Genomic DNA, 72,089 nt, shown 5'->3' on the forward strand with positions numbered 1-72,089 from the left:
TTTTTTTTTAAAAAAATCAATATGTATATTATAAAATTAGAGCCCATTTTTACATTTACTTAACTGTAGGTATCCGCATCATTGAGTTATGCTATTTTTTAAACTTCTGTACATTTTTATTAAAAAGTATTGGAAGACCCCAAACTTTGGGACTGTTATTTAATTCACTCGTTAAATTTCAATTTTTCATATTAAATTAATTTAAATTCATTGTATTATGTCAGTTTATTTTTTTAATCATATTTTAATTTATATTTAAAATATTTTTTTATTATTTCTCTAAAGTTTTCAAATTTAATTCACTCATTAAATTTTACTTCTTCAATATATTATATCAATTCTTTTTTTTTTTCATGTTTCACTTTATATTTAAAATATTTTTTGTGATTTCTCTAAGGTTTTAAAATTTAATTCACTCATTAAATCTGACTTCTTCATATTAAGTTATTTTAATTTCATTATATTATGTGAAATCATTTTTTTAATTATGTTTCATTATTTATTAAAACTCATACCCATTTTGGTCATTTTATAACCAAACTTAATTTTACTCAATTATAATTCAAACAATTTTTTATCAATATCACTTTTACAAACTAACTTTTCTTAACTCCAATCCAAACACAATTCAGCTTATCTAATTTAACTTTTATCCAACATTACTTTTTTAAAAGTCAAATTGATAATAAGTTACTTTTCCAATCGCTAATCCAAACGGACCCATAAACTATAACCATGATATGGATTTTGTCTGTTGCTGTGTTTACAAACCTCTAATAGGCTTGTCTCCAAGTTTGGTCGAAGAGCAACAGCCCTAAAAAGGACCACAATCCTTGGATTTATATTCAAAAGCCATGGATTTATATTTAAAAATATTAGACACTTTTTGGTTGCTTTTTGTTTGAGTTCTTTTATTAAAATTCTTCCGGGTCGGCGGAAAGGGGAAACAGTATAAAATAAGTAATAAATAAATTATTTTCAGTCCTTTTCTTTTAATGACGATGGGCTCTCATGTGATTGTTAACAAATAAATGTAATCTCTTTATATACGTTAACCTAGAAATCTTTTAAGAAAAAGTAATTACGTCAGAAAAATGTTTTTCTGTCTTTATAACTATAGTAATGTATCATAAAATTCCTATGAAATACAGTATAAGTTTATTCTCGGATATAATTTAAAATATAAAAAATAAAACAACCGAAAAGAAAGAGAGAAAGCACAAGATCATTTGTCCCGATTCAAATTAAAATGTCCCATGTCCTAGCGCCGGGCACAAAGCAAGGGGTTTTTATTGTAGCCAGTAATTATTATAACATACAAATCAACCCAAACATAGACTTTGATTACTAAACACAATCTATAAGCTATGTTTATCTATGCCACTTTATATTTTTGTTTTCTGTAAGCTTCCTAAAACAAAGAATGCAAGGCTCTCTAAGCATCATTACTTGGATCATGACTTCATTTGATGCCGAACTGTAGGAGGAATAGATCCTGTAAGGAACAGAGTAGCATGTTAAGCATTCCCAAGTAATTCTATAGGTAAGATTACTTTATTTTTGTTATCTTAGTTTTCCCATAAATTAGTTGAAAGCCTAAATGTTATGGCTTAAAAACACTTATACAATGTCCAAGTGCGATTTTTATTTGAGCATCAGTAATAAGTTAAAAATGTTTGTCTATATTAACATATCAACTCTAGTAGTTTCCTATCACATGGTTATTATAAGAACAGCAAGAGGAAAAATATAAATCATTACCTTGTGGCTAGTCTCTGATGGTGAGGTATTTAAGCACATAAACTGCAACCATGACATAGACTTCATCCGTTACTGTGTTCACAAACATGTAGTAGGCTTGTCTCCAAGCTCGGTTGAAGAGAAACAGCTCCATAAAGGCCCAGAATCCAACAGGGAATCCCAATCCCATGCTCAAGTAAAATTCTTGAGAGAACAATGAGGCATCTTTTTCTTCATCCTAATTAGCTTCTTGAGGTGGCAACATATTATCTTCTGGGCACTTTTTGTTCAGTGGCAATACACAAAGATCAAGGTTTCCTTCATAATATGACGCATTAAAGCTTTGCAACTCTGTTCCTGTTAAGATTTTTCTGGAGAGACTATTGTTTGACAAGTCTAGTACACCAAGACGATCAATATGAACAAGGCTTGGAGGAATTGGGCCTGATAATTTATTGTTTGACAAATCGAGAAATTCTGGAGATTCCAGATTGCCAATCTTCATCCATGTACAAAAAATCGAACCAGTCACTAAACCGGTCAGGACAATGGGTTAAGGGTTAATGGGTCAGATCGGGGTTGAGCCGGATTTGAACCGGTTTTAATTAAAAATAAAATAATATTTACAAATTACCATATTAAATAGTAAAAATATTACTCATTACAAAAAAACGAATACATTCATAGAAGAACATGTCATATTAATATTTTATTTTTATGTAAAGGATTAGAGGAGGAGAGATCATAGATCACGTGCTGCACTTTCAAAATAATAATAATTAAAAACCTAAAATGATGCAAGACATGTCATAGGCTCATAGCTACAGATTAGCCATCATTGCTTCAGCCTTCCTCTTTTCTTGTTCCATGAGTTTATCATCCCAATTCCGTGATTCACATTAGAAAACCACAACTTTTTTTCCTGAGTTTCATGCCCAGAGCCCATTTTATTCTCCTGAGTGTATTGATATGCATTTGCACGATCTGCCTGCTTCATCTTCTCTGATCTAGCCTTTTCTATAGCTACCCTTACCTCTGTCAATATCTTCTCTAGAGCAGTGGATCTGGTTTTTTCATCTAGCTTCTTCACGTTAAGTACCGAGGCATTTTTCTTGTTTGAACCAACATGGAACTTCTTCATCAACTTTTGCTTGGAGTACTTGATTCATGGCTTTCTAGCTGCGTAGATCCTCATCAGAGTACTTCTTTCTCCTTCTCAAACTTCCTTCTCTTCCTCCTCTCCTTTTCTTTTCTGGTGACTCACTAACTCCCTTTCTTCTTTTTTGAGCTTTGTGTTTTTTTCTCCCCCCACAAAGTGAACCGAGTAACCCACCAAACCCAACGGTTACCCGGGTTTTGACCGGGTCACACTAGTTTAACCAGTTCACCACTGGTTTAGATTCTTCTCGGTTTAATAGGTGAACCAAACCAGACAAATAGCCAATTCACTGGTTTCCGGTTTGAACCGGCCGGTCCAGTCTGGTTTTTTGAACATTGACCAGCCGATTTTTTGAACATTGATCTTTATAGGTATCTCTCCACTTAGCTGGTTTCTTGATAAATATAGGGAAGCCAATCCCAACAAAGAAAAGAGTTGGTTTGGTATTTTTCCTATTAAAGCATTGCTAGAGAGATCAATGCCTTTAAGAAAAAATTATGGCCTCTTAAACACCTAATCCTCACCTTTCCATGCTAAGCTTATATAGAATTCAAAAGATTCACTAAGACCGAGACAGGTTGTCCAATTGATTGTATATGTGTGGCCACTATTAGTTAGGTTGACGTCCTTTTGCGCCATAACAACAAAATCTTGAAGACAATATGGAATTTCATTTGATAACATGGTCCAAAAGCCAAATCTGCGTTGAGTGACAAAGATGCACAAGTAAACTACCATTTAAATGGTTCATCCGCAAGCTTAGAACTTCTTAACTGCCTAAGGCTTTTCCCAATCCATGAAGGAATTGGACCAAACAACTTATTCTCTAACACATCCAACAACAATAACTTAGAGCAATTCACCAAAGAGAAAGGAAGTTCTCCAGTCAAACTATTATTGCTCAAAATCAAAGCCTCTATATTCACAAGGAGTCCTAAAGATGATGGGATTTCTCCTAATAAATTATTGTTGCTCAAATCAACAAACTCCAACGCATTTAGTTGGCTCTAACAATTAGGTATGTGCCCTTTTAATTGATTGTGTGATATGTCTAAAATGACAATGCCTCCATCCTCAATTTGCCCACAGACAAGCGGAATCAAATTTGAGAATCTATTTTTGGAAAGATGAAGTTTTGATGCTTTCCAAAGAAATGATGGAATTGCACCTTTAAAGTTATTTGAATTCAAAATAATTATTGGCTGATAATTGAACGTCAATGGTAAATTTGAGATTTCACCAGAAAAATTGTTGAATGAGATGTTAATGTAATACATGTTTTTTAACAGTGGCCAAAACCATTCTAGCACAATACCTGAAAGCCTGCCATTAGAGATATCCAAATACAGTAATTGATGTTGATTACGAAGCCAAGTTGGAAAATTAGGACCTATCATGCAAGAAGCCATATCCATAACTTGTAACTAAAAAGAAGGAATCCAACTGGTGCTGATTTCCAAGCTCAATGGATTGTGAGACAGTGATAAGACCAACAAGTTAGAAACATTTTTGAAATGTGATTTGGTGATTATGCCTCCCAAATTATTCCCATGTAAATACAAACTGTCCAATTGAGACATCAATCCAATGCTTTCAGGTATTTTTCCTTCTAGTTGGTTAGCAGAGAGATCCAAAACTTGCAAAAAGGAAAAACTTGAAAGATTAGGTAACATGCCTTTTAATCGATTTCCTCCTAAATCTAAAATTTTTAATGAATGTCTATGGCACCATGATATATTAGAAATGAACCTTGGAAGGTCCCTACTAAAGTTATTGTAGCTTAGTGTTAAGCTGTTCAATGTGCATATATTCCCTAGTAATGTTGGGACTTCACCTTGGAGATGGTTATAGGAGAGATTAAGAACTTCAAGAGACTTCATTATGTTTCCAAAACCATCTGGAATGAAATTGCCAAGGAAGTTATCACTGAGGTGCACTTCATGAAGATTAAAGGTGAAGTTAGAAATCCAATAGAATATGGTTGATGATATCAACTGATTTTGAGATAGATCAAGATGGATAGGAGAAGGTTGGGATTGAAAGATGTCAGGATAAGATTATTTGATGTAAGGCTACAATTGCTTAAATAAGTGCTTGAAGATTTGAGCCAAAGTTCAACATCATTACTGATGTCAAGTTATTATAAGAGAGATCAAGAACAATGAGGGAAGAAAAATGAAAATGAGAAGATAGAAAGTAGAGATTATGAGATGAAAGACTACAATTTCTCAAATAAAGCTGTAAAGATTGGAGCTGAAGTTAAAGGGCCATTGAAACAACGATGAGTTCAAGTTATTATAAGAGAGATCAAGGGTGACAAGAGAATAAGAATAGTTGTGAGGAGAAGAAGACAAAAGGTTATAGGCATTAGAAATGCCACATCATCTCAGTCTTAATTCTGTTTGTTTCGGCACAAGTTTACCAATCATGTGCAGCCACATCTGAGAATCGCCAACATCACTCACATTACTCAAGTCAAGATTTGTTAATAAAGAGAGCTTTGATATCCACTCTGCATCACCATTGTTTTTGTCGTCTACTGTGAGATTCATATTGTAACCAAGCTGCAGTGTGTGCAACATGGATAGATTCCCAAGTTGATAAGGAATCACTCTAACAAGATAATTTCCTCCAAGATTAAGGTACTACAACTTGGAAGGATTTCCAAGTTGCCAAGGGATAGCCTTATCCAAGTAATTGTTATTTAGATCAACATACCGTAAGTTTGAAAGCTTTCCCAGTTGATTGGGAATACGCCCAACTAAAAGAGAATAAGAGAGGTTGAGATATCTTAAGTTGGTGAATGACTCTATGGACTGAGGGATGTCACTTTGATAGAAATTATTGTCACTGAGATCCAAATGTTTCAGATCATGCAACTCACTCAACAACATAATATTAATGGTACCAGACATATAAAGTGGACCTGAATCGTGGAGATCAAGGATTTGAATGTGACCTGTTTGGTTGCTACAATGAACTCCTTTCCAGTTGCAACAATCTTCATCATCTCTGTCCCTCCCTATGGATAGCATACCAGAGTCAGTGTAGATGCCTTGTTTGAACAATAGAAGAGCTTTCCTCTCCTTTTCAATGCACTTCTTCAATGCTTCACCATCAGTGGCCAAACCGAGCCTTGTATGCAACAACAACAGCAATGTCAATAATGCATAACAAAATTTGAACAAACAGCCCATCACAGTGACGAAATAGCTTCAATACAAGTTCAAAAGTGAAACAACTAGAGTGGATTAACACACGGTTCTTGGATAACTATGGTTTCTTTTTGCTTGTTGTTCTTAGCTCATGAGATTTTGAGAGGTATAAATAGTGGATGGTAGAATTTTTATAGAGTTCATTGTTATGGTTGTTATATTACTCTATAAAATTACGAGTCAATTAAAGTCTTCCTCTTTTTGCCCCACTCAATGTAGAAATCTTCCTCAAATAAATTTAAAAAGGCAAATTATATTCCATCAATGATTTTCCAAGAAGCTTCACGGCTATCGTAAATTATATTAGACTAAACTAAGTGACGACAAAGCTGTAGTAATCTTACCTTTACGTAGGATATAAATATATATATTGTACATTAAAGTTTCACTTTAAATAAATCATAATTTATGAAAATTATGCTTATTTGTACATTTGGTGTGAAAACAAAAAGACATTAAAATATTGAGAATAATTTAGAATAAAATTTAAACTATTCAGCTTTTAAATGAACAATTAAAATATATATGCTCATATGTTATATCCAAATCCCCTGGTAACTGGGGATATTGTGAACTGAGCTGCATTCGATATGCAGACCATAGGTAAATAATCATGATTCTTTATTCACTGTACAGCTTAATAGACAGTTGGGAAAGATTTAGCCACGTCTAGAATTAACGACATGTACATTAGATGAGAAGAAACATTTTGAGATAAATATTTTTTTGGCCGGCTTGAGATAAATATTTTTTTTGGCCGGCTTGAGATAAATAACATGATTTCAAATCATTCAATCACTTAAATAACTACATACGCATCCTTAAAAATACAATCTATAAGTTAAGTCACATAATTTGATATTTTATAAAATATTAGAAAAAATAACATAACTAGATATAGGCTTTTATATACATAGAGTTTCGAAAATAATATAACTAACTAATAACTCGTATGCTTTTCCGATGAAGACAAGTCATCAGAAGATATCATTTCAATGAAAATAAATGACAATGTTTTCTTGGAGTTCATAATATTGAGAATTTTGCTGGTGTTGGATACAGTGCTCTTGTAAGATATTATTATTTTGCTTCAACAAAAATATTGTCTTTTCTAACCAAACATTTTATCACACAGACATACACAAATATTTTTTGGAGTAGAATTATTAAAATATCTTTTCATTATTTTAATGTATTTTTAGGCCATTCTCTCCTCACATCTTCACGGATTATGTTGATATAAATGGCTTACACAGATGATAAAGAGAAAAAGATATTTGGACTATTAATTATGCACCAAATTTGTTGTTTAACTATTGTGTCTTAGTTATTTTGAACGAAACAACATTCTAAATTTTTTTTATTTTCAACTTGTAAATTAAAATTTCATTTTAAATAAATTACACTTATGAATGATGATGGTTTCTTGTTGATCACACCCGTCCCCTTTGGCAAAAATAAAAATCATCCCTAGACTTTTCTCAACTCTGACTTTCACTCTATTCAGAAAACTTGGTGGGAAAAATGGCAAAGAGTATAATCTGGTCCCTCAAAAATGAGTAGCCAAATCTCCATGGTGAACATTCATTAACGAACGACCATTTTCATTCTAATTTAATTTACACATGTCAAACGAAAGTATCCGTCCTAGGCTTCAGGATTAACTATCATCTACGCTCTAATTTCAAATTGATGCAGTTTCTTGGAAAGCACCATTCAACTACTATAAGAAAATATTTATGGAGAATAAAAAATTTCGGAGACCTTAATGCCAGAAACAAAACAACATGTATTCAAGAAAAAAGAAAAAAATCATTGGAAAATAATAGTTCTTGTCATCAAGAAACTAAATACCTTTGTCCAATTATTGGTTTCATAAGGGAGACGCTTAAAGAGTTTAATGAAGGAAATTCGAGCAAAGAAAAGGTATCACAGAAAAGGATTCATAACAACTCACTAACTATTTCCTAGCAATTTCTTGAGATGTTTACATTAAACCAACTTATTTTAAAGTATCAAAACCACTCTCATCAATATAAAATATAAATTTTATAACAAGTTTATATTCATAGTATCTCTATGTCTTACTATGAATTAATTGCATGTGCATGGACCAGAAATATTGATACGTGCATATTTTGAGTTGTAACCGAGTGAGTGTTGATGCTTAAGCTTGTTTAATTTACAGTGATATGTCGAAGTTTTAAATATTTGTCTATAACAATTAAAATAAATTACTGGGGGTGAAAACAGACTGCGTTGGTGGGGGAAGAACAAGGTAGCTGTCATTACTTGGGAAATTTTCCACAGGAGCTTTGATCTTTTTAGTTTCAGAGGGGAGGCTTTGACTTTTGCGGTGAAGAAAAATTGAATGGGAAAAAATTATTAAGCTTTATGGTTAATTGGTTATTACATTATAGAGTTATGAGTCAAGTAAAGTCTTTCTCGTTAGAGTCCCACAATGTCTAGATCTCCCTCCACAAGGCAAAATACATTCCTATCCATGGGTCGAGCTTCACAATTATTAATAGATAGTTTATATTACTTCCAGTTTTTAATATAAGAATCCGTTGACTAATTTAAATAGATTAAGAAAACTAGTTAAATTAATTATTTATATTAAATAGGTATTTTTTTCTAAAATATCCTTATCAATTAAGTTTATTGGCTAGAATTACCATTATTACAATGACTACATAAAAAAAAATTATTGGGAAGGAAAACAAATTGGGTTGGTGGGAAAAAACAATGTAGCTGTCATTACTTAGCAAATTTTCTACAGGAGTTTTGATCTTTTTAGTTTTAGAGGGGTGACTTTCACTTTTGGTGTCGAGAAAATGAATGAAAAAAAATTATCGGGTAAAATACAATGACTTTCCTTACATTTTACTCTAATTATATCAATTTCTTTTTTATTTTGAAAACATACACTTAAATCCAAATGTTGAGAATATTTTCAAAAGATTTTTTTAATTAAAATTTATATTTTTTATTTACTAATTTACGCTTCATAACACAAAACCCCTAAATTTTGGCTAAAAGGTTTTGAGGAATTTACAATTTTTTGCTTACTTTTATTTCTTATTTTTACAAATAGTTATTTGTTTAGTGTTTTTATCATATTTGGATAGACAATTAATTAATTAATTAATTTAATGTAGACATAAAAACCTTGAATGAAAATTTGATTAATTCTTTAAATAAATATATAATAGATTAAATATTTATAAATGTTTGTAACAAAATTTTTATTTCAAAATTTGAAATTATAAATTTAAATGATTTCTGTAGTATCTCAAACTTAGATAATTTATATTATATGATGAAAAAATATTTATTTAATATATTTTTTAGCTATTTAAAAAAATCTAAGTAAATAAGTTTCATTATGCAGTAAAAAATTAAAATTATAAAATTTAATAATATAATGAAAATTAATAAATTTTATTACATATTAAAATTTTGAAAATATATGTATTAAAATTATTTTATTGACAAATATAAATGTTTAAATAACTTTTCTGTTACTAAAAGGGATTTTATATTATCAACTAAAGTCTTTGTCATTTTGGCCTCACAATGTCCTGATCTCCCTCAAAAAAAGGCAAAATATATTCTCCCATCCATGGGTCAAGCATAGATGTGGGGATATATTTAGTTAGATATATATATATTACCTCTGATCCTAATTATAAAACCTTATTTACTTTCTACAAACAAGGTCTTATAATTAGGATTGGAGGTAGTATAATCAAGTTTTATATTTTTTCCTCTCTTTAATAAAAAGATTAGATGGGAAAAAAATAATCTTATTATAACATCTGCTCATATGTATCATTTCTGGTTATTGTTTTCTTGCTTTGGAGATATGGGCATTAAAAAATAAAATGAAAAGGCTATGGTAATAGTTAATTTAGTAGGTTAGAGATAATAATAAAATATCCAAATAGATGAATATAGGAGGCGGACAAAATGAGTAAATAAAAGAGTTCAAAAACCAGGTGCACAAAATAAAATGAAAAGGCTATGAATAGAAATAAATCATAACGGGGTAAATGAAAGTAACTAGCATGCGTTCACCTGATTTTTTTTAACACGCATACTTTTTAACAGGCAAGGCCTACAAAGGAAGTGAATAAGTTGCAACAGTGGATTACATACTTTGGTAAGTGTAATCTATGAGCGTTTAAGGGCACACTGGATGTGTGAATAGTCGGAGACTAGACTACCCGGCTAGAGGAAATCTTTAGAATGATGGATTGCTCTGCTGAGATCAAAGTGCATATGGCAATCTATGAGTTAAAAAGGAGAAATAGATAGGAGATGGAAGAACTCAAAAATAGTTAGCTGGGTTGCTGCGACCCCAGTTACTTGGGAACCTTTAAGGGTTAATTCTTCTAGAAGTATTCCCTTGAGATCAATATAGGGTAAGAAGGAAACTAAACTCCTTATTATAAGTAAGTGAAGGATGAACGGTGGTTCATTGAGAAGATGATTGGGGCCTTAAGACTAGAACTAAGGAGAAGGTAGCCCCGAGATGAATTGGAAATTCAATAAAATGGTGAAAGCCTGCCGAATCACCGAGAGTAGTTAAGAGTTGTTATGATCATATTAGGACAATGTTGAGGGTTGATAAATCTCAAGCAAAGACGATGACCGAGGGAGCTTTCAGTTTTAGTGAGAGCCCGAAAAGGGCATGCACCGAGGAGAAGCGAACATTGTTAGACAGGCCTAGATTTATGAAAATTATGGGAGAAGTTACTAGGGGTGTGCATGAAGCCCAAATGCCTGCTAAGCCCGAAGAAAAATTGCCCAGCCCAGCCCGAAATAAAGGAGCTCGAAAAAGAATGGGCATCTTTGGGCTGGGCATCGGGCAGGACATGCTGCCCTGCCCATTTGGCCCTGCCCAGATTATATTTATATATATTATAATTTATAAAATAATATTAATATATTACATTTCTTTACCCAAAAAAAAGCTATTCCCTCCTCTTTGTAATTTAATTTATTATTGTTACATGTCTATTAGTTTTCCATGTTAGGGATCTAATTTTTCTAAAAAAACAATAGTATCTTGCTTTTAACTTGTTCTTCATGAGCTTTATTGAGTACATCCTATTGTGCGTTGCTGTTGTAATGTTAGCTATTTATAAGCCTGTCTTCCCTTATATGCCATTAACAACTTTCTCTGTTAGAGAATAGAGTTCATACATTACATATTTGTATAAAATCAACAATTTTGAATATTTATACAAGATAGAAAACAAGATTGGGGTAGGAGCAGAGAAAGAAAATTAGGGTTTAATTATCTGAATTATATGTTTTATTTTTTTATTTAATTTATATTTAGTTATTTTGTATTAATTTTTTATGAACAAATCATATGATGGAAAGAAGTCTTTTAGTTGTATGGACTACTAACTGCATTGTATCACATAATAAGTGTTTGCATATTAAAAGTGGTTATGTTAAATTATTATAAGATTTGAAGATTTTTTATTTATCTTTTTACAATTATTTCACCATATTTTTATATTGTCTATATTATTCCTTTTAACCCATTGCTTCAGTTTTAATATCTTTTTATAATCCTTTAGGTAACATTTAATTTTTGCCACTTGAATGGATAATCAAGCTTCTATTACATCGCCATCTCCAACCCTCAATGGAATATCTCAATGTGCTTCAACCCCTCTTCAATTTTTTCAAATGTTTTATTCTTTTCTCAACTTTATGGAGATTGACGCAAACCGTTTGAATTTCAAGGCTTTAATTACAATCTTGAGAGTTGTTTTGTTCTAAATAGATTATGAATATTATTTATTTAGATATTTGCTAAGACTTGTTTTAAATGATTTCTGGATAATTTCAATGTGCGAAAATGTAAAATTATGAAATGTAATTTTCAGTTATGGACGAAAGTTTTTTTACATGTGATATTGGCAGGTCATCATTATTTGGGCAACGAGCCCGCCCAGCCCAGCCCAAAATGGTTAGGGCTTCTATGGACAGGGCCGGGCAGCGGGCTACAAAATGCAGCCCATTCATATTTCAAGCCGGGCATCGGGCAGGGGTCCTGCCCTACCCAGCCTTGCCCATGTGCACCCCTAGAAGTTACGGAGACTGGTGATACACAACAGATCAAAAGTTATACCTTCATTTTAGAAAACCGGGACAATTTATGAAGGAGTGTTGCCCAAGGGGTAGATGGAAGCTAGTGAGTCGCCCAAGGTGACTTGAGACTTGATCCGTATGAATAACTACACAGGGTGTAATATTTGATTCGGGCGTTAGCTATTGATTTATATTGAATGGGTATGATTGGCAAATGGACTTTACTGGGAAATATTATTGTGTAATTTTCACTAACATTAGAACTGTGAGCTCTAGTGTGTTTAAAGTATATTGTCCAGTGTATTTATTACCGGGCTATTTCTGATCCATTGTACATACCATCATATGATATTGGTTTGAAAACTGGCCTGAATTGATTTTAATTTCATGGTGTTCTCCTTGACTCGCAAATTTGAAACTTAAACTTTCCCCTCCTAAGAAATTTGTCTCTTGTCTAGAGGTAAGATTGAATTTCACTAGTGAGGCCCAGATAAATAAATCATTGAGAAAGGATTGTTAAAGGTATATGATAAGTCTCGGTGTAGGCAGAGGTAATAGTGGAGATAGAGAAAATACTATTGATGAGGGGATATCTAGGAAGGTTCCCAAGAGAGATTAATAGACTTCCACTGGAACCAAAAATAAGAAGTGTGGTGGAAGTAGTGCTAAAGACAAGTCAAATTTAAAGGCTCCTTATTATATGACCCTAATGAAACGGCTGAGTATGTGGTAGGCCCAATAGAAGTAGGAGTCTATACCTTGGTAAGGAGACTGAATGGAAATTTAATCCTCAAGTAAACGTTGTAACCTCAAAAGAGGCAAGATAACAGGACAAAATGTTTGAGGTTTGTTAAATCTCCAAATAGTGATTGAAATCCCTAAAGGATGGTAAGCCAAGAGGGATAGATGTTTAACCAAATTGAATTGAAATTTTATAATAAGTTAGGTGCCTGACCTAACCACAACACAGTAAGGTGATTAAATATCTACTATGTAATATGATCAGAGTATAATGATCTATACCTAACCATAGAAATAATTGGTTAGAAGGTAAAGAAGATTAGAAGAGTAGAGTTGGACAAGATCCCTCTTGAGGATAAAGTTAAATGGGAATAGATGAGTATATAATGGTTAATAGGTGCATTAGGAACTAGTATATAATAAAGAACGAATAAGGCTCTAATGATCCCTAAAGCCTGAGGGTGCTCGGATATCAATTATGTTAGGGATTATATGATGTTTCTTAGTGTCCCTAAACAATTATGAGTATGCAACCATGGCACCCAGAATAGTGTGAAAACCAAGAGGCAAAGTTCCCAATGAGGAATGCCACTATCTATGGAACTATATAATGAAGAGAATCCCTTCTAGTAAGGATATGGGATTGAGGAGTGTACCCTGATAGAGATTGAATGCAAGAAAAGTCTTGGCCATGAAGTAGCTCTCTGAAAGTAAATATGATCCTCCATCACTGAAATCATATTGCTCTCACAAGAGTAAGCCATTCTCAGCAGGAATTATAATGAATATCTGAATGGAGTGGATAGTAATATATCCTCCATCAATAGTTTTGGCAATGATGATAGTGGGACACAGTTGAGGTAGGGAGCGGAGTGAATCTTACCTTGAGGAGAGTGGAACTAGTTAAGAGTAATGGGAAAGGGATTACGAGGAGAATACTTATAATTCCTTAAACTTAACAGGGCACTGTAGTATGGTAATGAGTAAAGAGAACGTAATAGTGGAAGCCCTGTCCCGATATTATTGAGAGCTGAGAATGTAATAATCAATGATGCACTGGGAACTGGTTTATAGAGAGAGATAAGTAGGTTTCTAATGGTGCTTAGAAGTACAATAACATTTGAGACTAGTGAGACCTTTAGGTCCCTAAGGCATCAATGAGAAGTGCAACCATAACACTCAGGCTAATAAAAAATGTAAGAAATGAGATTCGTATGAACAAATGCCACTACTGTGATGATCAAATAAGTCAAATCGATAGGCTCCCATAATAGAATTTGACATGTAAGGATATGCTGGATGGAGATGAAGCAACCAGTAGGTTCTTGCCATAGGATATCTCTCAAATTGGGAGGTGATTCTCCAATGCAAAGTTGATACCGCTCTAATGAGAGTGAGGTGTTCTCTGAAAGGAAGGAAGGGAAATAGTTATGATGGAGTTAACCTTCCCCAATGAGAGCGAAGTGGGCCCAGAGTGATGATGAAAGGAAGAAATACCTGAGAAGATGATAGAAATGATTTTACAAGACCTCTCTATGTAAGATAAGAAAGAAAATCATAAGACATAGCAGAATGGCATGGATATGATGACAAGCCCAGAAGGCTGTGGACATAAGCTAATAGCCTGGAAAATTATCGACTTGCAATGAAAGGAAAAATGGCCTGAGGTAGCTAAAAGTTAAGAGAAGAAGAAAGGAAAGACTGGAAAGATGAATGACCCCAGAGTTGACAGAAAGATTTGAGTAGGGCCTAAGAAGGAAATACTGGCATCTGTGATCAGTCTTGGGGAAGGATCGGTTGAGTCACCAACTAAGGACAGGCGACTTATTCTCTAACTAAGTCCACTGGTAGCTCTCAAGATCACAGTAGACCAAGCCTAAAGGAAGGTTATTGAGCTATGAGGGTAGTACCTCTTTAGAGTGGGAGAATCAGATGACCATGGATGAGTCTAAGATGAGAAGACCTCCTCAGGTTGGTTGCTTAACACAGAGACAGTACCCTTGACTTTTTCACAAACGCTATTATTATTGAATAGGTCAAGCTCAATTCTGTTCTAATCAACAAAGGGAAGTGGGAAAACAATGACTAAGGGAACCACAGACTATGAGTCCTAAAGTTTACGCATTTAGGCAAGTTATATGTGAAATGAGAACGTAAAATAAAGATAATAGGCCCTTAAGGTAAAGAAGAGAAAGATAGAGTATACCCAAAAAAACCTAGTAAAGGCAATATTGAAAGAACTTGAAATGCCAGGGTATAGTAAAATACCATGAAAACAGGTATACTGTCATAGCATTATTATGAGAGAATGGACCTAAAGTACAGGAAGAATGCGGGTAGTGATGATAAAATATGTAGAAATAAAGGCCATACTCGTATAAATGCCAAAAAGTAAGAAAGAGAGAACTATGTGAGTATGAATCCCTGGATTGGAACCTGGCAATGAGGTATAATGAGAAGTTGAAGAGGCCAAGTGGAGTACAAGTAGGGAGATCCTCTCCAGTTAACCTCTTATCAAAGATAAGAATAGAGGTTTGACCTAGAAATTTCGAGGACGAAATTTATTTAAGGGGAGAGGAAATGTCACATCTTGCTGAATTTAGCATTGACAGGAGAGATAAAAATTTGGTTGAGGGCCAGTGTAGAAACTAGACAGAGAGATGAAATTGCTTTTAATATGAAACCCCGATAAGGTCCAGGCTAGTATTTTCGTAATTATCGGTCTAGGAAGAGCAAAATGGAAAATCTGAGAAAATTTCTAGAAAATTTCCTAAAAATAAAAAATTGGTGAATAAGAGATTTCGAAACATTGATGGAGGCCCTAAAGGTGAAAATTATGGAAAAAGAAATTTTATGGAATTTTCTTAATTAATATGGAGGTTTTTCTGGAAAACAACGAAAAATTGAGGAAAAATAATTATTTTAAATAGCTAGAGGCCTCAATAATTCCTAAAAAATATGAAAAAATAATTTAAATATTTTTTTGAATTTAGAAAATTATTTTTAGGTCTTGGAAGCCCCAGAATTAATTTTAGAAAATTTATTTCCCTGCAATTATACCGATAGAGGCCTAATTGGGAAATATTCATAATAAATATTTAGAGGTGAAAAAATTCTGAAAATTTCTAAATCATGTTATTATATTAAAAGGTGAATTACCAAGGAGAGAAATGAATTTTATGATATCTCGAAAAATTATGAAATGTTACTAGTGAATAGTAACCCATAAAGTTTCAAAATGGTTTGGGATTTTAATTTGGTTTGTGAGTCATTTTTTTGGGTCATCCTAAACCATGTGTGGGACCCACATTGGGACTGAATTAAGCCTAATTTCGTGAATAATCTGGACCCTTCATTAAATATTAATAAAATTCAATTTTTGCATAAATATTAGTACGAAAATCCTGGAGACAGGACACTTGGCACGATCTGAGAATTTGAGGATTTGATCACAGCCACATGGCCACTTTTGCTGGCTAAATTTTGGCCATTGATCAAGGGTATAGGCCAGAATATCTCTCTATAAATACCCCCTCAAAATAGCCAAAAATAGGTAGAAAATTGATAAAATAAGGGGAGGTGCTGCCCATTTCATTGTTGGAGCTAGAGACTGAATTTGATAAGTGCTTTTGGACAATAAATCATCAAGATTTAATTAAAGATTCACCAAGATATGTTTGAGTTTTGGTTTGGTTAAGATTAAAGCTTGTTTTGGTTAGGAAATTGAATTATTTTGGAGATGTTTTGCTATCATAAATTCAGTTAACATGCTTATGCTTTAGGGAAGAATAGGAACCTTAAATATGATGTGAAATAAGCATGTTTAAGTGGTGTAATGATTGATTTTTGGAAGGAAATCAACCTAGGCTTCAAGACACATCAATTCGACCCCTATGCTATCTTGGGGTAGGAGTTTGTTTTAATATGTTTTGATGATTCTAATGAGTTTAAAATGTGTTTTTGTGTAGGAATATACTAAAAGGAAGTTTTTGAAATCATTGGAATCAAAAATAGAATTTTTGAAAGATATGGACCCCTATTCGGCCAAGCTTAAATGAAAGGGAAGGAGTGTGATTTTTATAAATTTGATTAGATATTTGAATTTTACATGAAAAATTGTATAGGCATGGATCAAGAGATTGATAGAAACAAAGAGGGAATAATTATAATGTCAAGCATTGGTATTTATGTTTGAATTATTGATGAATTGGAATGTGTTTACACTTGAATTGATAGGTTTTGTAGAGGAAATTCAAGGAGAGCATAATTCCCTTAAGGAGGCCAAATTGCATCAAGGATTAAGAGGTAGCATTAAATTATAATTTGATTGTTTATCTTGCTTGTTTAATGTGATTATATTGATTGCTTGAATTGAGAAATTATGTGGTGATAATGGTTGACTTATGATATTTAGTTGTGCTTTGGCCAAATGTATAGAAACATGTCAATGTGAAAGTGTTGATGTTCCTCTTTTGGTATGATGCAAAATATGATTTTATGTGATATGAGGATATTCTGATGTTTGATAACTTGTCACATTATACTCGCTTGATTTACATGATGATTGTAATTCATTGCTATTAAGTTTTCAATGAAACCTCACCCCCTCAATGTATAAATAGTTATAGGAATTCCAGGTGATGTCACTAAGGGCAAGGAGAAATGAAAGGGATTCACTTGGAGGATAAGGGAGTTTATGTTATTGAAACAGTATTTTGTAATTATATGTTATTATGTATGGTTGTAAACCATATTGAATTATTATGTCAATGTTTAAGGATAAGTACATGTGAGTAATTGACCAAAAATTATGTGTGAGTACATGCCATATGGTTGAGAAAAGCTGGATGAAAGAAAAGAAAAAGAAAAGGCAAGAATGGTATGAGAAAAGGAATAAAAGTTGACTTTTGGTGGCAAAGTTTGACCAATGTGATTTTGAGCAATTGGATGCATATGGATCTAAAATTTGACATAATTATATATCTCATTTTTATCTTTAAAACAAGTGGTAATTTACTAAATTTGGAGTTTTGTACAGAAAGATATGTCATTTCAAAGTTGGGCATAAATCCTGAAAAATTAGAAAATAACCAAATGAACAATATCAATTTGAACGAAATCTGGGATTGATACATGAGCTTATTAAAGAGCATGTCAAGAGCTTTTTATAGAACTTGAAACCACTTCGTTTTGATTTTTTTACAATTAGTTATGAATTTTTAAAATTGGCTAAAATGCTGCGAATCATGAATAGTAACTTGGAACCTAAGTTGAAATTTTGAAATTTTCTCATACTTAAGACTTATATAATGGTTCCAATTGTTATATAATAGGGTAATGAAGGAGGTGTGACAGATATCCCTCTTTTCCTACAACAAACATAAGCAAAACTTATACTCCTATGATTCTTTAGGACCTAATTGTGAAGTCAACCTTGGTCTTAAATATAACACGTATTTCTTATATTTATTAATTTTTTCAAATTATCCTTATTCGCTTAACTATAATCAAGTAGGAAAGAAAGAGAGAATATTAAGAAAAATGATCAAGGTATTTTAGGAAAAAAAAAGTCATATTTATTATAATTAACTTACTCACCTAACTTTCTTAATCTAATCAAATTAATTAAATATATCTTACATAAACAACCAGATGGGTATTATACCAGAATTGGTTCTCTAATCATCCCATTTTTCTTTTTCTGTTAATTCTTATGTTGCTAAATCTATTTTATTGCTCCTTGCTTTGAGACTTTAGTATGTGACAGCCTTTAACTCAAGATGATGAATCAACAAAAGAAACCACTATTAGAGATTGAGGACCTAAAGGCTGGGAGATTTGTTTTCTTTTTATTAATTTTTCATGTGAACATACACACACATATAAGTTAAATTTTAGTCCCATTTGCATTACATGAAACTTTAATAAACTTGTCACATTATTTAGAGCATATATGAACAAGTATATTTATAAATTTCAATATTTTATATGTTGGTATGAAAACTCTAATCTACTCCATGCTATTCATGAATTATGAATAATGTGACTTTTTTTTTTAGACTGAGAATAATGTGACTTGTTTATGATGAGATTTCAAGCAACATGTATCGTACATTAGTGCAAAAGTAACAAATTCATTTTCATGGCTGTTAATTATATGTAGAACAGAAGCAGTAATACTAATTTCATATTTTAGCGTATGCTATTTTTTAACAGACGGTAGCTGTAATAATAATTATTAAACAATTAATGCTTTTATTTTATGAAAAAGTTGTATCCAGGAAGGGTTAGTATGTATGCGTTGAAACACATAAAGAAGTACTAGAGCGATGCTATATACATTTGTATGAAGTTTGAAATGATTTGTATTGCTCATGGCTTGTAAATTTGATGTCTAAAAGTTTAGCAAAATTAAATGTGTACCGCCTGATTTTTATAAACCCTGATGTACTTCAGATATTTCACGAATCAATACCGTAGCGAGAGTTAGGTATAAACAATTGGCTTAGGCTACCTTGAGGTACAAAAGTTATCGCCTTCCACCCTTAATAAACCATAGGCTAACCTATAGGCTAATACCCACTCCAATAGTATTTTATATATCCATCCACGTGAATGAAACTATACAAGTTCACCAATACGTTATATATTTATATATATGTGCATATATATATAGGGCCATATGTATAGAGCATAGGATCATAAAATGATCCCCTTTCTTAAAGAACAAACCTAAAAAGTGTCACATGTCTCGAAATTCTAATATAATCCAACTAAAAGAGGACCTTAATAGTTACCATTGACTATGCATTGAGTGAGCATACACCACGTAGTAAAAGAATTCGTCATATTTGCAGCAACAACATCTTCAACCCAATAACAACCCAATTGAGTGCATCAATAACACATATAATCAAGGAATATGCTAGAATGTTTCAAACCGTAATGGTTGGTTTCGACACAATATTCCTCCTCTAGGGTGTCTTATTTGCGAAAAAGTATATCCCTAGAGGTGTGTATAGACCAGACTGGGCCGGGTTTGTTATCAGCCTAGAGTCTGGCCCAGTAAAGACCTCGGGCTGAAAAAGACAGCTCGAGGTCTGGTCCGGTTCAGTACCAATTTGAGGTCAGGTTGGATTGGACTTGGTCCTCAGGACTGCCTGAACTGGGACCTAAATTTAATTTTTTAAAAAAAAATTTTTTTCTTCAATAGGAGGCAAGATTGTAACTTACTATATAAAATTTTGCACATATTTTAATCCAAAATTCATCAAATTTGATCATCCCCTTCCAATTTCCCAATAATGTCATGTTTTATTAATTAATTCTCATTAATATAGATCTTATATTGTAAAAGATATATACGCATGCTCATTACTTAGGAAATTAATAGATAAATCTTGATTATTTGAACAGACAAAAAACTTATATAGAAAAATTAAATCAAATTAAAATTACATAAATAATAATTTTAAAAAAACTAGGTTAGACTGGAATGGACCAGTTGGACTGAGGGGCCAATCCCTACTCCAATCTAGCCTGATGAGACCAGTCTGGTCCAGTCGTGTTTCGGGCAAATTTTTTCTGGACCGGATTGGACCGGGTTTACTCAGGTTGGACTGGACCATACAAGTAGGGGTGTACATGAAGCCTAAATGCCCGCCGAGCCTGCCCGAGTCCAAAGAAAAATTGCCCAGCCCAGCTTGAAAAAAAAGAGCCTGAAAAAGAATGGGCATCTTTGGGCTAGGCATTTCATAGGCTGGGCTAGGCATTGGGCCGGACATGCTGTCCTGCCCATTTAGCCCTGACCGGATTATATATATATATATATATTATAATTTATGAAATAATATTAATATATTACATTTCTTTACCCAAAAAGAAAGTTATCTCCCTCCTCTTTGCAATTTAATTTATTATTGTCACATGTCTGTTAGTTTTCCATTTTAGGGGATCTAATTCTTCTAAAGAAACAATAGCATCTTGCTTTTAATTTGTTCTTTATGAGCTTTATTGGGTATATCCTATTGTGTGTTGCTATTGTAAAGTTAGCTATTTATAAATCAGTCTTCATACAAGACAGAAAACAAGACTAGGGTAGGAGTAGGAAAAAAATTGGGGTTGAATTATTTGAATTACATGTTTTATTTTTATTTAATTTATATTTAGTTATTTTGTATTATTTTTTATGAACAAGTAATATGATGAAAAGAAGTCTTTTAGTTGTATGGACCGCTAATTGCATTATATTGCATAATAAGTGTTTGAATATTAAAAGTGGTTATATTAAATTATTATAAGATTTTAAGATTTTTTATTTTTCTTTTTACAATTATTTTCACCCTATTTTTATATGGTCTATATTATTCTTATTAGCCCATTGCTTCAGTTTTAATATCCTTTTGCAATCCTCTAGGTAACATTTAATTTTTGCCACTTAAATAGATAATCAAGCTTCTATTACATCACCATCTCTGACCCTCAATAGAGTATCTCAATGTGCTTCAACCCCTCTTTAATTTTTCCAGATGTTTTATTCTTTTCTCAACTTTCTGAAAATCGATGCAAACCGTGCGTTTGAATTTCAAGGCTTTAATTTCAATCTTGAGAGTTGTTTTGTTCTAAAAATATTATGAATATTATTTATTTGGATATTTGCTAAGACTTGTTTTAAATTATTTCTAGATAATTTCAATATGCGAAAATGTAAAACTATGAAATGTAATTTTCAGGTATGAACAAAAGTTTTTTTTTACATATAATATCGGCAGGTCATCACCATTTGGGCAGTGAAGCCCGCCCTGCCCAGCCCGCTCATGCCCAGCCCAAAATGATTAGGGCTTCTATGGGCAGGGCCTGGCAGCAGGCTGCATTCATACTTCGGGCTGGGCATCGGGCAGGGGTCCTACCCAACCTAGCCCTGCCCATATTCACCCCTACATACCAGACCATCAGGTTTTTGCACAGCCCTATATATCCCTACTAAACTTTCTTTTTCCTCCTATACTCATATTTAAATTTAAACTTCTATTAAACTAATTAATTTCTGGAAAAGAAAATTAGGGTGTTACAGAAGAATTCATGTATTTTGCTTTAAAAGTTCATGAAAATGCGCTTAAAATTAATATATCATAATGTGGACGTATAAATTAAATGAATATGCCTTAAGTTAAGAGAAATTAATAGTACAAATTGCAAATTACCCGGCAATTTGGCTAATTTGATTATGTTAGGAATTTGGAGACTTCATTTTATTTTTCATTTTGTCCGCATAATTCTTATATATGATAAATTAAAATTTTCACAAATTTGACAAACAATTTTCTAAAATAAACTTGATGAAAAATTTAATCATAGATAACTGTTATATTAAATGCGCAAATGGAAAGAGAGGGAAAAAATAGAAATCAAGTATGAATAATTAAAGCATAATCATCATATAGCTAGCTTTAAATATATACAGATGGCATCATTATTCAATAACAATTATGTATCAATTTAGCAGCTGGGAAAAGTCTGTCCTTCACTTTCAATATCTTGGAGGAGATTATATTCTGTTGTTGTAGAATATTATTGTACCTCATAAAAAAAAAGAATATTTATCCTATTATTATTTTTACGTACATCTTCCAAATTGAGAAAATGAAAATTTATAAGCTCGTGTGTGTGTGTGTGTGTGTGTGTAAAAACAGAAAAAGTAATAATTTCCTAATTTAATATGCTAACGCCCATGTTCGTACCTGCTCAATAAAGCACAAATAAAAATCTCAAGATCATAGAAAATAGATAATATTAATTCTTAATCAAAATATTTTTCAGAAAACATGATTTGGGCCAACGAAATGTAGGCAAAATACCCAAATTATCACAGTATCGCCTGTATAAAATATGAACCGATCACTATTACTCTGCGTGTTCTTACAAGAAGAATTCATTTAATTTTGGAGAGTGTTCAATCTCATTTATGAGTCCAGTATGTTCTTTAAAATAATTCAAAATATGAATTATAATTAAAAGGTAGCATTTCCTGTCAGAAATGTTATTTGTTTTTATCCAGAGAATTTAGAAATACTACTAGATCTATGCCCTCCCCCCCCCCCGGGGCAACTACGGGATGTATGCTGCTCACTATAAAGTAACTTTTTGTAGTAGTGATATTTAAATGGTTGATAATTTTTTTAAAAGATTGAAGGTATTAAAAAAAATGATGGTATTATTAAAATAAGCCATGTCATCGTTCTTTGGCCTAGAAACGTATAGACACTTGAATGATCACCTGAGAACCAGTTTCAGCGTGATATTTATCAAATCCCAACTGTTCAAGTTTAATATGAGCGGCCAAGAGATGTAAATTTTTAAATTTGTATTTTTGAAAAATGTTTTCATTCATAATCCAAAATAAATGTAATCTCTTAATTGTAAGTTTTTCACAAAAAGAATTTATTGAAAAATCATTAGTTAAAAATTTTAAATCTATATCATTAAATCTATATTTGAGTGGTGTATATTTCACCACTATGGTCAGCATTATGGTGCTCATTACTACAATGAATACTGAAACTGATTCAGATCACCTACAAGGATACAAACACTTCGTGAAGCTTATCAAATAAAAGTATAAAAGAAAGGGAGAATTACCATAAGGTTCATAAACCAATTATCATTTCTTATACTGAAACTTGTCATTGCATCCTCCTCAATTATTAACGGATTTTAGGGTAATTAAATTATTTCCTTGCAATTCCCCCAAAAAGAAATAACATATATGGATTGTGCAAAATCGTTTGAATAGATAAACAAAAAGCTTTGAGTATGAACTTACGATTTTTCTTCTCATTGATCAGCAACATCAATTAATTACCATGAAACTCTTTCTCCTCCATCGATTTATTTTTAAACAAAAAAAGTATGTGTCGTTTTTTTTAAAATACTCATCATTTTAATTATTAGGGTTAAGGAGCAAATTTAACAATAAAGTTTTCCTAAAAGAGCACCAGGCACCATAATGTTTAGTGGGGGGCATGAATGTGCACGAAGTTGGCAATTAGGAGCAAAATGACCACTTCCGTTAGAGCATGTAAACGTCTGTTAGTTAAGTTTTGGTGGGTCCCAGAAATGCTCCACGTGACCGTTTGAAGAAGCAGAGGTTTATCCTCCATTAAAGAAGCGACCAACTTCCTCTACTTCCATTAAAGACGCAAGTCACCTCTTCTACTCCATCAAAGACGCGATCTGCTCTCACTTCGTCTTATGGTCTTCTATCTGGTCTTCTGTCCCACAAATCTCCTCTTCTCACTTCCAGTCGAAACCCATCTGGAGTTGCTTTGCTACAGTAAAACGAAGCAGTCCTTGTTGCAAATGGCGCGTCGTCGTCGTCAACAACGGGAAGATCCAGAAGGAGGGTGTGTTTGCTAAGACAACCCAATCGTGAGGATGATTATGATGGGCCAAGGAAGTATTGCCACCATAGGATGGTGGCACCTCGATGGACGGCATGGACAGAAGGCAACCCGGGGAGGAGGTTTTATGGCTGTCGTTACTATGACCGGGTAAGCAGTAAATCAATAGAAGTTGATTTTGAGTTTGGATTTGAGTAGTAATGGTTGAGGTCTCCATTGACAGGATGGTGGGTGTGGGTACTTCTCTTGGCATGATGGTGATTTTGGTGAGAGGGCTAATACCGTGATTAAAGAGCTGCTAGATAATATTGATAAACTGTATGATGAGAATAGCATGTTGCGACGAGGAAATGACGGGCAGAGGTTGTTGGATGAGTTGGCTTCAGTACAAATACAAATGAGAGAGTTGCAGAGTAGGCATCAGATAAAGGCCAGTCAACTTAGAAAGGTGGAGAGGAAGTTCAAAATGGCAATGGCATGCCTATTAATTACATGGGTGTGGTTATTGTTGGTTCTGTAATGTAAGAGAGTAATGAAGAGTGAATGAAGTAGTAGGTTGAATAGTTTGGTTTATATAATGTCATGTAATTGATATTATTAGGTGAGAATATTTTGATTTATGTAATTTAATGAAGTCGAAGTTATTAATCAATTTTCTTGAATTTAATAGTTGCAATATTTTGGAAAAGCTGAATGAGTAAAATGTGAATGACATGTCACAAAAGCTAAATGGCAATGCAATTAAACGGCCATCATATATATCATGGTAGATACATGATGCATAAAAAGGGAGATTTGGCAAGGAAGAGGGGAAACGTGGGAAAGGCAAACCTCATAAATGTGGAAGAAAGCATCCATCAACTATTCAGTATTTCATCAGTAAATGGTTTGAATCTCATGCCTATTAATTACAAATGCTCCCAAAAGATGGCCAATTTAGGATTCACAAAATAGACAGCCACATATAATGGTCTGTGCCAACGTAAGACAAAATGCTACATAATGGCCATTGACAAAAGACAATATTCCACACCAAATAACTTAACAACCTATATACTATGTTTGCTTGAGGTAGCCTTGGTGTTTTTCTTTGTTTGCTTGGAGTTGGGTTGTTGTAATTGCTGCCTTGCCCCTCCATTGCAACCCAGGTGGTTTGAATCGAAGTGTTGGTGGTTGTGCAATTGCAGTGCCTTGCTCATTCAATTTAATCTTCCTCTCATTATCTTGTGCTCTATTTGTTGTTGCCCTTGTCACTCTCATTTGCTTCTCATTTGGAATTGGGAACTTAGCTTGCGAGTCTGCATTATAAGCCATAGGCGGTGGACTTCCTTCATCAATGACCACTTGAGAAGGCATACCAGGCTGCAACAAAACCAACAACAAAAAATAGTTATTTTGGGGACGAAGTTGTTAAATAAGAAAGGTGATAGTGAACCAACATTGTATATAGTCCTGCTTGTGTGCTCATCGATTATTATTCCCATGCCATATGGAGTTCTAGGCTTGTAGACACATGTCCTTCTTGGTGGCCGTTTTGTTGGTCCAAAAGGCTTGCGAGTTTGATGGGAAGGTGGAGATTGGTGTTCCTGGAGCTGTGATGGTTGAGTTTGTTGTGTTTGTGAAGATTGTGTCACCTGAGGATGCTGTGATTGTTGAGTCAAGTCTGGTTGCTAAGATGATTGCCCCAAATGTGCATCATGTGTCCTCTTTGTTCTTTTTGGCCAACAATGACATGAAGGAGGTGCCTGCACCATATAAAATAAAAGGCATTAGCATGAGCTATAAATTTAAATAAGATAACTATCATATTAAACAGAAACTACCTCTTTGCAAGTGGATTTGTTGTGTCCCTGTTGTCTGCAAAGACTACATCGATTAGTGGAACCTTTCTTGCTTAATTTCTCAGGTTGAGGAGGTGATAATTCATTTATGGTGACTTGTGCATTTTGAGCAGAGCTCATTTTCTTCCTTCTTTGTGGTTCTTCAGTCCTCACTCTTTTTTTGGTCGGCCTCCCAGGTAAGGTCACAACAGGTGGAGGTTGCATAGGAAGATATCTATCGGTGTCCCAGAATTGCCTTCCCCTCACAGGTTGCAATTTAGTCATGTAGCTAGCTAAGAACATGTCCTTATGATAATAGTGTGAGATTTGTGTCATGGGATCGATCTTGGCATGGGATACAGCACATATGGCATGTTGACATGGGATTCCAGTTAAATCCCATGCTCTACAAGTGCACATCCTCCTATTCAAATAAATAGTATGCCTATCCTGACCCTCACTGACCTCATAACCTTCATCACCATTAAAACTAACTCTATAAGTTGCAGCTATGAACCTATTGGCCTCAAATAACTCTAGGCACTTTGGGCTATAGTCTCCCTTCCAAGTACTAACAATACGTGTACTATCAGCCCATTTCTCCATCAGCTTCAACCTAATTCCATCAAACATCCTAATTACTGGAAGGAACCTATACTCATGTATCCAAGCATTTAGGCTCTCACTAACATTGTTATCTACCATCCAAGTTTGGCACCTAGCAGTGAAAAATGCTCTTACCCAAGCTGTAGGATTGTATGCAACTGCTGCTTGGGCTGCTTGCTTTTTGAGCCTTCCAAGTTCCTTCATGTTATCATTGAATTGTTCTTCGAATATGCTCCAAGCACATGAGAAGAACATCTTCTTCAACTCATTGCCTCTCCATTGTTTACTCCAGTTGGCATATATGTGTCGAGCACATAGCCTATGCTCGGCTTCAGGGAGCACTTCACTCGCTGCTGACAGTAAGCCCTATCAAATGGCATTCACAAGCATGTCAGATGCATATATGTCATAATAAAATAGTTACTAACATGTAAATACAACATTTCATGTATACCTTCTGCATGTCAGACATGATTGTGATATGACCACCATTTTCAAGTTCTAGTGAAGCTCGCAGCCATCCAATAAACCAGGTCCAACTGTGTCCATTCTCCTTTTCAGTTAAACCAAAAGCTAAGGGATAAAGGGAATCATTTGTATCTATCCCCACAGCTGTTAGCAAAATGCCTGTGGCTTTCCCTTTCAAAAATGTCCCATCTAAGCCTATGAAGGGTCTACAGCCTTGTTTCCACCCAACCTGGATAGACATACCTCTATATATTACAAATGTGGTCAATAGAAAAAAAAAAAAAAAAGAACACTACTTAACAATTAAATTAAACAAGTGAAGCTAATAAGAAATTTATAGTGCATACCTTGGATGCATTGAAACACACATACATCCTTCTAAACACTCTCCTGCCTTGCTCCAAAGCTTCATTGCTAACCTCAACTTCAACATCTGAGCCCGAATTTGATATGCTCAATTCGTGACAGTATGCTTCCGACTTTGCAAATTCATCCTTAAAACTGCCATCCATCTCTTGCATTATCATCCTCTTAGCCCTCTTACATTTATATATGCTAACGTGCACCTTCAACTCACGTTCAACTTCTCTCTTCATGTCATTAATACTGAATTGCGGGCTCTCCTGCACCTTCTCCTTAAAGTACTCTGCTAGCCACCTTACACTAGCTCTAGGGTTTTTATAAACCCTAGCGCATGTATGCTCAGTGCATAATGTCTTTATCTTGAACCCCACATTTGGCCCATCCCTAGAGGCATATAGACAGAATGGGCAGCCCAATTCACATTGAGCTTTGAACAACCTTTTCTCACTTCTCACTACCCTCACATTAACTCCCTTTTCAATGGCATACTTATCAACAGCCCTCCTCAATTCTTCTTTGTCCACAAACGTCATCCCTAGCATGAAAAAAGGCCTGCCCTTAAGCCCATCAAGCCCAACATCCATATACCTCTCTTGTGGAGGCCCATTATCATTTTTAAAGCCGAATTCTTCTACATCACTATCACAGCTAGCATCATCTTCAACCTCTGCATTTACTTCGAAATCATCCTCAACACTCTCCTCAGTATCTGAGCTCTCACTTTGCGCCATGTAACTCTCATCCTCACTATCATCAACTTCACTATCATTCTCTTCATCATTGTCAGGTCCACTGACTTCCTCAATCTCACAATCACATTCACTTTCCCCTTCTCTCTCATTCTCTTCCTTGCTACGAAATCTGTCCACCTCCTCCCGGAGTACTGCTTTCCCTTTGTCCCTATCATCATCAATGTTCTTTGAACTAAAAATTCCATCTACTCTTGCTTCACCAATTACATCAAATCCATTTCCTAGCTCTACAATATCATCAAGTCCATCAATATCGTCTACTTCATCAATATTTTCTACATCTATATTCTCACCTTTCCGTCGATCATTCAGAAACACTGGCCTTGGAATACTTTCAGCTATACTACTGTGTCCCTCACGCAACCTAGCCTTTGTTTTTTCCCAGCTATTTCTTGCCAGCAGACAAATTTCATTTACCTTATTCAATAGCTTTGCATGTCTTTGTTTGAAGGTCTCCTCTGTATTTTGCTCTGTATTTTGCTTTGTATTTACCTCCATAGTTTCGTCTCTGTTACCTTTCCTGTTTGTCGCCATTTCCCTCTGAAATAAACAACTCAAGAAATTACTCATGGGGACCACGCCATTTCACTATTACAATAATAAAACAACTATCTTTACCCGAAATTGATACTTACTGTTCAAGAATCTCGGTCGTTCTTTGCGTCGCTCGGAAAGATTCTCTCGTCACGTGAACTATCGCAGATTCCTCTCCCTCTCTGGACTTCAGTTTCGCTTTACACCCCCAACTCTGCAATGCTTACTTTCTTTGATCGTTAATTGCTAATCGCTAATCACTCTGTTTCTCCCACAATCACAAACCCTATGACTCTCTTTCTCTATCGCTCTTCGCATTCGTCTCCCTGCTTCGCCGATGTCTTCAGTTTTTCCCAAATGCTTTTTTTTTTTGTTTTTCTCGTTTTCCATTTTCCATTTTGCATTTGCCATCTCATATGCCACGTCACCATTTCAGTGAAACCATTTTCTTGTATTTGGTCAACGTTACATGCTCTAACGGAAGTGGTCATTTTGCTCCCAATTGCCAACTTCGTGCACATTCATGCCCCCTACTAAACATTATGGTGCCTGGTGCTCTTTTAGGAAAACTTTATTGTTAAATTTGCTCCTTAACCCTAATTATTAACATATGAAACTATTCTTATTAAATGTATAATAATTTAGGAAAAAAGTTAATAAACATAAAAAAGAGATTGAGATATTACATTTTGAACCAAAACAAATTTCTTAACTAATTTATATAATTAGAATCAAAGGAAGAAGATGATGAGGCTCCAAAAAACACATTCATTGACAAAAAAAAAAAAAAGAAGAGGGGTCATTATTTTTTTTTCGTGACAAAAGTTATAACCATGTTCACTATTCATTTAAATTAACATAAATATCAAAGACTTCACATGTTCATAGGAATTCTTTTTGTTTTTGGGGATAAAATATTCATAGGAATTATTATCAAAAAGAGGGGTCATTATTAAATGGGCATATTGTATACATAGGAATAAATACGTACCATGGTTGGAATCTTGGAGATTCCGTAGGGAGTGAATCTTTTCTTTTTTTGACATCAGGGAGTGAATCATTAATTTATTGACCATTGAATCTTAATTAGAAAGGGGGAATGAATTTTTCATTTATGATGGTCATTAATTCAAATTCATTTTGGTCTACTATTATGCCTTTTTTTTTTTTGCCAAATGAGATAATGGTTTTTAAAAGCAAGGATGAAAGACAAGTAATTATTATAGGAATTTCATTAATGCTTTTCCGTTTTATTTTAGGAATTATAGAGATATCTCTTGTAATTTTGAAAAACCTGCATGTTAGTTAAAGATTCTACAATTCCCTCTATCGATGATTAAATTGTTGTAGTACATCAAAACAACTCAAAATTAAATTACTAATTTATGCAACATTCATTTAACATATAAATCCTAATAACTAATTTGTATTAATCATGTACACTATTCATTTGAATTAAAATAAATATCAAAGACTTCACATATTCATTAGCTCATGCCAACAAATATAGGTTTTAATAATTATCAATAATGCGTTACGAAAATGCGAACGGCTTCTCTCCGTCAAAGGGACAATCCATTATAAAAGGTGGATGTGGGGATTAAATTTAATAATTGGAATTTGGTAACTTTTATATAAACATAAATGAGTATATATTATTAAAATTTTATTTAAAAGAGCAACAAATATAAAGTAACTTCCTAACATAATTAATTTCATGCATATTGAGTTGCATAGCATATAATTATTCAACATTCAACTAATTTATGCATTTACCCACTTTCTCTTTTTAGTCCTGCTTGAACAAAATGAAAATTTGAAAGCATATATATAACAAAAAAAAACCAATGATTTTATATTTAACATTATTGTGTTTTAAATATTAGATATATCTATGTGTTAGAAAAAATTGAGAAAAAATAAAAATGAAATAGAATTCGATTGAGAAAACTTTTCTCTAAAGTGACAATTATTTCAGATCTGAAAATATGAAGTGTGAGGCTCGTTATTCAAGTAGGTACACACTCCACACACACAATTTATGTTAAAAAAATGGACACAATTTTTTATGCATGGCTTGGAATTTAATGAGAGAATCATATCGTTCAAATTATTTACCGTTATTTTCACTATAATGCTACATAGAAAAACAAACCAGAAATGGTTGACTAGGAAAAAAAATTTTGGCTAATAAGAGCTTTTGATAACTATAATTATATTCAAACATGGAATTCAATTCTGTCAGGAGTTTATGAACAAAGTCAACTTTATCTTTTAATGAAAACAACGTTAACTATATATCCATTTATATCCTCCGCGCGTATCTCTACTCATATTTTAGTTAAATTTTCTTTTTTACAATATTAATAATTTTTTTGTGGCCAAAGATTAATAATACTTTTAACTCAGAAAAGAATAAAACCAATAGTGTTGAAATAAGCGATGGCAAAAAAAAAAACAAAGAAAGAGTTGAAATAACCGACTCTTTATTGCTCCTCCGGTCCTAAATATAAGACTCTTATACACACTAGTATAAGAGTCTTATATTTAGGATCGGAGAAGTACTATTTTAAAATAAGCCTCCATCGATATCCTTCTTATACTTTCACCTGAAGTATGGAAAAGGATTTTATTAAACTATGATTTTTTAAACTCCCCATTGCACTACTACAAAATAGGGCTTCCTAAACATCTTTTTACGTTAGTTATGAGAAGAAACAACCCAGCTAAACAAAAAAGTGGTAGCATTTTTATGAATAAGTCGTAAGTTTTTAGATACTTTCTTTGTGAAGGTTGACAAATAATCAACATAACATCCCTTCATGACGGCTAAAAAGGAAGTGAAAAAAAAAAAAGTGCCTCACGTGGACAATAATGTTTCACTTTACGTTGGTTGCCTTTTATAACCGACATACTACATCCGGTTCTAATTATAAAATCTCATTTATAGACTATAAACGAGACCTTATAATTATGACTAGAGATAGTAAAAAGTAGCTTTTTATGAGGTTAAAATTTTTACAAAAAGTTCTCCCAAGGTTAAAGTGTTTCCTACGCAGTGGTTTGTCTTCCTTAATTAATCTGCAACTTCTGCTACCTGCTCCTCCTCTTCTTCTAAAATTGAAATACGTCAAATTGTGTTCCTTGTTAGCGGAACTTTTCAAAAGCTTAATTCCCTCTTTATAGTTATATTATAAAAAATTATGAAGAATTCCTTAAGAGCTCCACCTGCATAATATGTATCTTACGTCAACTTTTGTTCGGTTTCGTCTTTATGCTAACAAATCTCACACAAATAATCCTGTGACAAACAGAGCTCATAATTTTTGTACAAATTTACTGTGTTGAGAAGAGATTTCTTCAGCTTCCTCTTAACGACTCCTTTATCCTCAACATCACTTGGCAATAATTTATCTTCGTTTTATATTATTGTTATCTCTAGACCTTTTTTTTTTTTACTTTTAATTCTGCCAACGTAGGAATGTTAAGTATTTGTAACTTATAAGTGCTTTTATTATGAATATCATTTTGTCTTTGGTTCAAAAAAAACAGAGTTCATTTAAAAAAACTGAATAGAGAAGATTATAAGAATTAATGTTTAATAACCTTGCAAATATTTACAAAGAAGCTATGGATGTCAATGAGCGGTTTTTTTTCCTTGGCTCAATGTTATTTCAAAAGAAATAGAACAGAAGCAATGTTGCTTTTTCTGTTAAAAAACACTTTTAATGGAATGGCAACATTACTCCTTTTTTAAACACTTTTGGTACAACTTAAGCACAAAAAACAAAAAACAAAAACAAAAAACTTTCAGATACCTACAATTCATTCGCAAATACTTTCAGTACAAAAATAATCTTTAACCCTTTAATTAAACTAAGAGGTTAATATAGGCATATATGCTCACAACAATCTCATCTTCAATCTCACTATGAAGCCTAGATAAATGAAAAGTACAGAAGGAGAAAAAATGTAACAGAATAGTACTGTCAACAATGTTATGCTCCGAGAAAGATGTTAATTTTCGATAGAAAATAGATCAAAAAAAGCCCTAAATATAAACTCATGATTTTTCTTGTGATTAACAACCAAGTAACAAGTTAATAACTCCTCCAATTTCTCCCAGTCCTTCACTTCATGAAACTCCACCATTTCTTCCATTGAGTTCTTAAAGTCCTCGTAAGGATCGTTTGATTCCAACGCCATAAACACACTACTTTCACAGAAAGCAACCTCACTTTCACCATCATCATCTTCATCAACCTTCTCTTTTCCTTTCATTTTTCTTATCTCTATCTCAGATTGTAATTTCGAACCTTCATCATCAGTCACTGAGGCAGCTCCTTCATCTGTCGCGGGCTCAGCCACCACTAACAGTGGGCTCTTGTTGCCGCCGTTAGGCTCGAAAAATAGCCTCGCCGATGACCGGACGACGCCGCGAACTAACTTCTCTAACGAGTACTCGCCGTTGTTGTTGCAATAGTCAAGAAGGTCCGATGACTCAACTGATAATGAGGTTGTTTGAATTTGGCCATCATCACCTAATAAATGATTAGGTTTTCGAAAAGAGAGGGTGTTTGGCTGTCTGCAATAGGGCAAGAACTGACATGGATGAAGGAGTTTTGGAGCTCGCCTGGTTCTGAAAAAAGATGAAAGCTTCATGGATTTCCTCATCATTCTAGACCTCTCTGAAACCCTAATAGTAACTTGCGCTAGCTAGCTAGGGGGGTGAGTTCTTTTTAAAATGGTGGATGCATTAATTTTGGTCTCTGCAATTAATGATTGTTCAGAGAACATTAATCAGAGAACCTTATTAATTTTGAAATTGAAATTTAGTTTAGTCATTTAACTCTTTTAAGAATATTACTTTGAAAAATAAAAAAAAATGTCTTTCATTAACTACAGTTTATATATCACAATATGCTAATTATTTACCAAAGATTCAATTAACCTAATAATGAACCCTGCTGCCTGTTGCTCAGAACACGATTCCATATATTCATCTCCCCCTTCAGCTACAAATAAACTGTAGGGTCCAGCCACCGGCAATGTCACCAGAAAGAAAAAATCTGTATTTTGAAAATTTTTTTTGGGCAACCAGAAAGGACCTGGTTTTAGTGCCCCAAGATGCATGTCCCGTTGGCAGCACTGTATATGGACAGTTTATATTTTATTTTTTTTTTATATTTTAAAGTCACTTTTTTTTTTAGCTAAAGTTATCTATTGCCGGTAGCAGTGACACGCACTGTAGACTTCCCGAAAGGGCTTTAGTTGTTGGTCACGAGACTCTCTTCATATATACCATCAAGAATTGAACATTTGACTAGATGCTTAAGGAACCCAGGTAAATGCCAACTTTGCCGGCCTCATGATTCAAATTATTATATTTTTACAATTTGATAGTTAGGGCATTGCCGTTTATTTTTCAATAAATTTCATTTAAGATGTAAGTAGTGCAAATATGTGATTAAAAAAGAAATTCATATGTAGATTCTCCAAATCTCATATAGATAATTATATTTTTGAAAAGTTATAGTATCACCCATGCATATTAAAACAACAAGCCGTTGATCCTTATCATATATATACATGATCACATTCCTACAGTGGCAAATTATCCAGTACATAGAATTAGATAATGCAAATTATGCAATTAACACAAGGGGAAGGGAATTTTCAATTCATTTAAAATTTAAACAAAACTAGAAATCAAAGAGTGAAAAGGATAAAGTAGGAGTAGTCTTGTTGAATTTGCAAAGTCTTACAGCCCAAGGAAAGAAAAGCAAAACAAATTAGTGACCTAGAAACGGTGAATATGAGAGGGAAACAACATCATTTATTGATTTGCTTCCAAGAAACGTGAGTTGCTTGTTAAACTGAACATAATTAAAGGCCGATGTAAGTTTTTAGAGTCTTCGTCCCCATTCTCTCCCTATGCTGAGAGCGATTTTAATTTCCAGTATGTTGAAGGAAGTTATGGACGAAAGATTACAAGTGAGATGGTGAATCTGAGTTTCTTGGCTTCTTGTCGATCTAAATCTAGGAAGTCCTTTAGTTTCAATATTTTCGATCTACGTCTATTTGGGCTTGCATTGGATCCCAGCTAGTTGATTTGCACAGATATGATAGTGTCCAATTGGTGGGGTGAATTTGATGGATGCGATTGATGTTGTAGGTGATCAACATGCTGTTGTTGCCAACATTATTGGTGCTCTTCACTTTGCAACGATGGTTGTGTGATTCTTTTAAAATTGCTCGAAGGATAGTGATTTTGTTATCACTAAAAGGGATGAATTGATGTTTGCTAGTAGCAAACTTCACTTAGAAAGGAATGAATTGGGTGATATATAAAAAAAAAAATTAAACAAGTTAAAGACTTAAGCATAGAAATGAACAAAGTAAAGTATTGAGTAAAGGAAGAATATCACTAACATAGGCTAAGAGAAACTAGAGAAAGTACACAAGCAATCCTATCATGGTTTAGCCTCTCCTCTAATCCCCTAGAACCTCCTAAAATTTCCAATCTATTGTTCCACAAATTTGAACCAGGCAATTATGAGCCTCAGTACATCAACTCCACGGATCGTGGAGGTCAAGAATTCTCACTTATAGCTTGTAAGGTAACATCCAATTCCATCAAGATCTTACTATCTTGAGTAACTCTCTAAAATAATAAATGGATGCAATTAATGAGCTCTCTCACAAAGAATTGAATTGACCACTGAAGTACAATAAAGAATAGGTGTGTATGAATACTTAATGAGCAATTAGTGTATCAGCACTTAGTAATGAGTAGGTGTGTATCAAGACCCCACAGGCATCGCTATTTGGGAACCAATCATGGACTCTTATGATGCTTTGTGGCTTTGGCCGGTTCACATCAGATGGTTGGTGAGCTTATCAGTGAATTGATGTGCATATGATTTGCTTGTGGTATCATTTACGCTTTATCATTCAAACTTGCATGCAACTGATGATGACTTGTCGTGCTACTTGTTTTGGACTGAATTTATTAGGTTAATTGATTTGTGTTTCAATTGATTCATTAAGATTTTGACTGGAAGTTAAGGCTTAAAAGGTGTAAGTGTGATTACATATTAATGTTAATCAGGGGCATAATTCCTAATAATCATGTTAGATAGGTGATATTCCTATCTAACATGGTTTTATATGTAACAGTATAAATGTGAAAGTAACTGTTGCAATAAACTATTACCTCCGGTCCTTAATATAAGACCCTGTTTAACTTTTATTTTGGTCCTAAATATAAGACCCCTATCCACTTTGTCTCTCATATTTATGTATTTTTTTTCAAGATAGTCCTTCTAATAATTATAGTTGTAGCTAATATAGTTGATTAGTAAGGATATTTTAGGAGAGACAATACCTATTTATTACAAATAACTAATTTAACTTCTTTTCTTAATCTTCTCAAATTAGTCAACTGGGTCTTATAATTAGGACCGGAGGTAGTATATATTCTGTGTGATGGTTGATAGCAGTGAAATTTATAGATTGCCAATAGTAGTTTGCACCCTCTCTATCATCGATAGTGTCTCATGCTCCCAGGTAAATTCTTTTCTAACGTTGATAGCATGTCTACGAATATCTTATTATTTGCTGAATATGCTGAGTATTTGTTAGTAATTAGGAAGGTTATGAGAAAATCAATCCTCATGATAATCTCGATCCACACAAAAGTTGAAGGAACTAAGCAAAATGTGAAGACAACACCTCAGAAGATATAGAAGACCTTATTCTGTATTTGTTTAACTATGAAAACTTTTCTATCGACACTTTATTTTACCTTTAATCTGGGGCTAATTCCTCAATTTCCACCCATTGACCCATGTGTTACCATGAGATTCCTCACTATAGCAGTGCTTCATGATATACTGGACTCAATGGAACAAATAATGAGATTTTAAAATCATTCACATCAACTACTACCTCCGGTCCTAAATATCAGATCTAGTTTATATGGTGCAATTTGCATTTCAAATTAGATCTTATATTTAAGACTAAAAGTAGTACCATTTATGGCGGCCCCTATGGTGTCTTCTCCCCCATATAATATTCATATGGCGTCTGATTTATATCCATAATGGTTCCAAATGGAACTATTCTGTGCTTTGGCAGATCTACATCCACAGAGGTATGCCAGGAGATTTTGAAGACTTTATTTTCTTCCCTTGATTTTAAGGAGAGACTGGTATGGTGAGTATTCAATTCCAAAGCCTATAAATTAGCGGCAACTCTGGAGATGCCCACTGGCCTCTATCTGTATAGGAGATAATTGCAAGTTTATCAGAGTGTTTTATGAGGGAGGTTTCATGTGGGCGAAGTTCTTTTTTTTTGGGAGGTGGTATGTTCTTGGCGAAGCCATTATCCAGAAAAGGAAGCTCCTTTACTGTAATATGCAGTTCCAAAACTTCCAAGCCAAAACTGTTTCAGCATCGTCCAAAAGGTGCAGAAGGTACCTTCGGAATAACTTATAAATAATTACAATTAGAAAGTTACTTATAATAATTCTAAATGGACTGATATCTTATAGCTATTGGACCCTTTTGATAATTTATGGGCAATTGTAGCTGTAGGGACGCGTTACTTTTATCTTGCCCGTCTTCAACTAGTACGTCCTTAGCTTTAATTAGAAGATATTCCATAATACTATAATGTTGAACTTTTTGATTGGCTACTGTACAAAGAAGAACTAGAGATATATATCTTGAGGGGAATATATTACACACACACATATATAAAATGCTCAGTGGGGAAGAAATGGAGCAAATTAAGTGTAGGGACCATAACAAAGTTCTCAGAAGGGCTTCCAACAAAGAGTTGGTCTAAATAATGTAAGGTCCTGTTAGATTTTTCTGGTTTTCAAGTTTGAGTCCTAGAGAAGACACCTTTATGGGGAGGGAAGCCACGAACCCGAACAAAATTGGCCGAATGATAATATCAAAAAAATAAAGGTTCTCAGACGGGCCTTATATGTTTATAGTCATGATAATTCGATTAGGATATACTTATTGGAAAAATATAATGACATTTAGGGACCATTATAGAAAATTAACTACAATTAAGACAACTGATATTCTAAATATATCACAAATATTAAAAAATTAATTAAAATTTATGAGGCTTACCAATTTAATCTTTTGGTTTTTAAAATATGCTCATTATTTTAGATCTACAATTGATATCCTAGATAAAAAAATTAAATGCAAATTTTAATATTTATTCATAAATCATAGATAAAAAAAGGGAAAATCACTATGACATCTCAAGAAAAGAATATAATTAGAAAAAATTTCAATGATAAATAAGTAATATGGACCTTATTGTCATTTTATGCCTGTAACTTTTCATTCACTTGTTATAACTTTTTGTGTAATTGTATTACCTTCTCAGAAACGCAATGATTTCTCCTTGAAAAAGAAAAATTGAAGACCGATATATTTCTTGAACGGAAAATCCTTAAAAACTACCATTTGAATTTGGAAATTTAAAAAAGGTAACATCAATTTCCAAAATCCTAAGTCCATATTCACAATGAAACTAGGATTTTAAAATGTTGGTGTTTTTACAATTTTTCCTTACTTAAAAAAGTAGTGAAAAAAGCCTAAGGCTTCCTTGATAGAGAACCCCACTGGCTGGCTGACTATCAGAGCTCTGGCACCAGTGACCCGGTCACTGAAACTCCAATGAGTACTCTTATTTAACTGTTGAATGCATTTGTTAAGCATTTGACAACTATTTTTGTTTTTAGAATTCTAATAATTATTTTTGTTTAGCTGTTTACTACTTTAATTTATTTTGTAGCTTACTAATTTTAATTTTAAAATTTTGATAACTACTTTTGTTTAGCTATTAACTGCTTTAGTTTCAATATTAATTACTTTTGTTTCAAAAATTTTAAAAATGTATTAAAAGCTGCAGGAAATCCAATGAATATTATTTGGTTATTTAGTACTCTAGTTTTGATATTTATTATTTTTGTTTAACAAATTTGGAAAATGTATTATGAGTTCATGCTACTACTTTCAAAGAATAAGAGTAGCCAATAGTAAAATTAGAGTAGCCAATAACTAAATAAGAACAGTCACTATAGTTCTGAAAATAAAAGTAGTTAATGTTGAAATTAAAATAGTTAATAGCTAAACAAAAATTGTTATTACAGCTATGAGCATAAAAATAGTCAATAGCTAAATAATAGTAATCTTTGGAACTTTGTTGGCTAGCAGCTGAAATTTCAATGACTAGTTGCCAGTATCGGAGCGTCGGTGGGCAACCTTTGGGTAGGGTGTTTAGGTTGCATTCTACTTTTTTTAGGAGCAAATTTGTAAAAGCGACAACATTTTAAAATCCCTATTTAGTCATAGTATGGATTTGGGATCTTGGAAATGGGTCATGCTTTAATGGAATTTAGAAATTCAAATTGTATTTTTTTAGGGATTTTCCCTTTCTTGAATTTTATTTAATGCTAAAATGTCACAAGAGAATTTTTTTTTTAATAAAAATGTATGTCACAAGAGATTTAATATTAATCTTTGGTGGCCTTTATCTAATCAACCCTTGGCTGTAAATCTTAAGATTGGAAGGGTTTCTAATCTTTTAACCCACGATCCTAACAATTGGCTTTCACCTCCTATAACGGGTCCCTACTTAAAGCCATCTACTGTTTAGGGGTCACAGATTCCATTCTTAAAACACTTGCTTCCCTTCGTAATAGCAAAGATGAATTTCATTGGGAACGTGGCATTTCTAGCAAGTTTGTTGTTACAGTGTTAAACAGGGCTGTGCCCTATCTATTTAGAATGCTACGAGTAGGCGGTATCTTTCATTAAAATTTTCGGATTTTATATGTAAAATTTAAGGGAGAATTACTGTAGAACCCTACAGAAAACATTTTACTGCTAAAAGGTCTTATGAAATAGCAAAACAAATCTGAAATCCCTAGAGACCTAATTGTGAATAATCTGAAACAATCAATTATGAACTTGCCCTTAATGACTAAAAAGGAAAAAAAAAATCACTCATCTGTTTGAATCCCACCTCCTCCTTCGCCCTCATTTCTTACTTCGTCGGCATCCAGCAACATGACCTTTTCATTGTTCTCACCAAGAGGCGTGATTATCTTGGTCCACTCATGACAATCAAGGTCTTCCTCAACAAGCTGTTTTTAAGGCCATTTGAGATTTTTTTATTTTTTTATTTTTTCTTGCAATTATTTAATTCATCAGATAGCAATTGATGCTCTGTTTTTTATGAAAATGAATGAAAATGACAGGTTTCTACTGTCATAACCCCTGTAATGCGATGGTTAAATGTCTTGTTAATGGGTACATTGAAGATTGTTAATGTAACTGTATAACTTGTCATTAACAAGTGATTGTGACAGGTTGATATGAAGGATGACAACTTCAAGTGGGAAGTATTTATTCTGTTACCTCCATATAAGGAGACAATTTATTAATGGTGTAGAAGATGAAATGCAATATGTTGGTGGTGGTGTGAGAACAAGAATGATAAAGGAAGGCACATCATATGAAGAATTTAGAACAATGGTAGCATCAATTATGGAAAAAGAAAGTAATGGAATAATTATGAAATTTACAGTAACCTTTAATTAATGTACATTTATGGACCTTGTAGATAAAGTTTAAATTTGGTGTAGTTACATTGTCCATATATATAAAGTGCTAAATGACATCTGGTTATAATCTGATATAATATCATATCTCTATTTTGCTATATTTATCAATAGGTTGCCATCGACTTGTTATCAAACGTCATGGATGTTGTTATTGGCAATCTGAATTACTGAGTTTTAGTAGTGTTCAATGATTTCTTAACACATGATAGTGATTTAATATGATTGATTTAATTTAATTTTTGTAGAAGCTGTGGTATCCTATAGAGTAAGTTGTCAAGAGCACTGTCGAGATTGTCAATCACATCTCCTTGGGTTGTCAACAGCTGCTGTTGAGGTTGTAAATAAATCTATGCAATAAAAATATACTTTAATCTTATTGGGTTCACTTAAAACTGTTAATAACTTCAAAATGCTTCCTATTATATTGTTAAGGTCGTTATATGTGTCGATAATATAATTTTTTTTAAAGCTGTGGTATCTCACAGAGTGAGTTGTCAAGGGCACTACCGAGGTTTTAATCACATCTCCTCGAGTTGTCAACAGCTGCCGTTGAGGTTGTAAATGAATTTCTACAATAAAAATTTGCTGTAATCCTATTGAGTTCACTTAAAACTGTTAATGACTTTAAAATGCTTCCCATTATATTGTTAAGGTTGTTATATGTACTGATAATATAATTTTTTTAGAAGCTGTGGTATCCCATAGAGTAACTTGTCAGGGGCACTATCCAAAAAAAAAAAAAGAACAAGTTTGATAGTAGTAAATAACAAGTAATCAGTAGACATTAAAAACCTTGACAGTAGTGAATAACAAGTAATTAGCAGGCATTAACAACCTTGACAATAGTGAATGACAAGTAATCAGCAGGCATTAACAACCTTGACAATAGTGAATGACAAATAATAAGCAAGTATTAATTGACAATTTATCAGAAACAATTCTTTTAAGCCTCTTCATCTCATCTTCAATTTTCTTTGAGTTCTTGTAAACTTCCATAAATTGTCCCAAAGCACACCGTGTGTGGAAGGGAACAATATAATTCTTCCCTTTTGGTGGGACTCTAATTTCTTTAACTCTTTAACCGTATTGTTCTTTCTCTTTTGCTGTTACCTTCCCCCAAGCCTTTATCATTCTTATTCTCACACCACCTCCAACATATTACATTTTACCTTCTACATCATTCATAAATTGTCCTCCTACATGGAGGTAATAGAACAAATGCTTCTCACTTGAAGTTGTCATCTTTCATATCAACTTGTCACAATCACTTGTTAATGACAAGCCACATAGTTACATTAACAACCTTCGATGTACCCATTAACAAGACATTTAATCATTGCATTACAGGGGCTATAACAGTAACAACCTATCATTTTCATTCATTTTCATCAGAAATAGAGCATCAACTTCTATCTGATGAATTAAATAATTGCAAGAAAAAACAATGAAATAAAAAACCTAAAATGGCCTTGAGAACAGCTTCTTAAGGAAGACCTTGATTGTCATGAGAAGACCAAGACGACCGCAACTCTTTGTGAGAACAGTGGAGAGGTCATGTTGGGAGATGAGGGCCAAAGGAGGAGGGTGGGATTCAAACAGATGGGTGATTTTTTTTTCTTTTGTCATTAAGGGCAAATTTGTAATTGATTGTTTCAGATTATCACACTTAGGTCTCTAGGAACTTCAGATTTGTTTTGCTATTTTGTGGGATCTTTTAGTAGTAAAATGTTTTCTGTGGGACTCTACAATAATTTTCTCAAAATTTAATTACTGCATAAACAACTCTTGTCATTCTGTGACCACTGGAGAGAATTTTCCTAGTCAGCACAGGGCTGGATAATTTACACGAGGAAGGTTAATTTTATAAGGCATACCTGTTGCAAAGCCACAATTTTTCTTGGTGACAATGAAATATAGTTATTCAAATGAGTGAAACAATATCATCAGATGCAGGAAAAATATGCTAACCATTCTGACTTCAGTGGCATGTTGAAAAAGGAAGTTAGTATACTATTTAAATCTTTCTCTATTAATCCCTTTTACAAAAATTATGTTTTATTAACTCTTACGATTCACTCATTTTAATTTTATATTATTGATATTTTATAAAAAAAGATAAACTTTCACAATGAAAATTTTAAATTGCATTGTTTACAAGTCAAATTCATAAATTAATGAATTTTTTATCATCTAAATTCATATATTAAATTTCTAAATTTTAAGTTTTCTTAGGACCTGTTAATATTAAACAAATTTCTACGAGTAAAATTTTGTTACCTGAAAAACCACAGCAAATTTTCCCGTAAGATATGTGTAAGTAAAATTACAAAATACTATTTCTAGTTCTAAATATAAGGATTAATTGACTAATTTAAATAGATTAAAAAAATAAATTAAATTAATTATTTATAATAAATATATATTATTTTTTCTAAATTTTTAGAAATAATGGCTCCTTGCTGAAACTATGTTATTAACCTTTGCCCTTTGGTTGGAGCAGTATCTCCTGTGGCGCGGATAAATGAACAGGGCAGGCTGAGAATCAGAAAAGCTTTCTGCGCGCGTTCTTCTGCTTGCAGCAGGGATAATGGAAGCCTTCTCGTTCTCTACCTCACAGTACCCAATTCCAACCACGAGCACTCCTCTTCCCTTGTCTTCCTCTATATTCTCTGCGAAACCATTTCCCTCTACCACCATCCCCGCTTCCTCCTCCTCTTCAGTGTTTGTTTGCCTCAAACCACCGCCTGATTCTACTGACTCTACTAATTCCTCCTCTCTCCCTGGTAACCCGCTCCGTCGACCCAGTAAATCCCTTCAAAGCTCAACTCCCTCCTCGCAGCGGAGTCCTGTAACTCCATCAAAGTCGAATCCTCTCAAGAAGAATCCCCTCAATTCTTCTGCAAATGTCGCTACTAACAATCCGAATCATCCCCACTCGCATTCTCTAACGAACAAGCTGTGGCTCACGAGCAAGCTCTCTCCACCACCACCACCACCTCCTCCTCCATCATCCCAGCAAAACCGAGACGAAGAAGAAACAAGAAGCATCGATAACCGTGAAATTGGGAGCTCTGAAGCTGATGACTCTGATAATGATACTTCACATCCGGCAACTCAATTCCGGCAAGAGGGGAAAATCTTTGTGGGTAATTTGCCCAATTGGGTTAAGAAAAAAGAGGTTACTGAGTTCTTTCGGCAGTTTGGGCCGATACAGAATGTGATTCTTATTAAAGGTCATAATAATACAGAGAAGAATGCGGGTTTCGGGTTTGTGATTTATGGAGGTCCTGCTGCGGACAAATCAGCCATGAAGGCTATTGAGTTTGATGGTGTGGAATTCCACGGTAGAATTCTGACTGTGAAGTTGGATAATGGAAAGAGACTGAAGGAGAAAGCGGAAGAGAGGGCACGGTGGGTAGAAGGGGACGAGGGAGTTGAGTATCGTTCGAAGTGGCATGAGGAGAGGGAGAGCTCTAGAAAAGAATTCAGAAAGATACTGGAGACGGAACCAGAGAACTGGCAGGCTGTTGTTCGGTCCTTCGAGAGAATTAAGAAGGTTGAGCATCTTTCCATTGCCTTTCGATCGCTATGTCTATTACCACTTGAGTTCGATAGTAGCGCAATATTTTCTTTATTTTAGTATCATCTGAGCTTGCAAAAATTGAAAAGAAAGCCTATTCGGCTCAAGGTTCTAATTTGGTTCGGCCTGGCCTTTGTTGGGATAAAGGCAGTAAGATAATGTCCATGTTAAGCTCTTTCCTGAAACTTACGTGGTGTGCAATCTATCATAATCAGTTTTACTATCACGTTTAATTCATAGATATTCCCTTGGTTATTTTTTTTATTTTTTATTTTTTATTTTACTTTTGTCTCACATGAGTGGGTTCAAAATAAAAAGCCTGTTGCTATGCCTTAAACAGCTGGATCTACGTTTTGTTTTTAATATTTAATACACTTAAATCAATGCGAGCATTTTAGCATTGCCTTATTGTTGGTGTATTACAATTTTAATTGTTGGGTTCATATCCTATTTAGATGGGAAGTATAAATTCTTTACCAGCATGATAATGATTACGCCTTGTAAATTACATCAAATCTTAAATGAAAGTATTTCTACTTGTGAGTTTTTCTTTTAATATCTTTTTTTTTTCTATTTGCTTTTTTCTTTTTTCTTTTAAAAGATTTGGAGGCTGCCTATATCTTCATATGATTTACTTTAACCGTTGCTTTAGTTCTATTTGACTTAAGATATAGCTATTATGCTCATCCGGCAACCTGGTATGCTCTGTTAGACAATTTCAACAACCAATCCTTTAAAACTGACAAGGTTACATTTGTTCTTTTCCTACTTAAAGTCCCTGTAGGCTGTAGCTATTTCAGTTATGTTTGTCTACTATTGCACAGAGATAAAGTGGCATATATGGGGCTCTGACAGCTGACAATTATTTTTGGCATGTTAAATTAGCTCTAATTCAACTGCCTAGCTCTTATGATAATTCTACTTTCATGTTAATGCGCATGGAGAATATCTTCTACTATGTTGCTTATAATACCATAAATATCTATATGGATATTTCTCTTAATTACCTTAGACTTGTTATTTTGGAGATGGACGTCATTTTATGGGACCGGAAAGTCATCGGTCATTTTTTGGAAACATGAAAGTTTACAATTTGAAATATGTGGGCCTTGATCAATTCAGCAGAACACAACTTTGTTGTTTAATTTAGTGAGACAAGGGGGATAGCAAGGATGAAACTCCATTTTAGTTGATTATATACCAAAATTTGGTTGTTGATAGAGCATAATGACATTGTGCGGTTTATATACCCGATATGGCTTGTTTACTCCTGTCTTGTAGAATAAGGCTTGTTGTTGTTGTACAAGGCTTGCCTACCATGTTAGGATCACTTCTTACCAAGCTTAAGTTTTTCAAAGAAGACCTATGAATGTTTTATTGTGTTCAAATTGACCCAATATGTTTTCATTCATTTACTGAATAATGTATTTACACACTGTCATAATAATAGCAGGGAAACCATCTCTGACCAATGTAATGAACAATTACAAACAGACTCTAACTATACTGACCTCCTAACTACGCTTACCAATTTAAGTTTTCAGGCTTTGATGCCACCTCTGGTATTATGACTCTATTAGTAATTTCATATGGTTTTCTAGAGTCAATATTGTAACTGAAAAAGAGAAGTCTATTTTTAAAATTGGATCAATCTGAATGATTAGATTATCAATTATGCATGAGTAAACAAAATTTTATGATTAATTAGTTTGTATTCTACTTATTTTACATAATATATTAGTAATAGTCGTACCATTAGGAGGGGTTCTAGTTAAAAAGTTAATAAGCTACTTTTTTGTAATCGTCTTTTCCTTCATATTCTTGTGTATAATTCTGTTTTGTAATTTGAAGATTTCTTACCCTCTTTATATTCTTCCCATTCAAATAAACTTTCTTTTATAAGAACTGTTTTCTATGTATTTGTAGACTATATATTGCCTGAGCTTGAACAAAACTACATTTATGAAAAGTTTTAGAGACTGAACTTTAACATTTTGCTGTGGGTGCTTTTTGTTATGGTTTTATTTTTTTTTTATTTATGTTGTCAGCCTTCTAGAAAAGAATATGGGTTAATGGTTAAGTATTATGCAAGACGAGGGGACATGCATCGGGCTCGTCAAACATTTGAGAGCATGCGCGCAAGAGGAATTGAGCCATCCTCTCATGTCTACACTAGGTAATATCTATAAGCAAAAAAATTCTGTACTAGAGCTTCCGTATCTAATATTTTGATGGGCATGTGTTTTCTCTTTAGCGATGAATGTCCACTCATAGAAATTTTTTACTGACAAAAAGTTTCACTTTTTTGACTCTGAAAACTTTTACTACTTCAAATTATTATCCTTGAAAAGAAACTCTATATAGGATTTTTAAACAGTTCAAACTGGATATTTTTCCATCTCCTTTCACATTTATATTGATGCACAGTGGTTTTTCTTCTGATGTTAATGTATGTTAAATCCTTGCAGTCTTATTCATGCTTATGCAGTTGGTAGAGATATGGAAGAAGCTTTACATTGTGTTAGGAAGATGAAGGAAGAGGGCATTGAAATGAGTTTGGTGACATATAGCATTATTGTGGGGGGATTTGCCAGAGTGGGCGATGCTGAGTAAGGATATCTGACCCATGTCCTGCAGTGCTATATCTTTTTATTGAAATAGTTGCCCTTTAGTTTCTGGCTGTAAGATTTACTTTTAAGTATGATTAATGAAAAAATAGAAGAGAGAGGATGTAAACTCTTTAAACGATATGGCTTAGAGACATAGACTATGGGGGAGACCAAGACCATAACTGGAAAGCCAGTCTGGTGGAACATACAGTTTTCTAATTTACCCATTGTGGGGATCCATCAGCAGTTATTTTTCATGTTTTGAGTAACTGGAAATTTTACAAATATGGCATGGAATTACAGGACTGAAAAACTGATGAAAAGCGAGTTAGCAGATCAGAAAACCTTATAAAACAAAAAGGATCATTTTGTTGCGAGTGATTATGTCAGGTAACAAACCCTCATAACATGTGCCATTTCAAGATGCCCGGACTATGGCTAGCATGAAGAAAATAAACCCATGCGCATGTAGAAAACCTTACAGCAAACAAGCTTCTTTTCTCCAATAATGAAAGGAAACTACAACAATCAAATGAGGTGACTATTTTCATTTAACAATATCACGTCTTGGGCCCAAAGAATTTGGTCTAAAAGCAATGTGATTTTGATTTAAAAGGCTATTCTAGGCCTTGAATTTTGTTTGGACTTTCAGTTCACAAAAAGTTGGTGAAACTTCCATTTATCATGATTAAAACTGATATTTTTACTTCTCAGAAAATATTTGTATTATAATCACAATCCTTGTTCTGTGTGATTGCTCATTCATCTGAACTGTTCTCCTTTGTTCAGCTTCACTGATATGGAGCAGAAATGAAACTGTCCTATGCAGAAGATAATAGAAAAGAATAATTGATGAGAGTATATAATTAAAACCTTAAACTTTATAATTGCGATGCTGATACTTCAAACATTGAGGTTAAACAATTTGAAACCAAGTTTGTCACCAGTACAGAGAGAGAAATATCTTGGATGTTATGTGCTCGCTACTATCAGAACAGGGTGTTGGATTATTGTTCCTATTTTTTAGTTTTTTCTCTTTTTTGGTGGGGGGGTGGGGGAGGCATATGCTTTTTAAATATGAATTTGGGGTTCACTTGCTACAGTTTTGAGCGAGTTATTATTTTAACATATACATTAAAACTTACATTTCTTTGTTTAGGCTCTTTGTCATAGAAACTGCAAGAACTTAGTTGTTGCATCAATTTTTTGGGAGCTTATTTATTATTCTCATTCCCTTTCTTTCCCCCCCCCCCCTCCCTACGAATTTTCTCACCATTCTTTAAACTGTCAAGTTGGCAACAAGGATTGCTTTTGGTTTCATTTCTGACATTTAAATTGTTGCATTAACTAATCATGCATATCATACTTTGATAGTCCTCTGTCTCGGTTTGTGGTGGAATGTTCATTGTCTAATTTGTTATATCAATGTCTTTTTGATGGTCTTTTCTTTTTTTGTTGTTGTGCGTGTGTGTGTTTTTTGTTTTTTTTTTGGGCCAATTCTTTTGTGGTCTTTCCATATATACGTGAAGGTTGAGTGATATGCAAAGATTGAAGGGAGAACAGAAGAGGGTAGGTAGAAGAGAGATTGGGGAAACAGAAGAAAGGGAGAATAGGAGAGTGAATAACGCGCTGTACATTTCACATTCAACAACATAACATTTGTGAGGCCCTGTGTCTTATATAGCCTAGGGCTGACTTTAACTGAAACTAACTACTCTGATTCATATCCCCTTTTTATGTTATTTACAGAACATTGACGTGTTAAATCTTTATCATATGAATAACCCTATTTAATCTTGTTTTGGAAGTGCTGCAGATCACTGGTTTAAGGAGGCCAGAGAGAGGCATCCATCCTTGAATGCAATCATTTATGGGAACATAATTTATGCACACTGGTGAGTGGTTTATCATGGAATCATTGACCTGCGAATACATATTTATTGTGTGTTTGTGCATGTGAACGTTCAAATTCCACTATGTATATATATAAATTCTAGCCTCCGCACTCTTATGTTGAGGTAGAAGCTAGCATCTTCACATTGGCACGAGATGGAAACTATTTCCCCATCTTAAGATTGGGTTTCAGATAATGCAGGGCCATCTAAATTCATTTGGAAAATCAGGTTTTAAGATGACCTATGTATGGCCTTGCATTTATTGTATCTTCAGAGGGATTTTGGTTCATTATCAAATTGGGGGTTGCTAACTATTACTCAAACTGAGGAATTTCCCATATATATATGATAGCAACTGAGATTCATAGATAATTAATCATCTCTGTCTGATATATTGCTCTTTTGACTTCTGGTATCTTGTGGTATATTGCAGCCAAACTCGGAATATGGAAAAAGCTGAAGCCTTGGTGAGGGAAATGGAAGAACAAGGAATAGATGCTCCCATTGACATATATCATACCATGATGGATGGCTATACTATGATTGACAATGAAGAAAAATGCTTGATTGTTTTTGACAGGCTTAAGGTAAAAGCTTGTTCATGATCTTCTTCAATATAAATGCTGTACGATGCTGTTACTATTTGTGGGCCTTAGCAGCTTAATTTTTTCTGGGTTGGATTATTTACCGGCATGCTATTGAAGGCTTTATGACCAAGAAGTTAAAAATTTGTATCTTGCTGCTTCGATTCTCTTAATTAAAATTAAATATCAGTGCAAACGATAGTGGGTTTGTGCCTCGTCCATGCTTCAAGCCCAAAGGGCTTTTATGTTAGGCTGAAGCACTTTATTGCTAAATGCAAGACGTATCATACCTGTTATAGGCATATCTTGGGTATGAAAGGTGCCGATCCTTTATTATTATTTTTTTTTTAATTATCATTATTATTATTTTGAGTAGAAGTTTGAATAGGAGACAACTTTGTGAGATCCCCTCCCCCCCTTTATTCTTATATCCTTTGAGTGGCATGCTTAGCCACTACCAGGTTTGTGATTTAGCCCTTCTTTCTCCCTCTCTGTCTTTCCTCTGTTTTTTTTTTTTTTTTTTTTTTTTTATATTTAGGATAAAACCAACTCCCTAACTAGCTCCTGCATTTAGGACCAGAATTATATTATTTTTCTTTTTTAAGAGACCATACATAAAGTGTCTAAATTGTGTACTTCTTAATCTTTATTCTTACAGGCGAACTGATTACTTTTTGAGTCAGCATTTTATGATAGTGTTTGTAATTTGATATTGTAGGATGCAGTATTTAAAGTATTGAAATTGAATTGCTCAGTAACTCCTGTTTTTCTTTTGGTCCCCCCTCAAGGAATGTGGTTTCACACCCTCAGTCGTCACCTATGGCTGTCTTATTAATCTTTATACCAAGGTAAGGCATATTCCAATTCTTTAATTTAATTCAACTTGAATGTTTTTCTGATTTTCAGAATAGAGTTTGCTAGGTGCTGATGCTGATGCTCTCATGAACTTCTCACACCATTTCTCATTCTTGTTGTACCTTCTGTTAACTTGCACCTTGCCGCAGGGAGTTGGAAGTTGATGATGGATTTTTTAGATCTCTCTCCTCTATCGTTTGCTGTTGTAAATACTTTCTGATTAATGGGTGTTTTTTTTTTTTTGGTCCATGAAAAAAGTAATTCAACTGTATATTCCCCTGTTGACCTTTGCCTTTGTTGCTTTCTATGTGAATGGACAGATGCTAAACTATATCTGTTTTAATTAAATTTATATTAATAAGTTGTTGTTGTTATTATTATTATTATTTTTTTTTAAATAGCCGTTTTGGGGCTTTTGGCATGGAAACTTCCTTTTCTCATTTCAATGTCTTTTTAAAAGTTATATAATGAATGTAATTAGTTTCTGTTTCCAGAAATTCTTACCTGAGTTGCTAAGTTTCTTGACATTAAAACGTTACCTTCCTTACAAGTTATGAATCTGCCTTGCATTCAACTAGATGCAATTGTTGCATATATGAGTTTTTCCTCAGCTTCTTATACAAGGCCTTCATACGTGTCCAAGGGTCCATGTTTTTCCTTCTAATTATTTCTAATACACTTTCCTGTCTTTGTGGTTTGATTTGAATAAACATGCTGAAAATTTCTATTTAGATAGGTTGATTCCAGTTACTTGTGTGATATATTGTGAATTTATTATTTCATGCAATTCCCATATTGTAATGGGCTTTCCTAATGCTTTACTTTTTCTACCACAAGATGCTTTTGGTTTTTTTTAATCCTTTTTTGATCTGGCAATCATCAATTAAATAATTCATAAGAACATGGTATTCTTAACTTCTTTTCCAGATTGGGAAAGTTTCTGAGGCATTGGAGATTAGCAAAATGATGAAAATGGCTGGAATAAAACATAACATGAAGACATACTCTATGTTGATCAATGGATTCTTAAAGTTAAAAGACTGGGCCAATGCCTTTGCTGTTTTTGAAGATGTTTCTAAAGATGGTTTGAAGCCTGATGTAGTGCTCTACAATAATATCATAAGAGCATTTTGTGGGATGGGTAATATGGATCGTGCTATTCGTATTGTGATGGAAATGCAGAAGGAGAGGCATAGACCTACAACACGGACATTTATGCCTATTATACATGGTTTTGCAAGGGCGGGAGACATGAGAAGAGCGCTAGATGTTTTTGATATGATGAGAATGAGTGGCTGCATTCCCTCTGTGCACACATATAATGCTCTTATTCTTGGCCTTGTTGAGAAGCGTCAGGTAACTTGTGCTTGATGAATGATAACAAATTTGTGATGCTTTAGGTGTATTCAGATGCTTAGATGACATGCTGATATTTTTAATTTTTAAAGTTCATGAATATAAATTTTCTTGATTCTTTCTTTATTTATTTGATAAATGAAGTGTTACGGGGGAGTTATTTTGAAACATAGAATTAGTTAGCCAAATTATTATTTCAACAGAAGTAACAAACTCAGCAATAACAGTTCCATTTCATATACATCAGGAATATCTGAAGAATATGATGAGAATTGGAAGATCAGTGAGTTACTTGCATCTATTTATATTTGATTATGATTGATTAGGCAGATCTGATTTTGTAATTGTCTACTCTTAATTTTGTCTCGTACATCAACTCTAAGATAACATGCAAATTCAAGATAATATGACTACATTTCTCCCATTCTGCATTTATTGCATTCACTCTTCATAATCTCTTCATGGTACCAACCCAATGTTTACAAAAAATTTCCTACGAAACTATTATTTTCGTGAGGCTGAAATTGTGCTTGAAAATAGGAATATTAAAACCTTTGTACTTTATACGAATTGTTTCTTATTCATTTAATATTTTTAAAGTATATGCTGATTTATTTATGTTTAATTTCTATCAACATGTACCATTTTGTGTGGATATGTTGCGTTTCTTGCAGATGGAAAAGGCTGTGGGAATATTGGATGAAATGAATCTGGCAGGCATTAGCCCTAATGAACACACATACACAAGTATCATGCATGGCTATGCATCATTGGGTGATATAGGAAAGGCCTTCGAGTACTTCTCCATATTGAAGAATGAGGGACTTGAGGTTGATGTATATACATACGAGGCATTGTTGAAGGCATGTTGCAAGTCAGGCAGAATGCAGAGTGCCCTAGCAGTCACAAAAGAAATGCATGCAAGAAAGATTCCAAGAAATACTTTTGTCTATAACATACTGGTTGATGGGTATAAATAACCACAATTGATGTTTTCACATTTATTTTGCACTTTTCTTTCTTTCTCGAATCATTGCAGTGTCTATATTCCTCTATCTTACCACTGTTTCATGTGCATGTACTCTTATCCAATTTCGTGATTTTTCCCTTAAATGGTTTATCGGCCTTCTTGTCCTTCGTATTCAAGTAGTCCTTGTTAAACTTGCTTAGGTGGGCTCGGAGAGGTGATGTTTGGGAGGCTGCAGACCTGATGCAACAAATGAAAAGGGAAGGGGTTCAGCCTGACGTTCATACGTACACATCGTTTATAAATGCTTGTTCTAAAGCTGGGGATATGATGGTATGATATTGAATGATTTGCTTGCCATAGTTGAACTTGAAAGCACAAGTCTACAATTCATATGACAATGGAAATATTGAATCACCTTAGCTCATGTTATGTTTGCTGTACATATTACTTGATTGATAGTGTAATTTTATTGGCTGTTGAACATAAAATTTTACATGTGTGATCATCATCATATGCCATTATAAGAATGAACAATTGATTATATTGCAGGCTAAAATTGCTATTGTCATGCGACTCATTATGAGATTCTGATGTGCTGAGATCACATTCCAAGCTAAATTGAAATCTTTAACAAGCCCAATTGTTTACAAGTCATGAAAAATGTTGCTTCTCTCTATAATTAATTGTTTACAAGCCTGGCTCTTGTATCAGATTCCATTTATCTCTTTATTCTCACTCACAACTTCTCCAACTCTCCAACTCAATTTATCTTTTCAGTCTGAAAATTTCATCTGATGGTTATGGCGTTGAAAATAAATCTAATTTGTATTGTAACCGCTTTTGATCAATCAACTTGTTTTACCCCACAGAGAGCTACCCAGATTATTCAGGAAATGGAAGCTTGCGGTATAAAACCAAATGTGAAGACCTACACCACGGTAATACATGGTTGGGCTCGTGCTTCTATTCCAGAGAAGGCGTTGAAGTGCTTTGAAGAGATGAAAGCTTCAGGGTTGAAGCCTGATAAAGCAGTGTACCACTGTCTGGTGACTTCTTTGCTTTCCAGAGCAACTTTTGCTGAAGCATACATTTACAATGGACTCTTGTCCATATGTAGAGAGATGGTAGAGTCTGAGATGACTGTAGACATGGGAACTGCTGTACACTGGTCGAAATGCTTAAGGAAGATTGAAAGATCTGGTGGGGAACTTACACAAATCTTGCAGAAGACATTTCCTCCCGATTGGACCTCCCATTCTGTTGTTGATTTCAATCCTGAGGCTGAAAGTGATGATGATCATATGTATGAGAACAGTGATGACGAGGATTCTGATTATGATGATGTTACGTCTTACAGTTCATGGCGTTGAATGTTGATGTAAATAGCCGTGAATGGCTTTTTGTTTGTATTTTCAATCCGTTTTCCCTTTATGCATAGGCGAGTATAATGTGTTTAATACTCTCTCCAGTCCGAAATATAAAACCCATTTTGTATATCTTAATATTTAGGATCAGAGGAGTACTATATGGTTTACGACTGAAAAGAAAAGGGACATGAAATTGTCAGAAATAATGATTGAAATAGGTTGAGATTGGTTGGCCCAAAAAAAAGAAAACAGAGAAAGAAAGAGTTGCAATTTTTAAGAACCAATTTGGATTTATATTAGGAAGGTCTACGGTAGAAATGATTAATTTACTAAAAGCATCAGAGTGAAATACGGGACTTACATATGGTATTTATTGACTCAAAAGAAAGTAAATGATGATGTACTAAGAAACATGTTAGATTTTGATAATAACAAATTTAGGAAAGTTTTTTTTTTTTTAAAGCATAGGTATTCTCCTATTAGAAACTATTCTATTCGAGGCACAGTCGGGTACTAAATGTGAGTACCTTTGTTAAAAGGCCCTTTTCGCTAGACCCAATCTTGTTGATAAATTTAGGAAAGATTTGTTTTACGAAATATTTAGTTTAAATAATTTTATTTTAATGAAAAATGTTTTAAAATTTATCTTCTAAAATTTATATGATTTGGTTGTTTTTATTGTTCATTACAACTCAAGCTACTCTTTTATTTTTAAAAAAAAAATAGAATCCAACTGGAAGTTATGTCGAGTTTTATAACTCGGATCATCATTTTTAGCAACTTGCATCGATATTTGTTAGTTTATCTTAGATTCCACATAAATTGAGGTTAGGGGTGTGCATGAAGCCCAAATGCCTGCTAAGCCCGCCCAAGCCCGAAGAAAAATTGCCCTGCCCAGCCCAAAAAAAAGAAGCCCGAAAAAGAATGGGCATCTTTGGGCTGGGCATTTCATGGGCAGGGCTGGGCATCGGGCAAGATATACTGCCCTGCCCATTTGGCCCTGCCCAGATTATATTTATATATATTATAATTTATAAAATCATATTAATATATTACATTTCTTTACCCAAAAAAAGTTATTCCGTCCTCTTTGCAATTTAATTTATTATTGTTACATGTCTGTTAGTTTTCCATCTTAGGGGTCTAATTTTTCTAAAAAAGCAATAGTATCTTGCTTTTAACTTGTTCTTCATGAGCTTTATTGAGTACATCCTATGAAATGTAATTTTCAGTTATGGACGAAAGTTTTTTTACATGTGATATCAGCAGGTCATCACTATTTGGACAACGAAGCCCGCCCTGCCCAACCCATCCATGCCCAGCCCAAAATGGTTAGGGCTTCTATGGGCAGGGCCGGGCAGCGGGCTGCAAAATGCAGCCCGTTCATATTTCGGGTCGGGCATTGGGCAGGGGTCCTGCCCTGCCCAGCCCTACCCATGTGCACCCCTAATTGAGGTTATCCTTCAAATAACCCGGGTTAGTCTAACTACGTTTCTTTTTCAGGATCTTCACAACTTGTAACTATTTTTTATTCAACAATTTGAGTCTTGAAGCCTATAATTAAAAATTGCATTTTCTAAGATAATTGGGAGTTATCCTTCTTACAAATTCTGTTCGTTTCTGAGAAGTTTTATCATAATAACTCGGGTTTTAGTGACCACAACAAGAAGTTAGTATACCTCGAGTTAGAAAAGTACTCCTCTGGTCCTATTTATAAAGCACTTCCAACATATTTCACACAGACCAAGGAAAACTTTAAACTGCATTAACTCTCCATTAAAATATAGCAACTTTCCAACTTTACCCCTATTTAATATATACTCATTTCAAAAAAGATAACTACTTACACTATAATAAATGAAGGACAAAATAGTACATTCACACTGAAAAGTTAATGAAGTGACTTATAAATAGAACAAAAAAAAACCTTCTCTCTCTACCCTATAAATAGGACCAGGGGAGTAGAAGTTATACTCCAATCATATCTTATGCCAATTTAGAAATATTGTGCTATCTTAGTCAAAATTCAAATATTGTTTTCCTTTGTCATCTATGATTATACTCCTCCGTTCCTTAATACGAGACCTATTTAACTAATTTGATTAGATTAAAGAAGTTAGGTAAGTTAGTTAATTATAAGAAATATAACATGTTTTTTGTAAAACATCATAATCATCTTTCCTAATATCCTTCCTCCCTCACTTAATTATGATTGAGAGAATATCTATAAGGATAATTTTAAAAAAAATAAAAAATATGAAAAATACGTCTTATGTTAAGAACCGTAAGAAAATTAAATTGAGTATATCTTATGAAAATTTTCAAGATTCGATGCCTACATTCATGAATAACTGGAGTCAAGCATTCATGTTGTGACATTACCAAAACTTCCCACATGTATACTTGCTAAGTACGATAGCCAAGTTAGATGATGATTGAAGGATTGGAAAATTTAAAAAAAAAAAAAAAAACCATAGATAGACACCTGAGATATACAAGACTGGATTCCCATAAAACAAATAAAAAGTTGGGAAAAAATTTAGATGCTTCTCTTCTCTGTATGAGTTTTTACCCTTCTAAGGTAATAATGAAAGTTAGAAGTTAAAAATAGGGAATATAATTAAATTAAAAGATTAGGTGTCAGCCCAACACTTAATGGTGGAAAATGGTTAGCAGTTATCAAATTTAGGCAAAGTGAATCCTCAAGTCATTACATCATGTGCTTAGGATGAATTATAATCTTTCAAAAGCGAAGTGTTGAGGTGTCAAAATTATAGTATATGTGGCGATTAAGGTGGCTAGATGTCATATTTAGGTTGATGAGTGGCCATTAAATTGATGAGATGTCAAGGAAAGGGAATTATGTAATCTCTTCGTGACACGTAGATAGATAAGGTGTCAAGCAACTAAAAATCATGTGATCCCTATATGACATGCAGCAAGATGCTTGCTTATTAGTTTCCTTCCCCTATAAATATCCCATTCCATTAGCATATTCTTCAAACAATTCCTCTAGCTCTTCATGGATACTCTCCTATTCCTTAGAATTTCTCTTTAGCTAGATCAAATCCTCTTATGCAAGTCTAGGCTTGGAAGGAGAGTCCATAAGCTACATCACTACAATTCAATTGGTGGTAGAGCCTAGAAAAAGTCAACTAAATATCTGTGCGAGTCAAGAATACCAAGGGTAGGGCATGGCGTTCTCTCCTTAACAAAGAGCTAGTGTATGGTATTCCTCGCCTAACAAAAGGGTTAGGGCATTATGTTTCTGTCAGGGGCAGATTTCACCCAAGAAAGGTGAACCGGGTGAAATATAAAAATTAAACAATTTAAAAACTCAAGTACTTGAATGAACAGATGATATAAAGAAAGGAGAATATCACCAATGTAAGCTAAGAATGGAGAAAATGCATAGATGAACTTCCATGCTTCGCACAAACTATGAAAATAGTCCATATTAGAAAAAGCACTTGATATTGAGAAATTTTACCTGATGAAAATCTATGACAAATGTTATACCAGCAAGCAATAAGAGGAACCAAAGCGAAATAAATAAGCTTACTACCAAAAAATAAGTCAGCTTCCAATATGAAAGCATTTCCGTAAACATAACCACCGCTTTTACCTTATTACAAAACAATCAGCGCACACAGTCAAAAGATGCAACCGAAAAATAGAAAGCACAAAATAAACTGCACAAGAAAAAAATTTCTGGATGAATATCAGCATAAAAAGATTCATCAAATACAAGATCCCTAATCAAGTATTTTCTTTCCAGTTCGTGATTCAATCCATTGCCTCACTCTCTTGATTCTATGCTTCAAGTGTTTCTGGCTGTCAATTTCGTGAACGCTGAAAACTCATCTGCATAAAGCAAACACAGTATGTTCGGCGTGGGGGAAGTGCAAAGGATAGGAACCATAGTGGAAAGCATTTGAACACACTTCAGCCTTCCATTTTCCAGAAGAAAGACAGACGCAGAAGAAACAGATTGAAGAAAAACAAAGAGAGAATGATGCTACATTCTAATTTTCAAATTGAGAAGGAAGAAGAGGAAAGTGAATAAGAGATAGATAGAGGCAGCTGAGCATTCCAAATTTCAAATGGAAAGAAAGGGGCAAAGAAATTTTTTTTTTCCCTATCTCTTTTTTGTAGACACGGACAAAGAAGCATTGGGAGAGAAATAAGAATGAGAGATGAAAGCTGTGAATGGAAAATAGCAAGGCAGCTAAATATATATAGAGAAGGTTATAATAATTAATAATGTTATGATATGCTTCTGTCAGCAAGCTAGCCCCGGGGGGGGGGGGTTACAAGATTAAAAGAGAAACCATTGAGGGACCTGATAACATTGTATTTCTGAAACCACACTCATAACATGGGCCAGCAAAAGTTTAATCAATATAAAACCACACCACCGATTACACCATTCCTCAAGGACACCATGCATTGATTGCGCCACTAATTGCCTCGGTTCTAACATGACCCGCTCCACAAAGTTCAAGCATGGTAGAACACACTATTCGCTGTATTGAACTTTTATAGAGATAATAGGTTGCCAATTCAAAAGTCAAGAATAATGTAACTTCCTTAAAGTCCATGCATTGCACAAAAAATATGTCTAATAGAATGAAATACAAGTAAAGCACTTCAATGACACTAATGCAGTCATATGAAGCCCTAATTTTTCTCCTACTATCAAACACACTATGTCCTAATTTAGTTAAGATCAACTCAGAAAGAACATGAAAATCATTCTTACATTTTAAATCTTCAAGTTGCCCGATAATGAAATATACATTCAGGTAGAAGCCATACCAACGCTATCACTAGGATTTCGGTGAGTATAGCGATGTATGCCACAAGCGTCGAGGTATAAAAGAATAATAAAATTATTCATCTTTGTATCTCCTGCTCCAATAACCAAAGCTGTGCATGAACATCTTCTAATTACAGATTGAAGTTCTCTAAGCTGCCTTGACAACCAAAAATCTATTATAAAACAGGCCTGTCCAACAAGGCTTCATATCCCATTACTAATCTTCATAGCCCAACATAATCATATTCATGATTAATGAGAGCATAAAATATTCAGATTCGAAGCCTTTGTGACCAAAGGCTACTAATGTGGAAATTAAGGAGGGCACACATAACGACCAATAACGTCGGCTCAAATGTTGGAACTTAGATCCCCTAACTGCATTCCACAGGTCTCTCAATTTTACATCACAGTGTACTTAAATCTCAAATATGCCCCTGTTGTATACAGCCAAGTGATTGATGATCAAGGAAATTAAAATGTGATCACCAAGCCTTTCACTATTGATGGCTTGAATATGGTTGAAGGAAGCAGAAAAATATGTAAATCCAATGATAGTCAGACCAGAGGAAATATAAAGGAAGATAAATTAGACGTTCACCAAAAATCCCCACAAGAACAGATGCCATCCTTCAAGTGGTGAAAACGATTTGTATCTCGGATAATGATTTCCCTGTTCGCAAACTTTGATGCTAGTTTCATGAAAGTGTGGCAATCACCACAGATTCTAAGGTTTTTCATAATTCTGATGGGCATATCACAAGGCAAACACATCAATCCAAGGGTAAGAGCAAGCTTCTCACTGTGATGCCTCAAAAGAACCTGTTTTGTGCCCTCCTCCAGATCATGAAGTTCATGATTAGTTTCCACTTTGTAACCAATCTTCTTCAACTCTTCTATCAAAATATCCAAATACGCATGAATCCCATGTATTTTTGGATGATTTCTATCACCAGCTGTAAAAGAATGTACTTTATTCTTAATTTCAATCCAACTCCTACCTCTCTCTTTCTTCAAATCAGTCTCTCTGAGAAGCTTCCTTGCTCTTGCAACTTCCTCCCACTGTTTATTTGCTGCATATATGTTTGACAGCAAGATGTGGTTCCCTGCATTGTTAGGTTCCATTTCAAATAGGTGCCTGGCTGCAACCTCAGCAAGCTCAATATTGCCACATTTCCTACAAGAGGCCAAAAGTGAACCCCACATTGAAGTAGTTGCATTAAATGGCATTTTCTGCATCAACTCATATGCCTCATTAACTAGTCCAGCTCGACCAAGAATGTCAACCATGCATGAATAGTGAATGACGTTGGGAGAATGATTGTGCTGTCTTACCATAAGGTTAAGGTACTTCTGTCCTTCTTCATGCAAGCCCATATGACTACATGAATTTAAAACAGATAAGTATGTTACATCATTAGGGCAGAAGCCTGACTGCTGCAATTTCTCAAACAGAATCATGGCCTCTAGTGCACAAGCATGTCTGGCAAACCCTGATATCATTGCATTCCATAATACAATGCTTCTCTTCTCCACATACTGAAACACAAGGTACGCTTCTTTTATGCAGCCACATTTGGCATACATATCTATAAGGGAGGCAACAATATACAAGTTTGAATAAAATCCTAATTTACATGACATTGCATGCACCTGCTTCCCCTCAATCAAAGTTGACAAACCTGCACAAGCACTAATAGCAGATGAAATCATAAACTGATCTGGCTCCAATCCCATTAACTGATAACTATGAAACAGTAGCAAGGCCTCATCATGGAGCCCATTTTGCACATATCCTGCCACCATAGAACTCCATGTTACAGGATTTCTTTCAGGCATGCTCTGAAATACCTGATTTGCATCTTTTATCATAGAGCACTTAGCATAAACATCAATCAAAGAAGTTCCAACAAAAGCATTGGAATCTATAGAAGCCTTGATGGCAAAAGCATGCAACTGCATGCACTCAACTATAGCACATTTTGTGGAACAAGCACACAGTACACTAGAAATGCTAAACTCATTACATAAGGTTCCATCTCTTTGCATTTTAATGAAAAGAGTGAGAGCTTCCTGCTCCTCCCCATTCTGGGTAAGAGATCCAATCATTGTATTCCAAGAAACTAAGCTTTTCTCTGGCATTTCACTGAACTTCCTGAAAGCGTTGTCCACTAAATCACATTTAGAGTACATATTAATGAGCATATTCGATGTTATTATGTCTATTTCAAAGCCAATACGAATAGTCTGAGCATGACAAGAACTCCCTTCCATCAATGACTGTGTTTTAGCACATAGCTGTATAAGATAATGCAAAGTTGAAATACGAGCAACATCTGCATCCACATGAACAGCTTCGTTCACCTTTAAGAGCTCTAGCTTGGCCCCGGTGATAACTGATAGTTGTCTAGAATGTATGCTGAATCCAAAACTGTCATAGAGTCTTCTAAACGCTCTGAAGGATTTCATGACATTGCATTGACAGTAAAGCAAACCAATATGGTATCAGTTTCCTAACTGACTTAGAAACCACTTGGCTTATTAGAGGATGTAGCCATCCAATTCCACATGCATATTTTTGTAGTTTGTACGAGTTGGAGATGATGCATTTAAGTTGAAGCAAGCTAGTCCTCTCCAGTTACACAACTCTTGACCGGTACTTAGTCAAACTTCAGATTATAAAATAGATTTAGTTAAAGGTAGGCATACATCAAATTCATGTAAATCTTACACATGTTTGGGGAAATTGCAAGGGAACAAAAAATATTAAAAACCAAAACATCACAAATAGATAATGAAACTATCTGGGGAAAATATTAGGAATCGAAGTACGATAAATAACATAATGATTCATAAGCCCAAATAAAAAAAAAATAAAAAAAATAATGAAGGATGTAAAAGTTCATTATCTAATTCCTAAAGATCACTCAAGGTTTCCTGTGAATCACAAAGACTTTCAAAAACTGCAAGAGCAATCAATATTTTCTAGGGCTGAAGTTGCTCTACGCTTTTTCTGCTAATGCCATGTTCATTTCCTTGTAATTAAAGTGGGGTAAGGAAAATTAACGAATTCAAAATAACAACACCAATGTCTCTCTAGTTGTATAAAATGAAGTAGTACTATTTAGAGTAATTCAAGGAGAATATGTAATAGAACAGAATAACGCAGGATTGAAAAAAACAACAAAAAGGACTAGTATTTCTCGATTCAGCTAAGCATTACTGTTCTGAATTCAGGTGAGACTCACATGAAACGCCCCAACCTCAAGGCTTAAAACTAAAGCCTAAAGTATAACTTTTTTATTTTTAGATAGTTCCCAAAAGTTCATTTTAATTGTTAATTCCCAAAACAATATTAGGGAAAGATGAGTTTCATATATCAATTTAGGCAATTATAGATATGAGAGTATAAGGCACAAATCACCACCAATAACTTGAGTCTTTAATGTCTTATTTGCAACTAAGATCTCTTTCGGCGAAAATTGTTGTACCTACCTCTAAATTAATCCATTTCTAGTACCTAACTGTAATTGTAATTCCCCCTTTTTTCTTTCCGAGTTAGGCCCTGCCTTCATTTGGAAGTCTCCCCAAATACTCCGAGTAAACTGTCACTGTGCATTCTCTAGAACTGTTTGCAAAAGCTACAGCTGATTGAATCCTCACGTACAATGCGCTTAAAATAATAATATTAATATGAACGCAATTTGACATTTACCACAGATCATCCCATACTAAGAGGGATAAACATCTTCAAACAAATCGACAAAAGACAAAGAAATACTTCTCAGATTGCGCAGCAAAAGTGCATCAGTAAGCAAAAAAATATGAAGCAATATCGTACCTCCGCCGTCACAAGGAGATAGAGTTTGAATAGTTTGCCAAATGCAGAGGTTCCCCCTGTTTCAGCGGCCAACTGAACAGCGCGAACCGGAGACTTCAGTTTTGAGGATGGCGCAGGACCGACGTCGTTTCAAACGTTTAGGTGCTGAACATGTATATGCATGTGGACCTTTGCGGCCGTGTTGCATGGTTTATTTGGACTGGACTACGCTTGACTTTATGTGTACATTTTGGATATCGGGTTGTTTTAAAGATGACTAGGGTTTAATTGTGGGGATTAATTATTTGGAAATCTATAGCATGTTTTTACCACTGATCATAGTGGTCGGCACCTTTTCAAGCCCACATCCAAGTGGGTAGGAGGCCAGAGAGGAGAGGAAATCGGTTGAGTTAATGTGTATAGATGATCTTAGTTAGGTTACTTGACATTAATGGTCTTGATCTCTGTCAAAGAGTCACAAGGAAGAGTTTGATTAGCATGGTCCTATTTATATACTCTTTCAATCTTTAATATAAAACCTATTTAACTAATTTGATTAGATTAAGGAAGTTAGATAAGTTAGTTAATTATAAGAAATATGACATATTTTTCTTAAAACACCATAATCATCTTTCTTAATACTCAATCTCCCTCTTTTACTTGACTATAGTTGAGGGAGTATCCATAAGAGTAATTTAGAGAAAATTGATAAATATGAGAAATAGGTCTTATATTTAAGACCAAAACTAACTTAAAAATTAGATCTTATATTAAGAATCAGAGGAGTACATATAGGTCTTATATTTAAGACCAAAACTAACTCAAAAATTAGATCCTATATTAAGAATCAGAGGAGTACATTGTAAATTGACTATTTGGTTAATAGGACTTTACGTGTTATCCCGTGAGGTTGTTCGGTATTTTCAAGCAAAAGTTTTTGTGGTTTGAAGGGGGTAGACACTTGTTTATTTTGTAGGGTCCATTCTTATCTTATTTACATGAAATGCGATGTATACTGCCAAGTGTTAAGGTGTGCATACTTTGAACTAATCATTGTTATGTTAGGTGGAAGGAGGTTATAGGTTGTTGCATGAGACTTTGTTTTGTGGATCCATATTTACATGCTACTTCTAATTCTAATATACTAAGGACTTACTCAGAAAGTTGCTGCAATGGCCAGGTTCTGTTTTGTTTTATATTTTGTAGCGGATTTGTGGGTGATTTGTATGCCTTGAACCCAAATGGGTTACTTGTAGATGGGTTTGTAGGTTGCACCCTACACCCTAATGCGTTGTGGATTGTTGTGGCTTAGTGCTAGGGGACTTATGGGCTGGCTTAATGGTAAAGTTTCATTATCTCTTGTTTTTTTCACTGGTAATGGTGGATTGTTTGGTATGGCCTTTTTTCAATGCTCTTAATTTATTTTTATCCTAAATCATTTGAGAACTTAGTTTCAAACTTGAAGCGCATGAATTTGAAATATCTAAGAAATCACAAGTTTGAAGATGAGCAGGGTGAACATCTGCCAACGTCATATCCCTTTACTAAATGTTCTATTCCTAGGTGTGCAATTATTGAAATGATTCATCTACTCTACTCATGTTCAAGATTTAGAGCAATCTCCTTGTTTAAAACTTGCTTATTCATCTATCAAAATGTATTTGAATAGTCCTCTGAAGGATTATGAGGGTTTGCTGGCATTATTCATCTACCTCAAGTGTCATACGAAGTTTTGTACTCTCTAGAAACTTCTTACTCGTCTAACTAGATGTTCTTCAAATACAAATGTGAACTTTAAGTAAGTTGATTGATCTAGAAATAGCCGTTAGCCTAGTATTGTAAAAATATTATTTGATTTCTAAAAGAGTATCCCTCTACAATTGCACTAAAAATGTTATTATTATAAAGCTATGTAGATGCTTACTATGATTTATTCGTTTACTCATATTCCAAAAGAATATTTAGGAATTTTTACCAAAACGCTACAAACAGAAAAAATAATTCTTCAAATGCTACATAGTGGGAATTATTTTCCCAAATATTACACTCAAAGTTGTTCAAAAGTTCATCTTAGTAAAAACAATTTTTTCAATAAACATTGTTTTCCATGCAACTGAACTTCATCTTGGCTTGAACAACTTTTAAAGTTCATCTTTAGTAAGAACAATTTCTTCAATAAACTTTGTTTCCCATCCAACTGAAATTCATCTTGGCATGAACAACTTTCAAACTTCATCAGCATTTGAACAACTTCTTTATAATCTCTCACCACATAAATGTTCTTACAAGGATGTTAATAATGATCATATCATTAGAATAATGAGTTAATCATTATATAATGATAATAGTAATAATTAATATTACATTAATTAAAAAAGTGATTAATGAAAATAAGTAATGATTAAGTTTTATAAAATTAATAATAAATAATAATTAAATTGACATGAACAAAAATAAGAATTAATTTACTTCACAAATAATGACTCCTGGTGTCTAATCTTGGTCTCCTCCGCGCATGCTGTGGTTATTGTTGTATATTTACTTCTTGAGTTTGCTCTAATATCTCATTTGTCTGCATAATTGGTGTATTTAAATCAAACCAAGGTGATTCGACTAAAGAAATTGATTGTCAAAAGGTGACAAATGTCTCATTTGATGGACCACCTTACTCAAAAGAAGAAGTGTTATATTGATGGATAAATAATGTAAGAGTATCAAATAAGAACATGAATGACTGAAATTGAGGAGGATTGGGTGAGTCAGAATGGGATAATGTCGATGATGATGGCATGTGATGAGGGAAAAAATGAGTTGGATTGGAAGAGGTGATAGGGCTTGATGATAAGACTGGTATGTTATCAGAATGACTAAAATTTTGAGGCTCTTGTTCACTTAAATTTTCATTTACAATTGGTAGTTGAGTAGACAAAAAACTGCCTCACTGTTATTGGATTAAATATATTTAAAAATATTAAATTATCCAACAACTACATGCCTAAATTTTCTCTAACTTATGATCCATTATTGGATATTTTGAATGATTAAATTAGATAAATATTTGATTAAATAAATTAATTTGAAAATGTGAGTTTTTTATTCAAGAAAATTGCCTCTGCTTCATTTTTCTCCTGGTCCCAACTTCATTTTCAAATGTTCAATTTTAATTTATCTATATTATTAAAGAATAATTATATTCCTTTCAACCTCTAATTTCTATATTGTGAATAAAGGCTTCTAATGAGATATATATTTTGACTAGCACATAAAGGTAAATTTATATTGTATAATGATAAGCTTACAATGAATGCACTTGTGTAATTTTACATTAAGTACCGTTTAAGTAACCCAAAAAAGCATCATTATGATTGAAAACAAAAATAAATGGTAATAACTATTTCACACTAGTTATTTAAAAATTATAATTACTTAATATGATAAAACAATTAGCCATTGCTGTTGAGTAATTTTTTTAAATTTATATTTTATTATTTGGTCTCCCTGAATAATTATAATCTTTAAGATCATCTTTAATAAATATTGTTTTTCCTAGGTCCTCCTCTCTAATTTTCCCAAAAAATTAAATAAAAAAACTCGTCTCTTTCATTATTATTAACCCCACTATCAGTACTCTTTTTATTAGGAAAATTTTGGCACCATTTAGTGCTAGTTTTCAGTGGCCAGATACACTAAGCTCACAACTAAATATTATTTAATTAGATACATATTTATTCTGACTACATATTTACTCAAGCACTATCTACTAAAAAAACAGTTATATATTTAATCAAATTATAAAAAAGTAAACTACATTTTATTTTATATGACAATTAATTATATGCCTACATTTTTTAATTAAAACAAACTCAACATGTAAAAATGACTAAATATAAAATTTTTATCCATCGTTTAGCAAAATACATACCAAAATTTTTAAAAAAAAATTAATCAAGAGGATGTACCTTAGTCAAAAGAAAAATAAAACTTCAAGTTGAGATAACATGTATACAATATTTGCAAGACTGGACACACCATCTACTTCACACAAAAGTGTGAAAGGAGAAAGAAGAATGAAAAGAGTCGGCGAAGTTCAAGAAGAACCTGAGAAGTGATGAGAAGACAGATTAGAGTGGAAATACCAAATGCCATTATATAGATAAAATTTACACTATGCACTCACATGTCAAAACAAAACACTTACGCATGAACTAAGCTGAAGACAATGAATAAGTACTCCCTGAGTGACTTTGTGTATGGGAATATCTGGGGACGGAATTCTTACGTGTAAGTTGAGCCGAAGACAATGAATGACTACTCCCTGAGTGACTTTGCGTGTGTGGCTGGAAAAAGCAAGAATATGGTCTAGTCAAACAGGAAAGTTGAAAAAGTATGAAAGGAAGGAATTTCACGTGGAGTGTAAGACAAATATGGATTGTGGGTCCCACTAAAATTGTTCAGACCGAGAACAACTTTCATTTTGTGAAGTGGGTCTCACTGAAGTTGTTCAGACCAAGAAAAACTTTCATTTTGTGAAGTGGGTCCCACTGAAATTGTTCAGACCAAGAACAACTTTCATTTTATGATGTGGCCCTCACTGAAATTGTTCGAACTAAGAACGAGTTCTGTACAAATTTAAAGTCAATCATGATCTGAAATCCAAGTAAATCTTTTACTGTTCATCGTGTTTAAATAAAAAAGCCGAATATTTATCTACAACTGCAAGAATTAAAGTACCCATACTACAAAAAGAAATTGACTTCTCACCACCGAAAGTTTTTAATGGCAATTTTTTTTCACCCAAAAGACCATGCCTCAAATGATTGTTACCGAAAGTTTTCTCCAGTGACAATGAGTGATCATTAAAAACGTCTTTTAACGGTGTTTTTTTTTTTTTTAACATTGACATTTGTCGCCGCTGAAGTAGTCTCAATGACCAAAAAAAAAAAAAAGCCGCCACTAAAAATATTTGCATCAAAAGTGCCTTTCAAGAAAGTAAAAACTATTGCCGAAAAAAAAAATATATGGGCCATCAATCGCCATGTCACCTAATGACAGTTATATCATGCAACTTTAAAAGTGTCCATGATAATATATATATATATATATTAAAACTCAATTTTAAATATACATATCGTGGTTAAAAGAATCAAATTCCTTTCATATAGTCTTACCCATGATAGGGAAAAAGAAGAAATTTGTCATGCAAAATGCCTATCATGAATAAAGAAACTTCATTAAATTATATTAACCATGTTAAAGAAGAGGCACAGCCCACATAATCTAATTACTCCTCCGGTCCTAAATGTAAGACTCTTATACACATTAATATAGTATAAGGGTCTTATATTTAGGACCGGAGGAGTATTAGAAACAAACTCCCATCTAATATTCACTTTTTTCTGCCCAAAAAAAAAAAGCAAATAGGCCTTGGGCAATCAAAGCGCAACATAAAAACGCCAACTAGCCCATAAACATATCTTCTGGATAATATTCATTCATTGCTATCTCATCGTTAACACAAGTTTTCAAAGTGGATCCATTATTTAAAATATCACATGCATGAACCTAAAGGCCTCGAGCCTATGAACGACACTCCATTATGGAGAATCAAAAGATGTCATAGGTATTAAAAGAAATCAAATATATGTATGTGAGCTCTAATACGGCAATATACAATCATCCATCGCATAAAACAAAAAGAAGAAAATACAAGATTAAGTCAGATAATCGAGCCTTCGGAACTTTCTAACGAACCACCCCTAAAGCTCTCACACGGAAATATTAAAAATAATGGGATAAGACAAATACCTCAATAACTAACAATTCATCTCACCTTACAAATCAATATGTGTATGTGATATGTCAAATGAGATAATTAAGAAAGTAATACAATAAAGTGGTTAACTCGAGTTCCTAATCATAATGCAACATATAATTCCTCATAGCCTTCCTTATAACTTTCTTATTTTCTCTCATTGAACATATGGGTTAAGTTATCCATCCATGCAACTTGTTACTCAATGAGCCTACTGGTTATGTGATATAGACTGGCCAAAATTTATGGTATACAAGAATCAGATCATGGGTTTCTCCTTTGGTATATTAATATATTTTAAATTCTTAAATTGATTATTTTTAAATAAAAATTAATTTTTCAAAGCTCGACAATTAAGAGAGAATATTTTCTTTAAATACAATACATATTAAAATATTAAAAATATAAAAATAACATTATATTATATCTACATTGTCCAATGTTGATCTGGACGGTCCATGCCCAAACTGAATCCCCCAACTCATGCATGCTCTTCTGAATGAACAGTGGGCCTTCAACTTCAGAATGAGTCACTAATGGGATTTATGTTATAGAGCTCTGGGAACCCAAAGATCCTCCATCTGGGGTGGATTAGCTAGATTATAAACTGAGGGAATTGTGTTCGAATACCACTTTCTTAACTTAAAAAAAAACCCTTGATCCAAATTAGTCGGTTGTTCAGATACTTGATAATAGAACCCAGAAAAAACACCGAATATTGGATGGCCCAAAGAGTTATTAAAAAAAAAACTATGAGAACATTACATTTTTTTTTATAAAATAACAATACTACTTTCAGTTCTTAATATAAGACCTAATTAAATTTGAGAACATTAAAAAAGATACTAAATTACTTAAGCATAATATATGTTACATGATCTCTGTAAAATATTTATATATATCATTATATTATAATCAATTTATAAATGAGTCAAATTAGTTTAGAGAAAAACAATAAATATAAATATTATAAAATAATTTAATAATTTTTTAAATTTCTCTAAATTAGCCAATTGAATCTTAAGGACCAAAGGTTGTATATTATAATCAAAAGATAAAACGTTGCATATAAAACTTCTTAAGCAGGCCTAGATAGATTGGAAAATTATGTTTTATCCTCTGGCTTTAAATTACTCATCTAGTCTTATATGTTAGAAAGAGAAGACATTTTTTTTATTTATAACGCACTAAGAGATTTTTTTTTATATGGATGTACAATTTTACCTTTAATTTATTATTGTATTGACTTTTTTATATGAGTTATAATATATATTAAATAAAGATAAAGTTAGAAAATTACTGAATTTTAAATAAGAGTTAATAAAGTTTAAGGTTTTTCTCAATCCGTATAAAACATATTAGAAGTGACTTATAAATAAAATATGAAAACACTTTCTCCATTCTTTCATAAACCACAACCATGTGAATTAAATTAGAGTGGGATGAAAATTAACATAAAAATATTTTGAAACGGTGAAGCGTATTTTTTTTAAATGAAATTTTTAGTTAACTTATTATTATTTACAAGTCCAGAGTATTCGCGATCATAAACTCACATTTCGAAATAACATTCAAATAGAATAAAAAGAAACTGATAAATGAATAATGTAACGAAGAGCATGTTTGGTTTCCTGCTTTCAAAAGTTTTCGTCTTGAAGAAAGAAAAAAATGTTTAAAAATGTATTTTGGTTACGTATTTTGGGGGGAAAAAAGGTTAAAAGCCGTTATAAAAAATAAAATAGTGTCAAAACATTGTTTTTTGATGTTTTATTGTTACTTTCTTTGTTACAAAAGTCAGAAACGAGGTGAGAATACTGCATTTTAACTAATAACAATCATGCTAAAACTTTTTTATGCTCACCAACCCAGTTCATATTATCGGCCTTACATATAAATAAACTCTAAAAGCAAAGAAGAAAATAAAAAAATAAGAAAATGAAGAAAATGAAAAGGGACAAGATGTTTAGCTATCTTAAAAGCATCCACGAATGAATACTCAACATCTAAAAGTTTTTGGAGTTTTTATTTGCTTTAAAGGTTTATTTTTATAACAAAAATACTCTATTCGTTATTTGTTATTAAACTGTTAAATTATGCAATTTGATCGATTTTTTTGACAATCAAACTTAATGATGGATAATAGTTCAGGACAGAAATGCTATTAAATAAAACTTTCAACATATATAAAAATTTAAAAAAAAAACTTTTAGATGTTAAATATTTTTTCATATATATTTTTTAGGATTTTAAGCATTTTATCCTTATCCAAAAAGGAGTTCACGAGAGCACACATATCATGAAGTAATGGGCCGCGCATGATCTTTTTAAGATGAGCAGCTGAAGGAAAAGAAGAAAGATTACACTTTATTAACAACATAAATTGAAGATTATTTTTTAAACTTTTAAATTTGAAATTATTTCAAAGTTAAAGACCCAAAAACATTAACTCTAATAAATCATTTATTTAATGCCACTTCTGGTCTTTAATATAAAAGTTAATTTATAGGTTATATTTTGTCTAAATACTCCTCCGGTCCTAAATGTAAGACCCTTATATGTGTGTGTATAAGGGTCTTACATTTAGGACCGGAGGAGTATAAGATTTCAATTAGTTTTGTTTCTCATTTTTTCCCCTAAAATGTCCCCATTGATTGTAAAAAGTTCATATTATAAAATAATTCTAATCATTCAACCCATATGATTGAAGATGATAGTTTTAGAAGATCAACATATATTTATAACAAATAATCAACTTAACTAACTTTCTTAATATTATCAAATTAGTTACCTAATACTTATATTAATAACCGGAGCTAATAACAACAATCAAACTTCAACCGTGGAAAGGCTTGATGGGGAGGAGAAGGGGATTCAAACTACATGTATGGGTGAAGGGAAGAGTTTTTTTTATGAAATATTGACCATTTGTACCCATAAGGAAATATATATTATCTCTAATCTTTAATATAAGAGTTAGTGAATAAGAAGTTTATATTGGTCTTGAATATAAATTCTCAATACAATATATATAGGTTTTAAATTTACAACTTTTTTTTTCTGAACTCTTTTTATTAATTATATATGTTAAATGACTTTTCTGTAAATGGAAATAGTAATCTAATGCAAATGATAAAAATGGATTTATTAAGAAAAGTTATTTAACTATGTTTTTAATTTTTACAAAGTAATTATTTATCTGTTATATTTAGAACTAGATGAAATATATATTTATAGTAATTCTTCTGTTGAAAAAGATTTTAAAACATAACAATATTTTCAAATTATCAAGAAGTAAAAAAAATTTTATCAATAAAAGAAACAATTTATCCATGGCGATAAGGATTTCCAACAACCACATTCAATGTCGTTTGGTTGAATAGTCACATGGTGATGCACAAGTTGCATTGAATTCTACTTTTTGGGGTCTATTTCAAATGGTCCAACCATATCTTAATTGACTAAAAAGCCTGAATAAAAATAAAAACAAACAAACAAATATGAGATACCCAACCTCTCAATCACCCGTGACATGATTTGTCTCTTAACCTCATCCCCTTTTTTTCTTTTTCTGCCTTTATTTATTTGTGATATACTTTTAGGATACGCAATAAATAATAAGGCAGGTGGATAAGCTCCAACGTGCGGTGGGAATGCAAATTCAAAAAATAATACTCCTTCAATCCTAAATATAAGACTCTTATACTAATATATATAAAGATTTTATATTTAAGGCTGGAGGAGTATATGAACTAAAATTTTAAGTTGAAGATATGTATATTGAATGATTTTGAATTTTTAAATTATTTAAAATGACTCTAAAAATTAAAAAGTTTAGTGAACAAAACATGACAT

General features: G+C 33.3%; 4 protein-coding genes across 5 annotated transcripts; 1 reads left to right on the top strand and 3 right to left on the bottom strand.

The window, feature by feature from the left end:
- Positions 1 to 26,176: 26,176 nt before the first annotated feature.
- Positions 26,177 to 28,911, bottom strand: LOC114728983 (uncharacterized). The gene is made up of 3 exons (XM_028915926.1): positions 27,610 to 28,911; positions 27,249 to 27,491; positions 26,177 to 27,160 (listed from the first exon to the last, which is right to left on the bottom strand). The coding sequence occupies exons 1-3, from the start codon at positions 28,909 to 28,911 to the stop codon at positions 26,177 to 26,179; spliced, it is 2,529 nt and encodes an 842-aa protein (XP_028771759.1).
- Positions 28,912 to 32,928: 4,017 nt separating this feature from the next.
- Positions 32,929 to 33,588, bottom strand: LOC114728993 (transcription repressor OFP13-like). Its single transcript, XM_028915937.1, has 2 exons — positions 33,253 to 33,588; positions 32,929 to 33,144 (listed from the first exon to the last, which is right to left on the bottom strand). The coding sequence occupies exons 1-2, from the start codon at positions 33,586 to 33,588 to the stop codon at positions 32,929 to 32,931; spliced, it is 552 nt and encodes a 183-aa protein (XP_028771770.1).
- Positions 33,589 to 43,114: 9,526 nt separating this feature from the next.
- LOC114729002 (pentatricopeptide repeat-containing protein At5g04810, chloroplastic) lies at positions 43,115 to 53,913 on the top strand. Its single transcript, XM_028915946.1, has 10 exons — positions 43,115 to 44,126; positions 46,199 to 46,326; positions 46,619 to 46,759; positions 48,568 to 48,654; positions 49,088 to 49,241; positions 50,027 to 50,086; positions 51,021 to 51,449; positions 52,124 to 52,419; positions 52,620 to 52,749; positions 53,289 to 53,913. Exons 1-10 carry the CDS (start codon positions 43,158 to 43,160, stop codon positions 53,787 to 53,789), a joined length of 2,895 nt encoding a protein of 964 aa, XP_028771779.1. The 5' UTR covers positions 43,115 to 43,157; the 3' UTR covers positions 53,790 to 53,913.
- A 3,659-nt stretch (positions 53,914 to 57,572) lies between these two features.
- Positions 57,573 to 62,477, bottom strand: LOC114728852 (pentatricopeptide repeat-containing protein At5g04780, mitochondrial-like). 2 transcript variants are annotated; one of them, XR_003738691.1, is made up of 3 exons: positions 62,447 to 62,477; positions 58,549 to 61,274; positions 57,573 to 57,650 (listed from the first exon to the last, which is right to left on the bottom strand). XR_003738691.1 is itself a non-coding variant. In XM_028915811.1 (2 exons), exon 2 carries the CDS (start codon positions 61,072 to 61,074, stop codon positions 59,203 to 59,205), a length of 1,872 nt encoding a protein of 623 aa, XP_028771644.1. In that variant the 5' UTR covers positions 61,075 to 61,274; positions 62,447 to 62,477; the 3' UTR covers positions 58,364 to 59,202. The 2 variants fall into 2 exon arrangements, 1 of the variants encoding a protein (XP_028771644.1); XM_028915811.1 differs by lacking the exon at positions 57,573 to 57,650 and having other exon boundaries at positions 58,364 to 61,274.
- Positions 62,478 to 72,089: the final 9,612 nt, after the last annotated feature.

This window comes from Neltuma alba, unplaced genomic scaffold, assembly GCF_004799145.2.
Source record: "Neltuma alba isolate B1F8T4 unplaced genomic scaffold, ASM479914v2 tig00002457_pilon, whole genome shotgun sequence".
NCBI lineage: Eukaryota > Viridiplantae > Streptophyta > Magnoliopsida > Fabales > Fabaceae > Neltuma > Neltuma alba.

What these genes read in the sequence shown, in the direction of transcription:
- LOC114729002 (XM_028915946.1), top strand. Translation starts at nt 43,158, where the DNA reads ATGGAAGCCTTCTCGTTCTCTACCTCACAGTACCCAATTCCAACCACG. An exon ending in AACATAATTTATGCACACTG is followed by an intron (nt 48,655 to 49,087) that starts GTGAGTGGTTTA and finishes GGTATATTGCAG; the next exon opens with CCAAACTCGGAATATGGAAA. An exon ending in TTATTAATCTTTATACCAAG is followed by an intron (nt 50,087 to 51,020) that starts GTAAGGCATATT and finishes CTTCTTTTCCAG; the next exon opens with ATTGGGAAAGTTTCTGAGGC.
- LOC114728983 (XM_028915926.1), bottom strand. Translation starts at nt 28,911, where the DNA reads ATGGCGACAAACAGGAAAGGTAACAGAGACGAAACTATGGAGGTAAAT. An exon ending in TGTGTTTCAATGCATCCAAG is followed by an intron (nt 27,492 to 27,609) that starts GTATGCACTATA and finishes ATGTCTATCCAG; the next exon opens with GTTGGGTGGAAACAAGGCTG. An exon ending in TCATGTCTGACATGCAGAAG is followed by an intron (nt 27,161 to 27,248) that starts GTATACATGAAA and finishes GCCATTTGATAG; the next exon opens with GGCTTACTGTCAGCAGCGAG.
- LOC114728993 (XM_028915937.1), bottom strand. Translation starts at nt 33,588, where the DNA reads ATGATGAGGAAATCCATGAAGCTTTCATCTTTTTTCAGAACCAGGCGA. An exon ending in AGCCCGCGACAGATGAAGGA is followed by an intron (nt 33,145 to 33,252) that starts GCTGCCTCAGTG and finishes GGTGAAAGTGAG; the next exon opens with GTTGCTTTCTGTGAAAGTAG.
- LOC114728852 (XM_028915811.1), bottom strand. Translation starts at nt 61,074, where the DNA reads ATGAAATCCTTCAGAGCGTTTAGAAGACTCTATGACAGTTTTGGATTC.